Source organism: Marmota monax, unplaced genomic scaffold, assembly GCF_021218885.2.
Source record: "Marmota monax isolate L192 unplaced genomic scaffold, Marmota_monax_Labrador192_F-V1.1 WCK01_AAM20220418_F8-fsc01456, whole genome shotgun sequence".
Classification (NCBI taxonomy): domain Eukaryota; kingdom Metazoa; phylum Chordata; class Mammalia; order Rodentia; family Sciuridae; genus Marmota; species Marmota monax.
Window position 1 is genome coordinate 1 of NW_026693622.1, and position 65,324 is coordinate 65,324.

Here is a 65,324-nt window from a genome sequence, read left to right on the forward strand (position 1 = left end):
AAGGCAATATCACAACAGACACTACAGAAATACAGAAGACAATTAGAAATTATTTTGAAAACCTATATTCCAATAAAATAGAAGACAGTGAAGACATCGATAAATTTCTTAAGTCATATGATTTGCCCAGACTGAGTCAGGAGGATACTCACAACTTAAACAGACCAGTAACAATAGATGAAATAGAAGAAGCAATCAAAAGACTTCCAACCAAGAAAAGCCCAGGACCGGATGGGTATACAGCAGAGTTTTACAAAACCTTTAAAGAAGAATTAATACCAATACTTTTCAAGTTATTTCAGGAAATAGAAAAAGAAGGAGCTCTGCCAAATTCATTCTATGAGGCCAACATCACCCTGATTCCGAAACCAGACAAAGACACCTCAAAGAAAGAAAACTACAGACCAATATCTCTGATGAACCTAGATGCAAAAATCCTCAATAAAATTCTGGCGAATCGGATACAAAGGCACATCAAAAAAATTGTGCACCATGATCAAGTAGGATTCATCCCTGGGATGCAAGGATGGTTCAATATACGGAAATCAATAAATGTTATTCACCACATCAATAGACTTAAAAATAAGAACCATATGATCATCTCGATAGACGCAGAAAAAGCATTCGACAAAGTACAGCATCCCTTTATGTTCAAAACATTAGAAAAACTAGGGATAACAGGAACTTACCTCGACATTGTAAAAGCTATCTATGCTAAGCCTCAGGCTAGCATCATTCTCAATGGAGAAAAATTGAAGGCATTCCCCCTAAAATCTGGAACAAGACAGGGATGCCCTCTCTCATCACTTCTATTCAATATAGTTCTCGAAACACTGGCCAGAGCAATTAGACAGACGAAAGAAATTAAAGGCATAAAAATAGGAAAGGAAGAACTTAAATTATCACTATTTGCAGATGACATGATTCTATACCTAGAAGACCAAAAGGGTCTACAAAAAAAACTACTAGAACTAATAAATGAATTCAGCAAAGTGGCAGGATATAAAATCAACACGCATAAATCAAAGGCATTTCTGTATATCAGCGACAAAACTTCTGAAACGGAAATGAGGAAAAACACTCCATTCACAATATCCTCAAAAAAAATAAAATACTTGGGAATCAACCTAACAAAAGAGGTGAAAGATTTATATAATGAAAACTACAAAACCCTAAAAAGAGAAGTAGAAGAAGATCTTAGAAGATGGAAAAATATACCCTGTTCATGGATAGGCAGAACTAACATCATCAAAATGGCGATATTACCAAAAGTTCTCTATAGGTTTAATGCAATGCCAATCAAAATCCCAACGGCATTTCTTGTAGAAATGGATAAAGCAATCATGAAATTCATATGGAAAAATAAAAGACCCAGAATAGCAAAAGCAATTCTAAGCAGGAAGTGCGAATCAGGCGGTATAGCGATACCAGACTTAAAACTATATTACAGAGCAATAGTAACAAAAACAGCATGGTACTGGTACCAAAACAGGAGGGTGGACCAATGGTACAGAATAGAGGACACAGAGACTAATCCACAAAGCTACAACTATCTTATATTTGATAAAGGAGCTAAAAGCATGCAATGGAGGGAGGATAGCATCTTCAACAAATGGTGCTGGGAAAACTGGAAATCCATATGCAACAAAATGAAACTGAATCCCCTCCTCTCGCCATGCACAAAAGTTAACTCAAAGTGGATCAAGGAGCTAGATATCAAATCAGAGACTCTGCGTCAGATAGAAGAAAAAGTTGGCTCCGATCTACATATTGTAGGGTCGGGCTCCAAATTCCTTAATAGGACACCCATAGCACAAAAGTTGATAACAAAAATCAACAAATGGGACTTACTTAAACTGAAAAGTTTTCTCTCAGCAAGAGAAACAATAAAAGAGGTAAATAGGGAGCCTACATCATGGGAACAAATTTTTACTCCTCACACTTCAGATAGAGCCCTAATATCCAGAGTATACAAAGAACTCAAAAAATTAAACAATAAGAAAACAAATAACCCAATCAACAAATGGGCCAAAGACCTGAACAGACACTTCTCAGAGGAGGACATACAATCAATCAACAAGTACATGAAAAAATGCTCACCATCTCTAGCAGTCAGAGAAATGCAAATCAAAACCACCCTAAGATACCATCTCACTCCAGTAAGATTGGCAGCCATTATGAAGTCAAACAACAACAAGTGCTGGAGAGGATGTGGGGAAAAGGGTACTCTTGTACATTGCTGGTGGGACTGCAAACTGGTGTGGCCAATCTGGAAAACAGTATGGAGACTCCTGGGAAAGCTGGGAATGGAACCACCATTTGACCCAGCTATTGCCCTTCTTGGACTTTTCCCTGAAGACCTTAAAAGAGCGTACTACAGGGATACTGCTACATCGATGTTCATAGCAGCACAATTCACAATTGCTAGACTGTGGAACCAACCCAGATGCCCTTCAATAGATGAATGGATAAAAAAAATGTGGCATTTATACACCATGGAGTATTACGCAGCACTAAAAAATGACAAAATCATAGAATTTGCAGGGAAATGGATGGCACTAGAGCAGATTATGCTTAGTGAAGCTAGCCAATCCCTAAAAAACAAATACCAAATGTCTTCTTTGATATAATGAGAGCAACTAAGAACAGAGCAGGGAGGAAGAGCAGGAAGAAAAGATTAACATTAAACAGATACATGAGGTGGGATGGAAAGGGAGAGAAAAGGGAAATTGCATGGTAATGGAGGGAGACCCTCATTGTTATACAAAATTACATATAAGAGGTTGTGAGGGGAATGGGAAAATAAACAAGGAGAGATATGAATTACAGTGGATGGGGTAGAGAGAGAAGATGGGAGGGGAGGGAGGGGGGATGGTAGAGGATAGGAAAGGTAGCAGAATACAACAGTTACTAATAGGGCATTATGTAAAAATGTGGATGTGTAACCGATGTGATTCTGCAATCTGTATTTGGGTTAAAATTGGGAGTTCATAACCCACTTGAATCTAATGTATGAAATATGATATGTCAAGAGCTTTATAATGTTTTGAACAATCAATAAAAAAAATTAAAAAAAACAACTGCAATGATCCACTTGAATCAAAGTGTGAAATATGATATGTCAAGAACTATGTAATGTTTTGAACAACCAACAACAAAAAATAAATAAAAATAAATTAATTAAAAAAAAACTGCAATGATCTATAGGTTAATTTGGAAAGAAATGCAATCTTTGTAATGTCAAGCCTCTTGGTACATGAACAAAGATGGGATTTCTCCTTTTGAAATCATCTCTACTTCTCTCAAATTGCTTTCAATTTTCTGTGTAAAGATTTGCACATCTTTCATTGGAATTATTTCCAGATATATGATGTTTTATTATACTACTTAAGTGGATTCATTTAAAATTTTTATTTTGCAATTACCTTTTCCTAACATATAAAAATATGACACTAATTATATTGAGAAATGTTTTTGCTTCACTCTCTATTTTTAAAGTACTTTTGTAGTTGTAGATGGACATAATACTTTTATTTTATTTATTTGTATGTGGTGCTGAGAATCAAAACCAGTGCCTCACACATCAGGCAGGAGCTCCACCACTGAGCTACAACCCCATCTCTATCACTTTTAAATTCTAAAAGTGTCCACTTTTAAAATATATATATTCTTATTTTTAGTGCCTCATCCATGCTAGATGAGTGCTATACCACCGAGCCACAAGCCCAAACCTAAATACTTGTATTCAATAGTATACTTAGACAATTCAAGATTTCATTGGTTTTCCATTCTGCTGATATTTCTTCCAGTTTAATGAAGTTTCCTTAATATACTGACATACTAGTATTACAATGAATGGGTGTTAAATTTCTAAAAACATTTTTATGGTACCATTTTTTTATTCCTCTCTGAATATGACAATAAGAATTGGTTTTGTGAACACATAATTGATCTTTGAATCCCAACCTCATTGTAATATTTTATATATTGATGGAAATGACTTGCTCTTATTTTCTGGAGTGTTTCTGCATGTATGTCCATGATGGATATTAAAACTTTTTCTTTTCTTGTGAAGTCTTTGCATGTTTTAGAATCTGGGTTCTAAGTGGACCTCATAAAACCAGCTGAAACTCTGTCCTAAGAGTTTAAGATTGGTATTAGTGTTTCCTCAACTGTTCAGTAGAACTGTCCAGGAGGGTAACCTGGGCCTGGACCTCTTTATGACAGTAATAATATTAATTATCATTTAATTTTATTAATAAATAGAGAGTTCATATTTTGCACTTCTTATGTGAGATATGGTGAACTATTTTTCCAGGAAGCTTCATTATCAGTGGAATGACTTTGATACTTTATGTCTCTTTGAAGTTCATTAAATTATTTTCTTTATTATTTCTTCTTTCTACACTTTTGGGTGTTTAATATTTACTCTCTGTTATCTCCTTGAAATACTTGTCAATTATTCAGTCATTCTTCTGTATTTAGGGCCCAAAACACTATAAACAATATTTAATGCATCTATAATTTTAGTTATGTCTCATTTTTCCATTAGTATTCAGTTTAGAATAGTCTATTAATTTTCATTGTAATTAACTCATTCTTTTCATAGATTTATGGGTTTTTATTTATCTTTTTGTTATTGACTTCTGGCTTAATTGCATAATGGTCAGAATACACTACTAAATTATTTCAAACCTTTGAAATTTATACTTGGACCATGACCAATTTTGGCAAATGATCCACCTGCACTTGAAACAGTTGTGTACTTTGTCAATAGCTGGTTCAGTATTCTGTACGTTTATCAATCATACTGTTCAGATTCTACATCCTCATTGACTGATATGATGGCTTATTTTTATTGTTGAGCCATGTATGGTTACATTGTAAATTGGATTATTTTTTCCTTATACATATTTTACATTTTGTGCTTTACAAATATAAAAGCCATGTCATTAAATTCATATAAATTCATAATTATTTTATTTCTCTTATAAACTCCCCAATTCCATCATAGTGAAATGTTTTGTTTTTATTTCTAGCAATAATTCTCACCATAATTTCTTTTTCAGGTAGTAATAGAAATGTACTCAGTGTCTTTTCCATGTAACTTAGTCATATGTACAACTTTGCCAACCTATTACTGTTGCCCTTTCTGGAATACAATCTCAAGGTATGCTTCTGGAAAACAGCACACAATTGTTAATGGTGTTTACTCAAGTGAAAAATTCTTGAGTTTGTCTCCTCCTTCTGTGCTGGGAATGGCTCAAACCCAAGCTTCCCATAAGTTAGCACAGCACTCTATGCACTCACATATAGAGATATATATTTTTTTACACAGAATAGTATAAATGTTTCTGTGTGATTGACTTTGCTGTCCTGTTTTTACAATATAGAAAAGCATATCTGAATAGTTCTACTATATGTAATCTTTCAACGTTGGGATGTAAACAGAGCTAGAAAATTATATGCCCAAACCTCCCCAAATAGTCTTTTAAAATTGTTGAATTAATGTGGCTATTAATCTTGTTCAGCAATTTGATGCAAATACCTAAATACAAAAAGCTTTTTAGTGAGTACTACATGGGAAGAAAAAGGCTTAGGACTTTAGATAGTTTCTTGAAAATCAAAAACTAGTTGCATTTGATTAAAAACAAGGCATTCTTAAGCAATGCCAGAATACATACTCTACAATTATAATCAAAATTTTACATTTTTGCACATTGTATATAAATACACATCACAATGATGCAGTTAGAATTAATCCAAAATAAATACAAAATGAACAATGTTTAGATTTAGACCAAAAACTTAATTGCAATCTTTTAAAAATAACTTGATTAGATATTTAATCTCTTGTGCTAATTTACATTTATACAAATTTTAATTAAACATACTATATTCAGGTGCTAAGAATGTCTGCCATATCTATATTTAAAGTTACTACACTATAATTTTATAAATCAAAATATAAAACAAATGGTACTTTAATGAATAATGGAATCCTCTTCTGGATTACTTAATTTCTATTATGCCTTGCATTTTCATATGAGCGTATATATACATTTAATACATGCAATTATGGAGTCCTTTAAGAAAAGAAATGATCATAGACTAATAATGAATGAGGATTAACGTACGTAACAGAATGCCTGAATAACAACATGATTTTTTCCTGTCATAAAATCTGGAATCCTATTTTTAAAAAGGCTCTTAAATTCACAGTTATTAAATTACTGAAAATGATTTAGGTTATTTTAGCAATTATTTAAAAATGCAGATACCTTCAGCTTGCCAAATCACTAGTTAAAGATAATGGCATATTAAACATCCCTTATAAATACAAATCCCACTACTATTTTGAATGCTTTGTTAGACAGTCCATATGGGTAAAAAAGTAAGAATCATGTATTGGTTTGAAAGCATTTAGTTCAAATGTCTACAAAGAGAACTGTATTGATGAATATTCTTTCCCTAAACTCATCTGTTGCAGCTTCTATATTCCTTATTTCTCATCCCAGATAAATATTATATTTGATAGTTATGTGAAGATCTATGTTACCACTACATAATGTTTAATTCTATTCACACATACCTCATTTTAACATTACCCAGTGATCACTTCAACAATTTATTCTTTCAAATACATGCCACCTCTGAAAGACAATCGAGAGATCCCTAAGCATGTTAGCCATTCCTCATTAAAGAAAAACTTCCCTCCTCTGAAAATCACTTACTGTACCTTAATATTTTGTGTGTTTTTAAAATATAACTACTTAATTTTAAAAATGTGCCTGGGGATATCTTCCCCTTCTGATTTTCAAAAGTAAAAATAGCATATTCCAGAATTCACCCTAAAAAATCTAATTTTTCTTAGAAAGATATTGCTTTTCTAAACACAAGATGTCACTCAAATATGTTCCATAATTTGATAATGTAGACATTCTATCTGTGTTTAGTCTAAATCTAAAACTAAAGAATGACTGGGCAATACCAATGTTGCTTTGGATGTTTCTTAAGGAAATTAAGAATCTATATAATACAGTAAAGAAAAATGTTTTTTTAAACAATCTAATTTAGAAGGGGCATAGAATTAACTAAGTTTTAAAATGTTCTCATTTCCTCATTTGAAATTTCTTCTCTTTTAATATTATAATTTCATATTTCTTTCAAAAAAGGACTGAATTAAAATACAGTAATTGTTAAACTGTCTTCCAGAAAGTGAAATATCCTTAACATTTCTGTACAGGCCCATTTATCAGTATTGTGCAAGAGTTAGCAATTCATGGTACCAGGGTCACTTTTGCTTTTCCTGCAGAGTTGATGATGATGCATATCAAAATCATCCAAATGCCTCAAGAATCACCCACTCTGCTGCTGCCTTTGATTCTCTCTTGTTGTCTGCCTGCTCTGGCTGGGTGTGAAGCCAATTACTACTTCCTTCGTTATAAAAATAAATGGCAATTTTCCTCCTCCAATATTCAAAGCCACTGTTGGCCTAGTAAGCAAGTCTGAAATAATCTGAGAAGATAATTTAGTCTTTCTGCTGTTTGTTGCTGCACTCTTACTTCAGCTTCACCTGCCAAATGCATCCATGCCTTTCTTTCTGGATTTTCTTCAAAATTCTTGCAACCAACACATTTACATATCGAGGAACACATTATTTTTCCCCATAGCACTCAGTAGTTTTTAAGACATCCTGATATTGGCAATTACATCCCTTGCTATGACATTGATATGATTCTCCCCTTTTCCTTTCCCTATCTTAGGCTTAAAACCTTCTTTATTTCTGTCTAGACATGCTTTTATTGCTTTTTGCCTTTCATTTTCATGTTCAAATTGTTATAACAGTTAGTACAACTGCCATTGTTATAAAATTTGCCATTAACAAAGCAATCACATTATAATTCCAAACAGTGATTTTGTACAATTACATGGCTTTCTGGGCCCACTGGCAGATACTGATTGGATTATGCCATGGAGTGAAAGATTTGCCTGGGTCTGGATACCAGATGTTCCAGTAAAATTAGAGCTGACTGCTATACACACATATGAAGACTGCTGTGGCTGAGAAATGTACTGAGCTGGAAGCACTGCATAACCCACAATCCCTGTTCCTGGAGCTGGTGCCCAGACAGTACCTAGTGGCAGGTTAGGGAGGTTGGGCTGGATCTGTGACAGTGAGGTTGGAGGCACGATAAGCCATTGATGTGGTTGGCTATTATTTACTATTTATGAAGCTGGATTGATGTATTTGGGGACAACTAATTGGATAGTATAAGCTTGTAAAAATGGAACTGACATTTGCACTGGGGTTGTATTAACAACCACTGTCTTTGCTTCCTAAAGAGGCTTAATGCTTTTACTGAGATTCTGACTAACTGGTTGGGTTAAGATATTGGCTTTTGTGTCAGTAACAAATCAGACATTACAAAACTTTCTTTCAGGCACTTGAATCTGCTGGGCATTTGCCAGAAGTTCCAGAGGAATTGGGAGCAGTTTCCAGAGGAATACTTACCTATGAGAGTACCTTCAGTGTACAACAAATTCCACATGTGCACATATGTAGTTTGTGACTGCCTTTGTACGGTGTCTTGACTTTATGTCACCTGGTGAGATGTTTTTTCTATCCTCAATACTATATTTTATGTTTGCCTACATTGACATTCATAACTATTATTCATTCATTATATTAAGATTGTTTGGAAAATCGTTCATTTTCCTACTGAAGAATATTCTATCCACCCCAATACTGCCTTTATTTATTTTTTTCTATTGCAAATTATATCACTAAGGCAATACTTACAAGTCTTTTGGCACCCCCTTTCTCAAGGGCACTCTCCAAGTGTGGAGACACTGGCTGAGAAGGTGTGAGAATACACAACTTTGTGTGATGATGCCAAAGTTCTTTAAAATGGTTCTGAAACTCTCCAACATTTCAGGTTATGCTGACCTGCATCCATGTTGATGACAGTTACTATCTATTCCCTAACTGTGGCAAATGGAGTAAAAACTAAATGGTATTTCATGGTGAATTAGGAAATAGCACAGACTGCAGATGAGAGGAGTTCTTATTTAATTCCACAGGGAGAGGACTGGGCTGCTCTAGAAGACATACTGCAAACACTGTCTTAAATTTAGAAATCAGAACTCAGATAATTGTTACATGGACATAAATTAATGCATTTGATTAAACAGAAAAGAAAGTCAGACTTTTTATGACAAATGATAATTATTTAACTATTTATTTTGAAAGTGAAAGCCAGCTTTTACCAACTAGGTTACATGGGTAAAAATACACTAATGGAACAAGGTAAATTGTACCCCAAGATTTTACTGAAATACAAACAAACACATAACACACATTATACACACAGTGAACTGTATAAAAAATAACTATGTTATGCTTGCAAAATAACATGAAATTAATAATTCCATTTTCTTGCCCAGGTGAAAGAAAAGCAGGAATACTTATTTGTTTTGTTGGGATTTTTATTTTTTTAAACTTTTTAGCACAAATAATGCCTTTTTCATATACATTCAAAAAACCTGAAAAAAACATAAATGGCTCTAACGAGAGGATAATGAATTCTTTTGCAAGTTAGGTGGTTTCCTAAAAAATTGTTCTTAAAAAATTCCACAAAGACTTGATTGAGTTGTCAACAGAAAAATAATTAAACAGGATTTTTTTGTGATAAACAGCAATGATTTTTGGTTCACTGAATAGAATAAGCTTTTTAATAACAAAAATTGTGTACATGAACACTGCAACTGATCTTGCAATTTGACTCAAAGCCAAAGTCTGCTGGACAAAAGGACATCACCCAAATGCATGATCTAGAGTGGGGAAAATGGAATAGAAATACAGTTCAGAAAAAAAAGACGGACAATGTAAAATTCCCAGTTATCAATGTTTTCATACAGTTTTAAGTAGATTCTGATGGCAGACAGTTTATCTTTTACTATTAGATACACTAGAAACTGAGCAGAAAGGATCACTTCAAAACATAAATATATGAAATATACCATAAAATTATATCTTTGAGACTGTTCACACATTTAGAAAACAATTCTAGAAGATACTAATGTTCAAGGTCCTGACACAGCTTCCATCATCTCTCTCTGGAAGCACTGAGCTTGGTGTGTGCAGCCTGCTAGCATAGGCCCTGGCAGGTAAGGCTGCATTTTCAGCAGGAATAACATTTTCACTTGGGTTTCATGTTTATCTGGGGGAGCCTGAGGCCTGGGGATGCAATAGAGATAGTCAAGAGATTCTTTGTTTTCATCTCCATGATATTATTTACCACATTCCCACACTTACTACTAATAATGAGTGATTTTCAGCAATGGTACAGAAAAAAGACATAGAGACAAACCTACATACCTTCAGACATCTATCTGATCCTTCACAAAGGCACAAAACATAAACTGGAGAATAGATAGAATTTTTAAACAAATGGTTATCCATATGTAGAAAAATAAAACAAAACCCCTTATCTCTCACCCTGCACAAAAATCAACTCAGAATCAATCAAAGCCCTAAGAATTAGATAATAAATTATGCAACTCCTAAAAGAAAACACAGGGTAGATACTCCATTTTTAGGCACAATAACTTTCTCATTAGAACCTCTAAAGCTTAGGAAATAATAGAGTTAATAAATGGAATCACATTAATTTAAAAATTTTCTGAACACCAGATGAAACAATGAAGAAAGTGAGGAGAGAACCTACAAAATGGGAGAAAATCTGTTAGCTACCCTAGCAGATTTATGACAGAGGATTAATATCTAGAATATATAAAGAACTCAAACACTTAACACCAAAAAATTAAACAACCCAATTAATAAATGGGCAAATGAACCAAAGAAGCATTTTTCAAAAGAAGAAACAAAATGACCAACAAACATGTGAAAAAATGTTCAACATCATTAGCAGTTAGGGAAATGCAAATCAACTACACTGAGGATGGAGAATGGGAGGGGTGGGATGATGGGAGCTTAAAGAGGGGTCATGATCTGAAATTGAATTTCATGTATGTATAAGTTCATCAGGATGAATCCATCTACTATGTACAACCATAAGTTCTAATAAAAACAAAGGAAAAAGGAAAAACAAAATTTCACCAAGATTTCATTGCACATTACAGTGATAGTCATCAAGACAACAAATAATAATAAATGGTAGAGAGGATATAGAGAAAAATAAACACATTTACACTGTTGGTGTAATTGCAAATTAGTACAAGTATAGAAATCTGTATGGAGGCGCTCCTCAAAAGACTAGGCATGGAACTACCATATGACCCTGCTATACAACTCTTCAGTAGGAATTGCAGAATTAAAATCATCTTACTACAGTGATACATGCATACCCATATTTATAGCAGCATGGTACACAATAACCAAACTATGGAACCAGCCTAGGTGTCCACCAATGGATGAATGGATAAAAAATTCTGGTTTTTATACAAGATTATTATCTCTTTTTTTGGTACCAGGAACTGAACTCCGGGGCACTTAATGCTGAGCAAAATCCCCAGCCCTTTATTTTAATATTTTACTAGAGGCAGGGTCTTGCAGAGTTGCTTAGAGCCTTGCCAAGTTGATGAGACTGGGTTTGAATGTGTGATTCTCTTGCCTCAGTTTCCCAAGCTGATGGGACTAGAGGCATGCACTACCAAGCCTGGCTATATACAAAATTTTAATATAATTTTAATATAACTTTTTGTTTATTCAGCCATTAGAAAAGAAATAATGTCATTTGCATTGAAATGGATGGAACTAGAGACCATCATTTTAAGTAAACTAAGTCAAACTCAGAAGGGTCAAAGGTCATGTGTTTTCTCTGATATGCAGAAGCTAGAGAGGAAAAAAATAAAAGAAAGGTGGGAGTGGACCTCATGAAAATCAAAGTGATATCTATAAAGGAAAGAGACCAAGGGGTGGAAAGTGTGGAGGTATGGGAGAAGTGCTGAGGAGTGCTATTGGCCAAATTGTATTGTTATATTGTGTGCATGTGCAAATGTGTAACAACAAATCCCATTGTTATATACAATTATAATGTACCAATAAAAATGTGGGAAAAATAATGTGTGGCCTGCAAATAGTGGCTTAAATATTTAAGTAAGAATAAATGAGAAAATAATAACATCACAAAGTAGCTACCATTCATCATATACCTGATCATTTAGTACCTAACACTTCCCTATGAAGCAGGTAACTTCAAGGACTGTTAGCAGTGTGGATGCAGAGTTTACAAGGCTAAGCATTGCTACAGGTATAGGTCAAGCACTGCAGGCAGAGCCACTCAGCATGTGTCTGCTTGGCTTTCTCATCTTCAAACAGGGATAACAAAACTTGCTTTATAATTATTCCTCAAACATGTTTTCTGAATAAAAGCAAATAAAATTATAAACAATTGATAAGAAATGGAAAGTCACAAAAAGTCATAAATTCAGATATAAGTGCTCTCACACACAAACAATAGAAATAAGACTCTTTTTATAAAACACTCTCAAATAAACACTGAGCTTAGTTTCTCCTCACAGCAACCTGAGAGTCTACTGTCCACCACAGACATGAGGAAGCATACATAATTCAGCTTATATGAATTTTTGAAACTGCAGTGGATGGCCAAGTACAAGCAAGGCACCCAGGTCTCCCTCAATCTGCATAGGCAGCACTAACAGCACCCTGAAGTGTGTATAGAGCCTGTCACTCAACTTCTTTGGAGGCTTCTTTTTTTTCACCTTTTCTTCAGTGTATTCATCCAATATACTAACATGACATCCTGGTGCCAACAAAGTCCTGCAAAACAAAAGCAAAAATGAGCTACAGGTGTCTTCCCTGGGTCCAGAAAACCCAACCTAATGGCTGTGAAGAAGATAGTACTCCAAACTCAAAACACAGCATAAGTCAGTTGTTTTAAAGCTAAACAAAACTTTTTATTTTCAATTTTTTACTTTTAAATAAAGTGCAAGACCCTAAATATTGAAATGACACAAAAAGGAATAACTGGAAACATAATTCTACCCCCATGTCCTTCTGTTTAATGCCTTTTTCTTCTACAGAGGCACTGACTGCTGCTGGTTCTTGTAAATTGTTGGATCCTGATGCAAAGAAAAGACTAACAATTCCATTTTTAAATAAAATTAAAGAAAGCTTCTATTTGTGTACACAAAGAGAGCTGATCAGTGGCTGTCTCTCCCAACATGGGCTAGAGATCAGCACCCCAAATTTAAGGAAAGAGGTTTTATAGCACAAAAAGTTGCAAAGTGGGGTGTCTTGATAACTAACAGCTAACAGGATTTTGACAAGCATAACACAAAAGCAGATAGTAAGTTAATGATCTAAATGGCTCAACATTTCAAGACAGAAAATAAATTCAGATCCCAACATCAGAATTTAAGAGCCACCACTAAATATTCAGAGAGGGTTGTTAACTTCTCAGGAAAATCCAGGCATGGGTGAGTTCAATGCAAGGGAAGGCATTCCAATCAAGTTTAAAACCTCAAAATATGGCCAGGCCAAATACAAAATCTAGTATTTACAGAAAATAGAAATGTACTTTTTATAACTTTTGATGAGATGGCTCCCAAACTTAAGAGGGAATTAGGATGAGTTTATCACCATCTGCCTGGAGTCTACACATACTAAAAAAAAAAAAAAATGTGTGTGTGTGTGTGTGTATGCATGTGCACATGTATGCCATTGATGGTGTGCCTTTCCCACAAAAAAAAAAAGAGTATATAGATTATTTCTCTATAACTTGAAAATACAACCTTAAGATTACTATCCTTTCACATAAAGCTGGTTTGTTTTTTAAGCTCCCTGAAGTATTCCATAAGGTGGAAATGTCAAAAAGCTTTTCTTTCCTATGTAAGAGGTTTTTATTAAACAGCAAAGCAGAACTGTACCACAATGTTAAATATTTGTAAATTAGGTCACAAAAAAGATGCAAAATGTTTGTGGTTTAATTATATATTCATACAGCTAAAGTCACATATAAAATCTTACACTAATACAAAAGATTATTCCATGATTAAAAGTAGCCCAAATCTAATAACCTTAAGCTATGTTAGTAATCTCTTTTCCTCTAATCTTAATATTATTTCTAATATGGATTCCCTTACCAAATGGAATCTAATAAATAAATCTAAAAAAAAAATTGTTAAAGAATGACTTAACCTCTGCAAACTAAATGGTTAAATTACAAAAATTTCTGGGAAAATAAAGTCCTAAAGTACTAAGATTAAAATTAGTACATGTATATGTACATGTATATTCTACCATGCATTCATGATTCTGTTACTAATAAACTCTCTTAAGGAATTTTGCAAGTGTTGATCTAATTGATCTCCCTAATATGTGGCTTACATAACATTATTCAAACTTAATGTACGTTCATATTTATATTTAATTCACCAAAAATCTATTCTGCCAGAGGGAACAAAAATCTGGAGTGAAAGCATTTGGAGTTACTTACTAGTACTTACCAAGTCCTGCCCCATTTCTATTTTTTTCTCAAGATTCTCTATCTTGAACACACACATGATCAGAAATCCTAACCTTCCAGGTAACAAGTGGGTTATTTCATACAAAATAAAGTTTTAAACAAATCTTCCCAGTATGAGTCCATTTTTATAGTTTTAGTCCATCTTCCAATTGCCTAAAGACAAGCCAGCAATTCTCTCTCATTATTAAATATCACACAGGACAAGCCCTAGCTAAGAGAGTATCTTATTTTGGTTGAGTTTCAACAACTAGAGTCAGGTTACTCTCAAAAGTGATTAACTATTTAAATTACTTTTCCAAATGTGAAATCTTTTTTTCTTTTTTTTTTTACCAGGAAGGGGAAATTTTAGGCACAAGTGAGAGACAGGGTACATAAAGCTGTGCACTTAGTACATGACTTTGTTCACTTTTTCACAACATGGTGGGTTTTTTTTAACATATTTTAATAAGCCTATATAATAAAAGATAGTGCTAAACCTATATATGAAAACAAATTTGATAAAACATTTATTTTCAAGTCTCATAAATATATTCAGTTCTCATTATAAAGTCTCTACAATACATTTGCACATTTTCATACACTAACATAATACACAAACTCATGGATGTCTCTTGCTATGCAGTTAATTTTGCCTAGATCTGCAATTATCTTCATAAATATTCAATAAAGCCACAAACAAAAGTACTATAATTTTAGGAATTTATCCAAACTTTAAAGGAAAAAAATGAGCAGCAGAAATTCCATAAAACAGAAGGGAAACCAATCCCTTATTTTGTTTTTCTTTTTGGGTCACTTGTTTGAGAATCACTAGAAGCATACATGAGGTTTTCTATATATTGTTCAAGAACTTGGTTTTCTGATCTTAGCTTCAGATTTTCTTCTTTCACTGTAACTTCTCTTGCAGATAAATCTTCAACATCTTCAAGGTAAATATTAAATAAATTTGACAAGAAAGATTATGTATTGAAATTAAAGCTAAAAAAATTCTGTAAGATGCTCTAAGAGGGGACAAGTAGTGGTGGAAAAATCCCTACCAAAGAAGTGACATAAATAAAGACAGTGTGAGCAGGGAAGAGGCTGTTTGAACATTGGGCAGAGAACTTTCTAGTGAAGGGAAAGAGAACAGACAAGGCAGCAAAAGGCAAACTTACTGGAAGGACGTCAAGGGGGCTGGAAGACAAAGAACAAGGGATGGTAAGGCCCTGCAGCTCCTGTGAAAATATGGGGTTCAAGAGCAATGAGAATCCAATGAAGGGCTTTAAGCAGCCTGTGTGTGGGGGCACATATGTGCATGTGTAAATGTGAAATTCCATGTGCAGAATGTAGAGAGAGGGTGGGAGGACCAGTTAGGAGATTCTGGGGAGTCTGGGTGACAGTCAGTGACAGTTTACATGGGAGTAGTGGGGAGAGGGGGACAGATTGCAGCTATGCTTGGAGCGATTATTGATGGGCTGGACTCAGGGTTAAGACAAAAGGAGGTGTCCAGAATGACTCAGGGTTCCTGACTGTGCAGCCAGATAACTGACTCAGGAGCTCAGTTGATGAAGAGACTTTAGTGACACTGCTTCATCATACACTGAAGAACATGTCACCTGCAGGCTGGGATGGACACCTCCTCACAGCAGGTGTCTGTTAAGGATAAACACTGGGGCACTTTGAGAAAGTCTCCTCATGGCATGACTAGAACACCTGCAGAGAGTTTAGCTCAAGAACAACAAAGGCCCCAGTTTAAACATAAAGATTCACAATATTCAGGACTGGGAAGATTGCTGCCAGCAAGAGACCAAAAAAAAAAAAAAAAAAAGATACAGAAGAGGGAGCAGAGGGAGGACCTCTTGCTCCTTTAGACAGCAATGATGACTTTCCCTTACCTACTGTCTCTCCCCCTCTGCATCGCTCTTCTCCACTGTCCTATTTCCCTCATTCCTCCCTCTCCTATGCCCACATATGTACCAATCCTACAAATGGCATTCAAGGAAAAATACATAGCCAGGAGAAAATCACCAACATCTATCTATGTGTTAACTTCCCAAGAAAGTATTCTACAAAAGTATGTTGTGTGTTGGTTAAACACCATTATAATAACAATTTCTGAACCATGACTTATTTATTCAGAAATTAAGACCTGGAATTTGAACAATATTGTATTAATTGAACATGACACCAGATGCAAGAATGTGAGCCAGGTTGTCCACTCGGGGACACCTGGCTGCACACTCTAGTGACCTGTGCTATTCCCAAGTAGATGTTAGAACTTCGTGTTCTTCTACAATATGCAAATGACTGTTTGGGTGTAAAGTAAGTCGTCTGCTAATGATTTACATGAGAGAAAGCCACAGAAAGCGTGCCACATTATATTTACATTAAATTGCCCCTTCATCTAAAATGAGGTTTGTCAATTCTCAGGATTCAATGAAAAAAGTTGTTAGGGAACCTGCTTCTGACTGGCGGAGCAGGCCCAGCGGCCCACCGAGGTGGTAGACACATCACCCCAATTGGAGGAGTGGCGGAGCTGAGCCACCGCACGCGCCTGCAAGGTAGGCAGACCTGTGAGCAACCAGCGGAGCAGGCCCAGAGGAGCACCAGTGTGGTAGACACATCGCCCCAATTGGAGGATGTGTGGAGCAGAGCTGCCGCCGGCGCCTGCAAGGTAGGCAGACCTGCGACTGACCAGCGGAGCAGGCCCAGTGGCCTACCGGCGTGGTAGACACATCGCCTCAATTGGAGGAGGTGGGAGCAGAGCCTCTGCATGCGCCTGCAAGGTGGGCAGACCTGCGACCAACCAGCGGAGCAGGCCCAGAGGAGTGCCAGCGTGGTAGACACATCGCCCCAATTGGAGGATGGGCAGAGCAGAGCTGCCGCACGTGCCTGCAAGGTAGGCAGACCTGCGACTGACCAGCGGAGCAGGCCCAGCGGCCCACCAGCGTGGTAGACACATCGCCCCAATTGGAGGATGGGCAGAGCAGAGCTGCCGCCGGCGCCTGCAAGGTAGGCAGACCTGCAACCGACCAGCAGAGCAGGCCCAGCGGCCTACCGGCGTGGTAGACACATGGTCCCAATTGGAGGAGGTGGGAGCAGAGCCGCCACATGTGCCTGCAAGGTGGGCAGACCTGCAACTGACCAGCAGAGCCAGCCCAGTGGCCCGCTGGCATGGTAAACACATTGCCCCAATTGGAGGAAGGTCACAGCTGCCGCCAAAAGGTAGGCAGACCACAAGTCCTGGAGAAGGGGCCCGGCAGCACACTGGCCTAGTTGAAAGATCACCCCAATTGGAGGAGGGGCACAGCCGCCGCCTGCACCTGCAAGGTACGCAGACCTGCAACCTGGAGAACAGGCCCAGTGGCCTGCCAGCATCATAGACAGTTCATCCCTATTGGAGGAGGGGCCCAGCAGTTGCCCACAAGGTAGGCAGACCACGCAACCTGGAGAAGGGTCCCAGCGGCCCGCCGGTGAGATAGACAGATCACCTCAACTGGAGGAGAAGCACAGCAAGGGAGACTCTGCACTATACAAGAGCAATATAAATATACAGGGGGAAATTCAATAACACAAGCAGAAAGAAACACGAGCAGTATGAAAAGACAAGGAAAGAAAGTACCACAAGCAATGCAGGTCAACTCAACGTTAGAAGAGGTATTTGCTGCAGCAGATGGAATGTCAGATAAATAATTCAGGATTTACATGCTTCAGATGATCTGGAGTCTCAAGGAAGACAATAGACAACAAAATCAGACAATGAAAGATCACTTCAACAATGAATTACATAAACAAATCCAAGAAGCAAAAGATCAACTATATAGGGAGATAGAGGTTATAAAAAACAAACAAACAGAAAACCTAGAAATGCAGGAAACAATAAACCAACTTTAAAACTCAAATGAGAATACTACCAGCAGAGTAGAACACTTAGAAGATAGAACATCAGACAATGAAGACAAAGTATTTCAACTTGAAAGGAACATAGACAGCTCAGCGAGAATGTTAAGAAACCATGAGCAGAACATCCAAGAAATTTGGGATAACATAAAGAGACCAAACTTAAGAGTCATTAAGATACAGGAAGGTATAGAGGTCCAAACCAAAGGAATGAGCAATCTGTTCAATGAAATAATACGAGAAAACTTCCCAGACTTGAAGAATGAGACAGAATCCGAAATCCTAGAAGCCTACAGGATGCCGAATGTGCAAAATCATAAGAGACCCACATCTAGACACATTATAATGAAGATGCCCAACATACAGAATAAGGAGAGAATTCTAAAAGCTTCAAGAGAAAGGAAGCAGATTACATTTAGGGGTAAACCAATCAGGATAACAGCTGATCTTTCAACACAGACTCTGAAAGCTAGAAGATCCTGGAACACCATATTTCAAATGCTGAAAGAAAATGGGTTCCAACCAAGAATTGTGTATCCAGCGAAATTAAGCTTCAGGATGGAAGAGGAAATTAAAACTTTTCATGATAAAAAAAGGTTAAAAGAATTTGCAGCTAGAAAACCATCTCTTCAAAACATCCTCGGCAAAACATTATAGGAAGAGGAAATGGAAAATAACAATGAAAACCAACAGTGGAAGGTAGTACAGTAAAGGGAAAAATAATCAAAGAGGAAAAACAAACCATGTTAAGTAACATAAATAAACAAATATGGCTGGAAGAACAACCCATATCTCAATAATAACCCTAAATGTTAATGGCTTAAACTCACCAATTAAGAGACACAGGCTAGTAGAATGGATCAAAAAAAAAAAAAGATCCAACAATATGATGCCTACAGGAGACGCATTTGATAGGAAAAGTCATACATAGACTGAAGGTGAAAGGTTGGGAAAAATCATATCACTCATATGGACTTCGGAAACAAGCAGGAGTGTCCATACTCATATCAAATAAAATAGATTTCAAGCCAAAGTTAATCAAAAGGGATAAAGAGGGACACTACATACTGCTCAAGGGAACCATACACCAACAGGACATAACAATCATAAATATATATGCTCCAAACAATGGTGCAGCTATGTTCATCAAACAAACTCTTCTCAAGTTCAAGAGTCTAATAGACCACCATACAAAAATTATGGGAGACTTCAACACACCTCTCTCACCACTGGACAGATCTTCCAAACAAAAGTTGAATAAAGAAACTATAGAACTCAATAATACAATTAATAACCTAGACTTAATTGACATATATAGAATATACCACCCAACATCAAGCAGTTACACTTTTTTCTCAGTAGCACATGGATCCTTCTCAAAAATAGATCATATATTATGTCACAGGGCAACTCTTAGGCATTTTAAAGGAGTAGAGATAATACCATGCATCTTATATGATCATAATGGAATGAAACTGAAAATCAATGATAAAAGAAGGAAGGAAAAATCATGCATCACTTGGAGAATGAACAATAGGTTACTGAATGATCAATGGGTTATAGAAGACATCAAGGAGGAAATTAAAAAAATTCTTAGAGATAAATTAAAACACAGACACAACATATCGGAATCTATGGGACACATTGAAAGCAGTTCTAAGAGGAAAATTCATTGCTGGAGTTCATTCCTTAGAAAAAGAAAAAAAAAAACAACTAATAAATGATCTCACACTTCATCTCAAAATCCTAGAAAAAGAAGAGCAAATCAACAGCAAAAAAAGTAGAAGACAAGAAATAATTAAAATGAGAGCTGAAATTACTGAAATCGAAACAAAAGAAACAATTGAAACAATTGACAAAACTAAAAGGTGGTTCTTTGAAAAAATAAATTAGATCGACAGACCCTTAGCCATGCTAATGAAGAGAAGAAGAGAGAGAACTCACATTACTAGCATACGGGATGAAAAAGGCAATATCACAACAGACACTTCAGAAATACAGAAGATAATCAGAAATTATTGTAAATCCTTTTACTACAATAAAATAGAAGATAGTGAAGGCATCAATAAATTTCTTAAGTCCTATGATCTGCGCTGATTGAGTCAGGAGGATATAGACAACCTAAACAGACCCATATCAATCGAGGAAATAGAAGAAGCCATCAAAAGACTACCAACTAAGAAAAGCCCAGGACCAGATGGGTATACAGCAGAGTTTTACAAAACCTTTAAAGAGGAACTAATACCAATACTTTTCAAGCTATTCCAGGAAATAGAGAAAGAGGGAGAACTTCCAAATTCATTCTACGAGGCCAACATCACCCTGATTCTTAAACCAGACAAAGACACTTCAAAGAAATAAAACTACAGATCAATATCTCTAATGAACCTAAATGCAAAAATCCTCAATAAAATTCTGGCGAATCGGATACAAAAACATATCAAAAAAATTGTGCACCATGACCAAGTAGGATTCATCCCTGGGATGCAAGGCTGGTTCAATATACGGAAATCAATAAATGTTATTCACCACATCAATAGACTTAAAGATAAGAACCATATGATCATACCGATAGATGCAGAAAATGCATTTGACAAAGTACACTATCCCTTCATGTTCAAAACTTTAGAAAAACTAGGGATAACAGGAACATACCTCAATATTGTAAAAGCTATCTATGCTAAGACTCAGGCTAGCATCATTCTGAATGGAGAAAAATTGAAGGCATTCCCTCTGAAATCTGGAACAAGACAGGGATGCCCTCTCTCACCACTTCTGTTCAACATAGTTCTCAAAACACTGGCCAGAGCAATTAGACAGACGAAAGAAATTAAAGGCATAAAAATAGGAAAAGAAGAACGTAAATTATCACTATTTGCAGGTGACATGATTTTATACCTAGAAGACCCAAAAGGGTCTACAAAGAAACTATTAGAGCTAATAAATGAATTCAGCAAAGTGGCAGGATATAAAATCAACACGCATAAATCAAAGGCATTCCTGTATATCAGCGACAAATCCTCTGAAATGGAAATGAGGACAACCACTCCATTCACAATATCCTCAAAAAAAATAAAATAAAATACTTGGGAGTCAACCTAACAAAAGAGGTGAAAGACTTATACAATGAAAACTACAGAACCCTAAAGAGAGAAATAGAAGAAGATCTTAGAAGATCGAAAAATATACCCTGTTCATGGATAGGCAGAACCAACATCATCAAAATGGCGATGTTACCAAAAGTTATCTATAGGTTTAATGCAATGCCAATCAAAATCCCAACAGCATTTCTTGTAGAAATAGAGAAAGCAATCATGAAATTCATATGGAAAAATGAAAGACCCAGAATAGCAAAAACAACTCTAAGCATGAAGTGTGAATCAGGCGGTATAGTGATACCAGACTTCAAACTATACTACAGAGCAATAGTAACAAAAACAGCATGGTACTGGTACCAAAACAGGCGGGTGGACCAATGGTACAGAATAGAGGACACAGAAACCAATCCACAAAACTACAACTATCTTAAATTTGATAAAGAGGCTAAAAGCATGCGATGGAGGAATAATAGCATCTTTAACAAATGGTGCTGGGAAAACTGGAAATCCATATGCAACAAAATGAAACTGAATCCCTTTCTCTCACCATACACAAAAGTTAACTCAAAATGGATCAAGGAGCTTGATATCAAATCAGAGTCACGGTGTCTGATACAAGAAAAAGTTGGCTACGATCTACATACTGTGTGGTCTGGCTCCAAATTCTTCAATAGGACACATATAGCATAAGAGTTAATAACTAGAATCAACAAATGGGACTTACTCAAACTAAAAAGTTTTTTCTCAGCAAAAGAAACAATAAGAGAGGTACATAGGGAGCCTACATCCTGGGAACAAATCTTTACTCCTCACACTTCAGGTAGAGCCCTAATATCCAGAGTATACAAAGAACTCAAAAAATTAAACAATAAGATAACAAATAACCCAATCAACAAATGGGCCAAGGACCTGAACAGACACTTCTCAGAGGAGGACATACAATCAATCAACAAGTACATGAAAAAATGCTCACCATCTCTAGCAGTCAGAGAAATGCAAATCAAAACCACCCTAAGATACCATCTCACTCCAGTAAGATTGGCAGCCATTATGAAGTCAAACAACAACAAGTGCTGGAGAGGATGTGGGGAAAAGGGTACTCTTGTACATTGCTGGTGGGACTGCAAACTGGTGTGGCCAATCTGGAAAACAGTATGGAGACTCCTGGGAAAGCTGGGAATGGAACCACCATTTGACCCAGCTATTCCCCTTCTCAGTCTATTCCCTAAAGATCTAAAAAGAGCATACTACAGGGACACTGCTACATCGATGTACATAGCAGCACAATTCACAATAGCAAGACTGGGAACCAACCTAGATGTCCTTCAATAGATGAATGGATTAAAAAAAAAGTGGCATTTATACACAATGGAGTATTACTCTGCATTAAAAAATGACAAAATCATAGAATTTGCGGGGAAATGGATGTCATTAGAGCAGATCATGCTAAGTGAAGCTAGCCAATCCCTAAAAAACAAATGCCAAATATCTTTTTTGATATAAGGAGAGTAACTAAGAACAGAGTAGGGACAAAGTCTATCAGAAGAAGATTAACATTAAACAGGGATGAGAGGTGGGTGGGAAAGGGAGAGAGAAGGGAAATTGCATGGAAAAGGAAGGAGACCCTCAGGGTTATACAAAATTACATACAAGAGGAAGTGAGGGGAACGGAAAAAAAGCAAGGGGGAGAAATGATTTACAGTAGATGGGGTACAGAGAGAAGAGGGGAGGGGAGGAGAGGGGAGGGGGATAGTAGAGAATAGGAAAGGCAGCAGAATACAACAGACACTAGTATGGCAATATGTAAATCAGTGGATGTGTAACCGATGTGATTCTGCAATCTGTATACGGGGTAAAAATGGGAGTTCATAACCCACTTGAATCAAAGTGTGAAATATGGTATGTCAAGAACTATGTAATGTTTTGAACAACCAACAATAAAACTTAAAAAAAAAGTAAAAAAAAAAATTTTTAATCCCTCTTAGATATACTATAAAGCCAGCAAGCAGAAACCTGGATAGTGCTTGCTCTGCTGTACATAGGTGGTGCCAAAGGCTTCAATATAATGCTGTCACTGAGCTCCCACATCAATGACAGGAAATAGATATACTATTATCACACTGAACAAGATGTTTTCTGGTTTTCTATTATTCATGTACTGAGATGGAAAGGGCCCCAGCAGAGTAAATGAGATAAAAGTCTCTGGCACTGAGTGGCTTAGGGTCAAAGACTTGCTCCACCAAGGTGATCTTCCTGAAGTAACTCAGCTTCACTGATCCTACCAAATTAAAGACAATTTGTCTCAAATAATTAAAAGGGTTGAGGGAGTAGCTCAATGCAATAGTGCTGGATAAAACCACCAGAACCCAAAACAAAACAAAACAAATACAAACAAACTACTAGAACAGAGACACAGTCTGTGCCTAATTTATTTCCCAAATTCTAGAATCTGAAACACTGTTTAAGTTTTATGTTCTGGGTCCTGGGTAAAATGGCTCCAATGAAAATAACTCCTTACCCTTAGCAAAACAGAAGCCAATAGAACAAACAACAATTTACTAGGTAAGTGCAAAACCAGTTCTGCAAGTCATCAAGAATGGAAGGGGCCAAGAGAAAAGTTACAGAGTTTTCAAAATCATTTTCTGAACTTTTTACATAAATTTGAAAATATATTCATTTATTCTACCCAGCACCAGTTTTAGCTTGGCAAAGGGAGATGGCAAATTCAACAGATCAATGTGTAGAGAGCCAGTGAAGAGCAAAGTCACCTTTGCGAGATGATTAAAAAAAAAAAAAAAAAAAAAAAACACAGCCCATCAAAGTTTTCCCTAAAGAAAGGACTCCTGTTCAGACAGGCAGTCTCAGAGGACTCTATGAAATAGGGTGCTGTGACTCAGTATGCCTAGAAACAGGAAAGGCTGAATCCACACTTTCTAGCTACTGTCAGCACACAGATGTGAAAAATGTGAAGTACAATGTCACTTGTTTAACCCTTTTAAATCAGCACCCTTTAAACAGGTCAGATCAGTACTTCTCAAACCATCCATGACAAGGGACTAGTTTTAAATTTCCAGTTCCATCATGGTCTGCATCTCTAATAAAACTCAATAAAACTTCTAGCGTAATTAACATTTCAAAATGAATACATAAAGGATACATACCCACAATTTCAAGTTATTAGCTTAACAGGCATTAAATTTCTCCCTTAAACAGATATAAAATGTTTAATCCGTTAGTTTCAATATCTTAACTCATTTTGTCCCAGACCAGTCATTGCTTTTGACTGGTCTGGTTCCTGGTCTGCGTAGCACTGCATTGGATCACAAAATTCCTACGTTCTGTAACATCCATCAATACCTGTAGGATACCTTTTGGAAAATGCTGACCTAGAGCAAAAAGACACAACATAACAGGGTTAGAGTCAAATTCCCAACAAATATCTTTCCAATACACCGGCATATTAATGGAAAGTTCTAGCTGGAATTCAGCTGACTTCATAACTGAGTTAAAGTAAAACATTTCTTTCTGGCTTTTTTTTAGGTGAGACAGATTGGAAAATGAAAAATTTGAGGCACTCAACTTTTTGAAGTTGTAATTTTGTGCCTGTTGAGGCATCTTGGGGAACTAACTCCACCAGACATGGGTGTTGTCTCTTAGTGTCATCTTTAACCTGGGACATGATAGGAAATAAAATACTATCAGGCATCAGACAAGCAATGGTTCTTCAATGGGTGGCAAGTGGAGACCTAGAGCAAGAAGCAGCACTCAGGGCTATGCCAAGGGAAGCTGCCTCAGGATCCCTGGCCCACATCAGATCAAGTGTTAGTAGTAGGTTACCATCCTCCATGCTCCCTGCTCTCTACCCCTATCCATGCCTCAAGCTCCCATGGGTCTCTGCCATGCATACTCTTCGCCTGATGCCCACACTGCTGCTCACTCCACTCCTTCCAGCATTTGCTCAGACCTCACTTTCTCCATGAAGTTCACAAGTCTTGCACACAGGGCAGTATGCCCACACACCTTACTCCTTGATATTTGTCCAAAATACTCAACATCTTTAACAGACTAGATCCTTATCTATTTTTTCATTTCTGTCTCCCTGCACATGGAAGAGAAGAACAAAAAAACAAAAAAACAAGGATTTGCATCTTTTGTTCTTTTAAAAAAATATTTGTAAATGAACATAAAATCTTTAGTTTATTTTTAAGTGGTGTTGAGAATTAAACCTAGTCCCTCACAAGTGCTAAGCAAGCACTGCACTCTACTACTGAGCCACAACCCCAGCCCCAGTCTTTTGTTCTTTGATGTTCTCCAAACACCTAGAATGTGCCTTATGCATGGTAGACACTTAACAAGTTTTATAAACTAAAACAAATCCTGTGTAAGAGGGTGTGGTAATTATTGATGTCTCTAATCAGATTAGTGCTAAAAAGAAAAAAAAAATTACTGCAAATTAAAACTAAGTAATTACCATTACAACATGATTGACTTATACTAAACTTGTGTTCATTTCATCCCTTGAAAGTTATCTCTACTCACAAATCACTCTACTGCTTTAACAAAACTGGTTAGCTTAAAAAGGCCAGTTTTCATAGTAATTCTTGAAATGTGTTCACAGCTTTCCCTCAGAATACACAGAGAGTTGATTCCAGAACTCTTTATGTATACCTAAGCCCATGGATGCTCCAGGTCCTTCTTTAAAATGGCAGTGTTTGCATATAACCTGATAACACCCAGCTGGATACAATAAATTACCTCTAAATTATTGTATTAATCTAATTGAAAGTAGTTAATAGGTAAACAGTCATTACACTGTAATGTGTAGAAATCATGACAAAAAAGGAGTCCACATATGTTCAGTAAAGATGAAATCACTTTTCCTTAATATTTTGTATCTGGAGTTGGTTGAGTCCATACATGTGGAAACAAAAGGTAACATAAGACCAACTTATCAACCATGGCATTAAACTAAATTTAAGATTTTAGGAGTGAGGAAGACATTCCCTATTCTTGCATTGGTAACTATATTTTCTGTATTCTTAGAGACCCAAATTATACCATTAGTGCCATAATGGCACTGGATGACAGCCATACACTGTTAGAAAACACATTTCTCCATGGGAATAATTACCAGTTCTCTAAATGCTATAGGAAAATTTTGCAAACACAAATGAGAAATCATTACAAATGAATGGACTTATACAGGAAACTAAGTTTTAAAACTTAGGTCTAGAAATCTCTAATTCTAAATATAAATATTAAATAAAAAGTGAATATGTGTCAGTCCCAAAGTAATCCCTGCAGGGAACTCCACCTTTACCTCTGCTTCAGAGAAGAACAAATGCCACCGTCCTCTTCAGTGCCTGGAATGAAACAGGAATCTGTCCTTTCATGTGGCATTCTTGAATTCTCAACCAACTCCTGCAATCATGCCCTCTGTTCCTAGGCCAGGCAGAGGAGGGGAAACTCACTGCCCATCTTCTGGGCAGGACAGTAGAGCTTCCCCAGTGCAGGGACCTGAGAATATCACCTCCCTATTCAGCATTCTACAAGCTCTTACCCCTTACAGAATAAAAGCTCACTTCACAAAGACCTCTGTGACATGGCTTCTGTCTGAGTGGCTAGACTTCCCACTGTTTTGTACACAGAGCACTGTCCTATCAGTTATGCTACTTGAAAGCCAGTGCAAATGTCCAATTCCTTCCCTTCTCATTTTACAAATGTTGCTTCCTCTGCCCAGAATCTGGTCCTGTGCTGAATGCTGCCAAATTGTACTGAACTCAGGGCTAACATTTATCTCATGGAACCCTCCTAGTTTCTCAGAATCTAAGTCCTATGTCTTCTTTTTCTCTCTGAAATTATTCCTGTGTCTTCACTGAGGTAAACAGGAAGGTCCTAAAAGGTAAACAGAGCACCTTTGGGCCAAGAGAATTTGTGTCCCTAGTACCAAGCATAGCCAGGTTAGTAGAAGGCAAGAAATAAATGTTAAAGGGACAGATAAATAACCGAGTGGATCCACATGATGTTATTCCATAACACAGAGCCCTTACATGATGCTCCTTACAAGAGCCCTTACATGTTGATCCCAGATCAACTACAAAATCTATGCATAAAACTAACAATTTAACACACCAGACAGCTAAGCATAAATTCCTAAACACACACTTGAATACTTTGAAACATTATTTACAATGATAACAAACTTGTGAATCAGCCTAATCACTGGCCAATACCTTACTCTAGAATAAGAGAGATCTTAAGGTATGGGTCTCTAAATACTGAACTGAAAGGAGTTTCAGGAAAGGTCTTGAAAACAAGCTGGTTACCAGTCACATGTTCAATGAAAAAAGAGTGAAAAATCTCCTCACCTGTCACTTCACAGCTCACCCAAGCTGGTGACATAGAGCCTGGAGCAATAATTGCCCAGAAGGGGTCCTGATAAAACACAAGGAAGTGTTTATGGAGCACAGTCCATGAAATGGGCAGATGGCAGCAGGACTTCAGGGACCCAGGGCTCAATCTCTTTCTGGAGCCACATGAGGCTCAAGTTCCTTCAAAGCATCTTGGACCAAGTAATAGTAACTTGAGGCAATGGGCTATGTGTTATGTGTGTGTGTGCCTGGGCAACTCTTCCATTTTAGAATCTGGAAACTCAGATTGCTTTGAATAAAGCAGGAAGAGCCCTTATGACAATGAATGGAACTGAACCAGAGTCAACCAGAGTAACAGTCATGGGAACTTTCCCTCAGTTTTTCAAGAAGATATATAACAAACACTTCACTGCAAAGCATAACTATTGAGGTAATTTATGAGCTTGCAAAGGACAGTGTCTTCACTGAGCACAGCCTGGGAAGATGGCTGCTCTTACCACAGGGGCATGGGAGTTGCTCTTTTATTTTTCTGTATGAGCTATTTTTCAATCTTCTTACCCTATAATCATCTTTCCTTAATCTTGAAACTTTTGGTGAATATTGTCTAATTCCTCTGGCAATCATCAGTGTACACATTTACAATCTCTCTCTCCTACTGCTGGCTCTTTTTATTAAGCATTTATCTACATCTCAATTTTTAAGAGTCAATGCATGCAACACCAAACTAGATACAAAATAATTGTTTGCTGATGTAACAAACATCTAACTGTTGTTTAGTTCATGCAAGGATCTCACTTTCTGAACATGTTTTGACAAGTTTTATAGCAAAAATCAGTTTTCAACTGTAAGTTAGAAAACCTGGGTTCCAGCACTAGAGATGCTACTCACTAGCCATAAGACTTCTTAAAAGGCATTTAACAACTCTGCAAAGAGTCTCAGCTATATCTTTAGATAAACAAATAACAACACCTAACCAGTGCTCTGTAATGACAACTCAACCTGATATTCTGTGAGAATACAAAGCCATCTGCATAGAACACTACAGAGTGGTGTGGAGTAGGTGATGGTACAAGTCACACTTAATAAATCTTCTTCATTCAGACATCATAGACTATTACTTGGAAGAATATTTTCTATACTTAATCAAGCATAACAAAGAAACACAACCTTTGGGATATTTAGACTAACAATATTATAAAAATGAGACTGTTATCAAGGTTCTACTAAAAACAGTTCTTTCAATTTATGGAAAAATTCTAAACTGAGATGTTTAGAAAATCAGCATTTGAAAGCACTTAATCACAGATCTTGGACTACTATGTATAGATAGAACTAAGAGGAGAGGAAGATTAAACACAGGAAATAAAATTGACTTACTTCTTTTTTTTAATTTTTTTTAATTTTTTTAATTTTTTTTATTGGTTGTTCAAAACATTATAAAGCTCTTGACATATCATATTTCATACATTAGATTCAAGTGGGTTATGAACTCCCAATTTTACCCCAAATACAGATTGTAGAATCACATCGGTTACACATCCACATTTTTACATAATGCCCTATTAGTAACTGTTGTATTCTGCTACCTTTCCTATCCTCTACCATCCCCCCTCCCTCCCCTCCCATCTTCTCTCTCTACCCCATCCACTGTAATTCATATCTCTCCTTGTTTATTTTCCCATTCCCCTCACAACCTCTTATATGTAATTTTGTATAACAATGAGGGTCTCCCTCCATTACCATGCAATTTCCCTTTTCTCTCCCTTTCCATCCCACCTCATGTATCTGTTTAATGTTAATCTTTTCTTCCTGCTCTTCCTCCCTGCTCTGTTCTTAGTTGCTCTCATTATATCAAAGAAGACATTTGGTATTTGTTTTTTAGGGATTGGCTAGCTTCACTAAGCATAATCTGCTCTAGTGCCATCCATTTCCCTGCAAATTCTATGATTTTGTCATTTTTTAGTGCTGCGTAATACTCCATGGTGTATAAATGCCACATTTTTTTATCCATTCATCTATTGAAGGGCATCTGGGTTGGTTCCACAGTCTAGCAATTGTGAATTGTGCTGCTATGAACATCGATGTAGCAGTATCCCTGTAGTACGCTCTTTTAAGGTCTTCAGGGAAAAGTCCAAGAAGGGCAATAGCTGGGTCAAATGGTGGTTCCATTCCCAGCTTTCCCAGGAGTCTCCATACTGTTTTCCAGATTGGCCACACCAGTTTGCAGTCCCACCAGCAATGTACAAGAGTAACCTTTTCCCCACATCCTCTCCAGCACTTGTTGTTGTTTGACTTCATAATAGCTGCCAATCTTACTGGAGTGAGATGGTATCTTAGGGTGGTTTTGATTTGCATTTCTCTGACTGCTAGAGATGGTGAGCATTTTTTCATGTACTTGTTGATTGATTGTATGTCCTCCTCTGAGAAGTGTCTGTTCAGGTCCTTGGCCCATTTGTTGATTGGGTTATTTGTTTTCTTATTGTTTAATTTTTTGAGTTCTTTGTATACTCTGGATATTAGGGCTCTATCTGAAGTGTGAGGAGTAAAAATTTGTTCCCATGATGTAGGCTCCCTATTTACCTCTTTTATTGTTTCTCTTGCTGAGAGAAAACTTTTCAGTTTAAGTAAGTCCCATTTGTTGATTTTTGTTATCAACTTTTGTGCTATGGGTGTCCTATTAAGGAATTTGGAGCCCGACCCTACAATATGTACATCGGAGCCAACTTTTTCTTCTATCAGACGCAGAGTCTCTGATTTGATATCTAGCTCCTTGATCCACTTTGAGTTAACTTTTGTGCATGGCAAGAGGAGGGGATTCAGTTTCATTTTGTTGCATATGGATTTCCAGTTTTCCCAGCACCATTTGTTGAAGATGCTATCCTCCCTCCATTGCATGCTTTTAGCTCCTTTATCAAATATAAGATAGTTGTAGCTTTGCGGATTAGTCTCTGTGTCCTCTATTCTGTACCATTGGTCCACCCTCCTGTTTTGGTACCAGTACCATGCTGTTTTTGTTACTATTGCTCTGTAATATAGTTTTAAGTCTGGTATCGCTATACCGCCTGATTCGCACTTCCTGCTTAGAATTGCTTTTGCTATTCTGGGTCTTTTATTTTTCCATATGAATTTCATGATTGCTTTATCCATTTCTACAAGAAATGCCGTTGGGATTTTGATTGGCATTGCATTAAACCTATAGAGAACTTTTGGTAATATCGCCATTTTGATGATGTTAGTTCTGCCTATCCATGAACAGGGTATATTTTTCCATCTTCTAAGATCTTCTTCTACTTCTCTTTTTAGGGTTTTGTAGTTTTCATTATATAAATCTTTCACCTCTTTTGTTAGGTTGATTCCCAAGTATTTTTTTTTTTGAGGATATTGTGAATGGAGTGTTTTTCCTCATTTCCGTTTCAGAAGTTTTGTCGCTGATATACAGAAATGCCTTTGATTTATGCGTGTTGATTTTATATCCTGCCACTTTGCTGAATTCATTTATTAGTTCTAGTAGTTTTTTTGTAGACCCTTTTGGTCTTCTAGGTATAGAATCATGTCATCTGCAAATAGTGATAATTTAAGTTCTTCCTTTCCTATTTTTATGCCTTTAATTTCTTTCGTCTGTCTAATTGCTCTGGCCAGTGTTTCGAGAACTATATTGAATAGAAGTGGTGAGAGAGGGCATCCCTGTCTTGTTCCAGATTTTAGGGGGAATGCCTTCAATTTTTCTCCATTGAGAATGATGCTAGCCTGAGGCTTAGCATAGATAGCTTTTACAATGTCGAGGTAAGTTCCTGTTATCCCTAGTTTTTCTAATGTTTTGAACATAAAGGGATGCTGTACTTTGTCGAATGCTTTTTCTGCGTCTATCGAGATGATCATATGGTTCTTATTTTTAAGTCTATTGATGTGGTGAATAACATTTATTGATTTCCGTATATTGAACCATCCTTGCATCCCAGGGATGAATCCTACTTGATCATGGTGCACAATTTTTTTGATGTGCCTTTGTATCCGATTCGCCAGAATTTTATTGAGGATTTTTGCATCTAGGTTCATCAGAGATATTGGTCTGTAGTTTTCTTTCTTTGAGGTGTCTTTGTCTGGTTTCGGAATCAGGGTGATGTTGGCCTCATAGAATGAATTTGGCAGAGCTCCTTCTTTTTCTATTTCCTGAAATAACTTGAAAAGTATTGGTATTAATTCTTCTTTAAAGGTTTTGTAAAACTCTGCTGTATACCCATCCGGTCCTGGGCTTTTCTTGGTTGGAAGTCTTTTGATTGCTTCTTCTATTTCATCTATTGTTATTGGTCTGTTTAAGTTGTGAGTATCCTCCTGACTCAGTCTGGGCAAATCATATGACTTAAGAAATTTATCGATGTCTTCACTGTCTTCTATTTTATTGGAATATAGGTTTTCAAAATAATTTCTAATTGTCTTCTGTATTTCTGTAGTGTCTGTTGTGATATTGCCTTTTTCATCCCGTATGTTAGTGATTTGAGTTCTCTCTCTTCTTCTCTTCGTTAGCATGGCTAAGGGTCTGTCGATCTTATTTATTTTTTCGAAGAACCAACTATTAGTTTTGTTAATTTTTTCAATAGTTTCTTTTGTTTCAATTTCGTTGATTTCCGCTCTGATTTTAATTATTTCTTGCCTTCTGCTACATTTGCTGTTGTTTTGCTCTTCCTTTTCTAGGGCTTTGAGATGAAGTGTGAGCTCATTTATTTGTTGTTTTTTTCCTTTTTTTGAGGAATGACCTCCAAGCGATGAATTTCCCTCTTAAAACTGCTTTCATTGTGTCCCATAGATTCCGATATGTTGTGTCTGTATTTTCATTTATCTCTAAGAATTTTTTGATTTCTTCCTTTATGTCTTCTGTAACCCATTGATCATTCAGTAACATATTGTTCATTTTCCATGTGATGTAGGATTTTTCCTTCCGTCTTTTATCATTGATTTCCAGTTTCATTCCATTATGATCAGATAAAATGCATGGTATTATCTCCACCCCTGTATATTTACTGAGGGTTGCCCTATGGCATAATATATGGTCTATTTTTGAGGAGGATCCATGTGCTGCTGAGAAAAAAGTATATCCACTTGATGATGGTTGATATATTCTATATATGTCAGTTAAGTCTAGGTTGTTGATTGTGATATTGAGTTCTATAGTTTCTTTATTCAGCTTTTGTTTGGAGGATCTGTCCAATTGTGAGAGAGGTGTGTTGAAGTCACCCATAATTATTGTGTTGTGGTCTATTTGATTCTTGAACTTGAGGAGAATTTGTTTTATGAACGTCGCAGCACCATTATTTGGTGCATAAATATTGATAATTGTTATGTCTTGTTGGTGAATGGTTCCTTTTAACAGTATATAATGTCCTTCCTTATCCCTTTTGATTAATTTAGTCTTGAAGTCAATTTTATTCGATATGAGGATGGCCACCCCTGCTTGCTTACGAGGACCGTGTGCATGGTATATTTTTTCCCAACCTTTCACCTTCAGCCTGTGTATGTCTTTTCCAATCAGATGTGTCTCCTGGAGGCAGCATATTGTTGGATTTGTTTTTTTTAATCCATGTTACCAGCCTATGTCGCTTTATTGGAGAGTTTAAGCCATTAATGTTTAGAGTTACTATTGATATATGGTTTGTACTGCCAGCCATGTTTGATTATTTATCTTCTTTTTTTTTTAATTTAGTTTGTTTCTCCATGGTTAGCTTTCCCCCCGCCCTCTGTCTTTATAGAGGCACTTCCCACTGATGGTTTTGGTTATTGTTTTTCATTTCTTCCTCGTGTAGTGTTTTGCTCAAGATGCTTTGCAATGCTGGTTTTCTGGCTGCAAATTCTTTTAGCTTTTGTTTATCATGAAAGATTTTTATTTCGTTATCATACCTGAAGCTTAATTTTGCTGGATACAGAATTCTTGGTTAGCATCCATTGTCTTTCAGTGTTTGAAATACGTTGTTCCAGGATCTTCTCGCTTTCAGCGTCTGTGATGAAAAATCTGTTTTTAACCTTATTGGTTTACCCCTGAATGTAATCTGCCTCCTTTCTCTTGTAGCTTTTAGTATTTTCTCTTTGTTCTGTATATTGGATATCTTCATAACAATGTGTCTTGGCGTTGGTCTACTGTGATTTTGTGTGCTCGGTGTCCTGTATGCATCTACAATTTGTATATCCGTTTCCTTTTTTATTTCTGGAAAGTTTTCTGTAATTATTTCTTTCAGCAGGTTACTCATTCCCTTGGTTTGAATCTCTGTACCTTCTTCTATCCCGATGACTCGTAGGTTTGGTTTCTTTATGTTATCCCATATCTCTTGGATGTTTTTCTCGTGGTTTTTAACCAGCCTTTCTGAGTTGGCTAGGCTCTTTTCAAGATGATATATTTTGTCTTCATTATCTGATGTTCTGGCTTCTACTTGCTCCACTCTGTTAGTGATACTCTCAATTGAGTTTTTAATTTGGTTTATCGTTTCCTTCATTTCTAGAATTATTGTTTGGTTTTTTTTTATAATCTCAATCTCCTGATAAAGATGCTTAACTTCTTCTTTTATCTGTCTATGTAATTCATTTTCAAAGTGTTCTTTCACTGTTTGGATTTGCTGTCTCGTATCTTCTTTAAGGTTCCATTCCATCTGTCTAAGGTATTCCTTGAGTTCTTTATATGACCATCTTTCTGCTGACTCTAGGTCCTCCTGACTATTTGGGCTGTCCTTCATTGTTTGTACTCCTTTTCTTCCTTGCTTTTTTATGCTGCTCATGTTACTTCTTGTTCTGTTTGACTGCTGAGTTACTGTTTACTCTTATACATTTATTTGATGCTTGAGAGGAAAGATATTAGAAGGGAAGGGAAGAAGTCACTAAAGAGAATGAGAGTAGGCAGGTAGAATTCAAGGAAGGGGGAATAAGAAGATTGAAAAGAAATGAAAAGACAAAAGAAACAAGAATAACAAAGATTAGATAATAAAGAAAGAAAGAAAAGACGAAAAACAAAATTTTAACAAAAATAATAGTGATAATAAAAAATGAAAATTAAAATTAAAAAAAAATAATAATAGTAAAATAAAAAAATTAAAAAATAGAAACATTGAAAAAAGAAATTAAAGAACAACAACAAATAAAAATTTAAAATGAAAGAAAAAGAAGAAAAAAAGGGAAAAAAAGAAAAAGAAAAGAAAAAAAATGATAATAATAATAATAATAAATGCAGTCCTAGAGTTCTATTAACTTCTCTTCCAGTAGGTGGAGCTGTGCCCACTGGGCCAAGCTTCTCCTCTCAATAGGTGGGAACCATTCACTGTGCAGCAGCTCTTTCTCCTAGACTGGGCGGGTCTCCAATCCTGAGTGTCTAGGGCCTTGTCTTGTGTTTCCTCAAGCCAGGCCGTGCTCACCTGTGGCGCTCACCACAATACTGGCTACACGCCAGGTCTGCTGCTCCTGGGAGCCCTGTTTTCATGAACACCTGGGCTCACTCTCCCTGTTTGCCTCCCTCAGACCCTAAGTTTGTAGAGCTTGGGGCTGAGATCCCCCAGCGAATTTGCTTGCCCTCCTGTAGCCACGCTCCCGGTAGCTGGTGCAAGAGACCTCAGTTGTCAGCACTGGTGGGAGCAGTAGCCGGGAGTTCCGCGCCACGAGTCCCGCGCCACTCCTGATTCCCTCGGTCTGGTTATTGCGTTCACAGGAGAGCTGGGAGTGGCCCTTAAGGTTTCCCCGCTGTGTGGAGAGAGATGGCTAGGGGATTACACACCTGTCGCGCTGGTTTCAATGCAGTTATCTCCTCCGCCCGTGACGCCATTTCTCTGCCATGGTGATATCCCATGCAAATGGTGACCGTTTGTTCCCTTTGCCGGATGACCAATGCAACGGGTGGGTCCTGACTGTCTCTCCCAATCCCCGTTTCAGTCCTGTGGCCACTGCCTATGAAGGCTCGGTTGGCTTTTACCTCTGTAAGTTCCTAAGGGCCGGCCAATTATTTCAGCGGGATCGTTAGTGCTGAGTCACACGAAGCAGGCGAACCGGAGCTTAATTGCCTCCGATTCGGGCTCTGTGTGTGTGTTCTGAGGGGCCCAGCCTGTACACCCCAGATCCACGTCAGCTCAGCATTGCCTAGTGATCCTGAGCAAACAGCATTTAGACAGTTTACGGCTCCCTATGCCCGCGCAGTTGAAGATGTCAGAGACTTGATCTCTCTGCGCCTGCCACCATGTTACATCTCCTCAGTAATATTCATGTTGCCCTTACAGCTTCCTGGTATAAGCAAGTTCTTGGGATTATACAAACTGCTGCTTCTGTTTCCAGTCCAGATTTCTAGAAATGAAACTCTGGGCCGCGCTGACGAGCGTCCGCGCTTGTCTGCGACCGTAGCAGAGCCGCCCTGGCCTCCGCAGCTCTTCAGCCCGGTGCCAGGCCCCAGGGGCCCAAGCGGCTGCCGCCGCAGCTCTCCGTCCCCCTCCTCCGGAGCACGGGTCCCCTGGCAGGGGGGTGCATAACGACCCCAGAGCAGGCTCTGCCCGAAGGTGCAGCGGCGAACAGGCCACAGAGACGCTCGAGGCTGCAGTCCAGCCTTCGGAGGACAGGGCTCGGCACGCAGCCCAGCTCCAACCTCTAGGTGCGGCTGCCGGACAGTGTATACAGAGCCATCAAGACAGCAAGCAGAAAGCAAATGGCGGCTCCCGCGGAGTGGATTTTCGGCACAGAAACCACAGCCCCGCCAGCAATCCCAATCCACAAACTCTCCCTGTATAAAAAATATTCAAAAAAAAAAAGAAAAAAAAAAGGCGGGGCGCACTGAGCTTTCTTTGCCTCGGGTACTTACAATCCACTGCTGATTACACATTCAGCTTCTCCACCCGGAGCGAAGCGAAAGAGGAAGCAGATGGGAGCAAAGCGCCCGCGGCTCTGAGCAGCCAAGCGTCTATTTTTCGATTTCTTTGTTCTTCCTGCTCCTTGGCAAAGTGGTCCACTACAGATTAACGGTGAAAGGAGCTTTAACAGACTGTGCGAAATCTCTATTAAAGCCGCTGCTTTGAGCACCACGCTCAGCACTTCAGCAACCCCCGTACGCAGCGGCCATCTTCAAATCTCCTCATTGCAGTTTTAATATGAATTTCAGTGGGCTTTCTCTCTTGTACATGAAATTTGACACAGCTGATTGTGGGAATTACAAGAAATGAGGAAGTGCACTATTACAAATATAATATTGAAAAAGAAATTTGGTGTCTTTGTCTACCAGAAGTTGAGACTTATTTTAATGTTGAATAAGACAGTTTAACTTATTTAATTGTCTTGTGACTTGTGCTATCACCTACATAGAAAAATAGGCCCCAGTAGAACATAATGTTGAAGTAGATCCTTGAATTAGTTTTTGACACATTAGTAGCTGACCTTGCAGGGCAGTGGATCCTCAGTTTGGAATTATTGCAGGGTCAGCTGGACAGCTACCCAGGGTAGAGGGACAACCCTTGACTCCTCCCTACCTTTTCACACAGAGATCAATACCAGGTGAGTTCTGGCTCTCAGGTGAAATGTAAAACAATGGCCTTTCTAAAAACAAAAATGCAGGAGAAAATTTCTGATGAAGCACCACCACAATAATCAAGGAAACGATTGGTAAATTGTACCCCACTTAAAATGGTCTGTTCATCCAAGTTGGTGGTAGGAGACTAAGAAGTTGAGACACAGGCTAGAGTAGACATTAGCAGTGCACATATAGGGCAGGGCACCCACAACTGAAAACATGAGTCATCAGACAAATTGGGGCAAATGGAGTGGTGACCAGGGTGGATCAGAGTGCCTGTGGCAAACAGGACCTGTAACAGTGTGGAGCTTGACATGAAAATTGGGGGTCCTTAGGTGTTGTGAGTCAAGTTACTCCAACCTGTTACCCTTCTGTGGCCCTTCTGAGACTAGCAAACTTAGGTTTTTACAGTGCTCACACCAAGACTTCAGTTCTTGCTCTTGCTCTTGCTCCTGCTTCTGCTTGTACTGAGAACAGGTAATTGCTTTTTTTCCTTGAAAAGACCAGAGCACAGTAAGGGAAAACAGAAATTACTGCACTCAGATATCTATAGGCTCAAAGAGCCCATGGAATATACCTTAGGCACTGGCTTCCCATTCCCCTAGCCTGTGAATACCAGCCAGGTTGGTGTAAGAGCATTGGAGTGATTTCTCTTTTTAAATAATGCACCCTTTGGTGGTTGTCCCATGTTCATTAAAATCCCTCAGTGGTTTTCATCAACACTCCATTTACTTTACTTTGTTCATTAATTTTCCCAGAAACCTAAGTACTCACCAAGAAAAAAAAAATCACAGATTTGCCTCAAGAGGGCTGTGGAAATATGTGTTTTAGGATAAGATCTATTGTTGTATTCTAATTGCATATGAGGCAGTGTTATGACCGTGCACCTTGCTACTTGTTTCATGTTTCATATATATATATATATATATATATATATATATATATATATATATATATATATATATATATAATTTTGGGTCTTGTTGCCTCCTCACCTAGAAAGGATAAGAGAAAAACTAGCAGAGAATATCAATGAACTGTGGGTTATGAATAAAATTGAAATTGGCTGGCAGTATGTTAAGGTACATGATTTTAAAATATATTTTCAGATTCTATTAATTCATCTTAATGTAAAACCCTTTTTCTCTCATCCTGCTGTGAGGTGACATGAGTCAATTGGATTGATTTTTTCCAGCATATTAATTTTTGCATAGGTTTTATTCTAATTTTCTATATGGACTGAGATTATTTGTAGGCCATTAGTTGCCTAAGTCATTGAAAGTTATCTGTCTTTGGGATAAAAGTTATATTTTAAAATTGAGATTAACAGACAATGGACAGATATTTCTAAGCCACATAAATAACACCTCAAGCCAGAAGTAAAAAAAGTAAGTCAATTTTCTTTCCTGTGTCTAATCTTCATCTCCTCTTAGTTCTAGCTGTATACAGTAGTCCAAGATCTGTGATTAAATGCTTCCAAATGCTGATTTTCTAAACACCTCAGTTTAGAATTTTTCCATAAATTGAAAGACATGTTTTTTAGTAGAACCTTGTTAATAGTATCATTTTATAATATTGTTATTCTAAATATCCCAAAGGTTGTGTTTCTTTGTTATGTTTGATTAAGTATAGAAATTATTCTTCCAAGTAATAGTCTATTGCTTTGATGTCTGAATGAAGAAGATTTATTAAGTGTGACTTGTACCATCACCTACTCCACACCACTCTGTAGTGTTCCTATGCATTCTCACAGAATATCAGGTTGAGTTGTCATTACAGAGCACTGGTTATTTGTTGTTATTTGTTTATCTGAAGACATAGCTGAGGCTCTTTGCAGAGTTGTTAAATGCCTTTTAAGAAGTCCTATAGCTAGTGAGTAGCATCTCTAGTGCTGGAACCCAGGTTTTCTAACTTACAGTTGAGAACTGGTTTTCAGTACAAAACTTGTCAAAGCATGTTCAGAAAATGAGATCCTTGCATGAACTAAAAAACAGTTAGATGTTTGTTACATCAGCAAACAATTATTTGGTGTCTAGTTTGGTGTTGCATGCATTGACTCTTAAAAATTGAGAAAGTAGGTAAATGCTTAATAAAAGGAGCCAGCAGTTAAAATCAGTAGGAGAGAGAGATTGTAAATGTGTACACTGTTGATTGCCAGAGGAATTAGACAATATTCACCAAAAGTTTCAAGATTAAGGAAAGATGATTATAGGGTAAGAAGATTGAAAAAGAGCTCATGCAGAAAAATAAAAGAGCAACTCCCATGCCCCTGTGGTAAGAGCAGCCATCTTCCCAGGCTGTGCTCAGTGAAGACACTGTCTTTTGCAAGCTCATAAATTACCTTGATAGTTATGCTTTGCAGTGAAGTGTTTGTTATATATCTTCTTGAAAAACTGAGGGAAAGTTCCCATGACTGTTACTCTGGTTGACTCTGGTTCAGTTCCATTCAATGTCATAAGGGCTCTTCCTGCTTTATTCAAAGCAATCTGAGTTTCCAGATTCTAAAATGGAAGAGTCGCCCAGGCACACACACACATAACACATGGCCCATTGCCTCAAGATACTATTTCTTGGTCCAAGATGCTTTGAAGGAACTTGAGCCTCATGTGGCTCCAGAAAGAGATTGAGCCATGGGTCCCTGAAGTCCTGCTGCCATCTGCCCATTTCATGAACTGTGCTCCATAAACACTTCCTTGTGTTTTCTCAGGACCCCTTCTGGGCAATTATTGCTCGGGGCTCTATGTCATCAGCTTGAGTGAGCTGTGAAGTGACAGGAGAGGAGATTTTGCACTCTTCTTTCATTGAACATGTGACTGGTACCCAGTTTGTTTTCAAGACCTTTCCTGAAACTCCTTTCAGTTCAGTAGTTTGAGACCCATACCTTAAGATCTCTGTTATTCTAGAGTAAGGTATTGGCCAGTGATTAGGCTAATTCACAAGTTTGTTATCATTGTAAATAATGTTTCAAAGTATTCAAGTGTGTGTTTAGGAATTTATGCTTAGCTGTCTGGTGTGTTAAATTGTTAGTTTTATGCATAGATTTTGTAGTTGATCTGGGATCAACATGTAAGGGCTCTTGTAAGGAGCATCATGTAAGGGCTCTGTGTTATGGAATAACATCATGTGGATCCACTCGGTTATTTATCTGTCCCTTTAACATTTATTTCTTGCCTTCTACTAACCTGGCTATGCTTGGTACTAGGGACACAAATTCTCTTGGCCCAAAGGTGCTCTGTTTACCTTTTAGGACCTTCCTGTTTACCTCAGCGAAGACACAGGAATAATTTCAGAGAGAAAAAGAAGACATAGGACTTAGATTCTGAGAAACTAGGAGGGTTCCATGAGATAAATGTTAGCCCTGAGTTCAGTACAATTTGGCAGCATTCAGCACAGGACCAGATTCTGGGCAGAGGAAGCAACATTTGTAAAATGAGAAGGGAAGGAATTGGACATTTGCACTGGCTTTCAAGTAGCATAACAGATAGGACAGTGCTCTGTGTACAAAACAGTGGGAAGTCTAGCCACTCAGACAGAAGCCATGTCACAGAGGTCTTTGTGAAGTGAGCTTTTATTCTGTAAGGGGTAAGAGCTTGTAGAATGCTGAATAGGGAGGTGATATTCTCAGGTCCCTGCACTGGGGAATCTCTACTGTCCTGCCCAGGGGATGGGCAGTGAGTTTCCCCTCCTCTGACTGGCCTAGGAACATAGGGCATGATTGCAGGAGTTGGTTCAGAATTCAAGAATGCCACATGAAAGGATAGATTTCTGTTTCATTCCAGGCACCAGAGAGGATGGTGGCATTTGTTCTTCTCTGAAGCAGAGGTAAAGGTGGAGTTCCCTGCAGGGATTACCTTGGGACTGACACACATTCACTTTTTATTTAATATTTATATTTAGGATTAGAGATTTCTAGAGCTAAGTTTTAAAATTTAGTTTCATGTATAAGTTCATTCATTTGTAATGATTCCTCATTTGTGTTTGCAAAACTTTCCTATAGTATTTAGAGAACTGGTAATTATTCCCATGGAGAAATGTGTTTCCTAACAGCACATGTCTGTCATCCAGTGCCACTATGGCACTAATGCTATAATTTAGGTCTCTAAGAATATAGAAAATATAGTTACCAATGCAAGAATAGGGAATGTCTTCCTCACTCCTAAAATCTTAAATTTAGTTTAATGCCATGGTTGATAAGTTGGTCTTATGTTACCTTTGGTTTCCACATCTAGGGACTCAACCAACTGCAGATCCAAAATATTAAAGAAAAGTGATTTCATCTTTCTGAACATATGTGGACTACTTTTTTGGTCATGATTTCTATACAATATATTGTAATGACTGTTTACCTATTAACTGTTTTCCATCAGATTAATACAATGATTTAGAGGTAATTTAATGTATTCAGCTGGGTGTTATCAGGTTATATGCAAATACTGCCATTTTAAAGAAGGAGCTAGAGCATCCATAGGCTTAGGTATCCATAAAGAGTTCTGGAATCAACTCCCTGTGTATTCTGAGGGACAGCTGTGAACACATTTCAAGAATTACTATGAAAACTGGTCTTTTTAAGCTAACCAGTTTTGTTAAGGCAGTAGAGTGATTTGTGAGTAGAGATGACTTTCAAGGGATGAAATGAACATAAGTTCAGTATATGTCAGTCATGTTTTTTATTGATGTCTCTAATCAGATTAGTGCTAAAAAGAAAAAAAAAATACTGCAAATCAAAAGTAAGTAATTACCACACCCTCTTACACAGGATTTGTTTCAGTTTATAAAACTTGTTAAGTGTCTGCCATGCATCAGCACATTCTAGGTGTTTGGAGAACATCAGAGAACAAAAGACTGGGGCTGGGGTTGTGGCTCAGTGGTAGAGTGCAGTGCTTGCTTAGCACTTGTGAGGGACTAGGTTTAATTCTCAGCAACACTTAAAAATAAAATGAATATTTTATGTTCATCTACAAATATTTTTTTTTGAAAAGCAAAGTATCCCTTTTATTATAATTTCTTTTTACACAACCTTTTCAACCTAGATTCAGGTATCTTAACTACCCATCTCTTTCATCAAAGGAGAAGGGTCCTGCACATTGCAATAGGCAAAAAAGGCTTTCAGGAAATAAAATATTTTCAATTGATCCATTACAATTTTTTCAATTTTCTTGAGTACACTGGAAAGTGGGAAAGACAGGAGGAAAAATGGTACTGCAAACAATGAGACTGTAATAATCCTATTTAGGTTGGTAGTAAATTTTATGACTTTTTTTCCCTCCAAACAGGTACAAAGGAGGTTCAAGTGCTCTATGTGGATGCTTTCTATACCTAAATAATTTTCTTATTCCCAGTACTCCTAGCCAGTATCTAAACTGTCTGAAACATATTAAGATTGTTCAAATTAACCCTGGGCAATCACAAGCAAGGGAGAAGTACATCTTCTAGAAATACCGAATAGTGACATCTCAATGACATTATCAGAATTTAGAAATGCCAATTCAAGCTGGAGAATATGACGTGGCAAGTTATTAAAAAGGTAACAAAATCAGACTAATAAAGAGTATGAAATACAGATTTTCAAGATTAAAAGAGCTCCTTGGAAACACAATGAAATAAACAATGGCAGGGGGAGCAGAACATAAATGGGGCTTAGATAGTTTACTTATATAGACTCTTTACTATGCTAGCATTCCTTTCTCAAAAGGAAAAATATAAACTCCATGAAAAATATTTTAAAGTTTATTGCAAACTGCTACAATAATTTATTGTCAGCAAATGGTAGCTGTGAAAGAGGACTCCCACCCCAACAAAGGGGAAGTATAGGAGTTTCCAATTGGAACTAACTAGTTGCTTTTTATGGGGAGGGGAGTGTGATACAAAGGAGAACATATTCCCCCATCCCAGAGAAGTGCCGTTCCCCCCCTTAATGCAATTTGCTTTTGTATAGGTGGATAAAATATCTGATGACTAACCAGTGCAAGTGAAGTTCATGAAGACAAAGTCTAGGTGTGACAAAGACAAAAAGGTAAGTGTGGGATATAGATGCTAGTTAGTGAAACAGTATAAAACGGAACTTTGTTGTAGACCCACTCAATCCATCTTAGTATTTTCAAATCTAATCAATATACCAAATTAAAACTGCAAACCCCTCGCTGTGGGCAGGAAAGCATATTCTGCATCCCTTCTATCTTTTCTGTATTCCTTCTATCCGTATTCCATGTTCTACCCTCACATTGGAGAGATGGCAGATCTGCAACACTCTGAAACAATAGTGCATTTAAGACTATTTACTATAGGTGTCTCACTCCCTATTCCTTGGCATCCCAACCACCGACACTAGTGGGTGTACAGTAAGCCTCTTTCAGAGATGACATTGTTACCCCCCTTTTGGAAAAAATAAATCAAAGAGAAAACTGACAAATTTGGTAGTTTTAGTGTTTGTGAAAAACAAGTTGTTCCTTATTTTGTTCTCAGCAAAACTTCATTCTTTCCAACAGCCATCACACATTTCTGACAATAAACAAATAGGGTAAGTTTTCAGTTCTGGCTTCTGAGGTACATAGGATAGGAATTGCCCTTCTAAGACTCTAAAAATCAGTCAAAATAAGTTTTTAGTCTTTTGAGAGTTACAAGCTTGTACAAAAACGCCCATGTATAGTAATAAGCAATCCACACCCCATGAAAATCTATCTGAAGGGAAGTGGTAATTCCCAGAACTTCAGGTGAAAGCCAAAGCCATTATCATATAGCCTAACTTTGTCTACTGAAGTCTTTTCTGAGGTGTTACTAAAAGAGAAACAAATCAGCAGTTTTCTTTGACTTACTTAGGACTCTTACACTTTGTTCTTTCTCTAACAGTGTCTAATAGGGAGCTGCCGCAAACCAATGATAAAGCAAAGCAAAAAACAAAAACAACAACAAAAAAACAAACCAAAACAACCAACAGGCAAGAAGGGTGATACATAAAAGGAAATGATAGAGACAAAAGGAAATTCACAAGAAAAAAAAAATCTCATATCTGTAATTCAGACCTGAACAACCATCCTCATCCCCTCAAATTTCCTTAAATCTCAATGCTCTTAAAATCTCAAAGAGCACATTGGTTACCACAAACCCATTATCCTTCCCTAAGAAGGCTTCCAAAAAAAAGAACTAGGCTATTGTAGTGATTTTGTTAGTGCTGAGAACCAGCTTTCTTTAAAGGCCACTGGAGAGCTATGATTTTAGAGGCTGGCTGTGCTTTTCAACCCTATACCTTGCCTTCAAAGTACCTCTTGTGGAAAGGATCCCATGTCAGAATAATCTAATCTCTCCCAGCCCCACAAAATATAGCAACGAAGACCCTCCCCCCAAAAAAAATCAGACTTTCCATTAATAAATAAGGAATCTCAGGTTCCACAACACAAAAACACACATGTTCAAAGTGCAAATTTCTGCCATTAGCCTGGGACTTTTCTCACTGTCTCACTAATACACAGCCCTATCTTACAGTCAAAAAGACTGTGTAGAGGGCAGCCCCCTCCCTCTTGGGAGCCTGCTTCCAAGCAAATAAGCACCATTAAGAGCCATATGAAGGTTTGGGAGGGGGAATGAGGTGCTGGGATCAAAGAGGAGGGAGGTGGTCCACATGTATCCTTCCTTTCCAAAACCCAGTGGGGAATGGAGAAAGAGGGGTGAGAAACATGTGCTGTTTTAACAGCACATCCTGTTAAGGGGCCCTAAAGTGCCAATTCAAGCTGCCAGCCTCCAGAGATTAGAATTATATAGTATTTGAGGATAAGTGTGTTGCAGTGGGTAGAAGCCAGAACCATAGGGCAGCAGTGGAGGAGAAGATAGGATTGAAAGGACAGTAGTATACTATTGAGTCAAAAGCTGATCCAGAGCACATCGGAGTTATGGGTTGGAAAGGGGATCTGCCAATTGAGCAGAAGTCTGCTGCTGGCTGGAACCGAGTATGAGGATTAACCCTCACTTTTAGAGCTGCTGCTGCTTTTTGTCTACCTTTCTGTTAAAGGCAACATCAATTTTATAAGAGGGAGAACAGAGGGAGCTCTTGGGATGGGGTTTGTGTGTGCTGTGATCCACAATGGAAAGAGCAGGCCCTTCAGTTATTTTACTAGATTTTAAATGCTTTAAATTTTTTTTTTCCTTTTTATCTTTTAAATACAAAGTCTGAACTGTCCCAGTGTCCAAAGTCTTCCTTTCCACTAAGGTCCAGTAGAGTCTGAATCTTCAATCAGAACCTCTGTGGTAGCACCGGGAATATCCGAGTTCATGACCAGCCCTTCAGTGCCCCCACTGCTGCCACTTCCCACAAAGATCTTTCCATCAGCCATCAGGCTCACCCGTTCTGTCCCACTGCAGTACGACTTTGACATCCCTTCAGCTTCTAGCAGCAGGCACTCTCCAGAAGTTGAATTTCCCAAGGGCTCAGGAAGAAGAGGAAGACCCTGACCATCTGCAGGTTGTGTCAGGGACTCTGGGTTAGTGCCCAGGATATCTGTGCTGGTGATGAGGGCGCCTGCATTGGCAGCCAGAGCTTCTGCAATCAGCACCTCAGGGTGGCTTTTTGCTTTGTGTGCCACTACGCTGTCCTTCTTCTCAAATTTTTTGCCACAGATATTGCAAGAAAACTGGTAGAAGGAGTCTGCATCATGCTTCTTCATGTGCCAATTAAGGGATGCCTTTTGTCGACAAGTAAATCCACAGATCTCACATTGTAATGGCTTCTCGCCAGTGTGAATCATCCTGTGCACTGCCAGATTGTGGGAACTCTTGAAGGCCAGAGCACAATACTCACAGATATAATCCCTTTGATCAGTATGATGTTTGGCATGTCGCAGAAGTTGTTTCTGGAGCCTAAAGAGTCGTCCACAGGAGGGATGGGGACATACATATTTCTTCTTCAGCAAATGCTGGTATTTAATGTGATGCTGCAAATAGCGAGGGTGAGCAAGAACAGTTCCACATCCTTCCATCTCACAACGGACATATTGAATTGGAGGTTTTTTCCTCCTTTTGGGTAAACGTGGACTTTTGTCATCTTTTCGCCTTCTTCCTCTCTTCCTAGGAGGTTCCTCATCTTCCCTAATTTCATTCTCTTCTTCTTTCATCTCCACTTCTACTTCCACTTTAATTTCCTTCTTTTCTTTCTCTTCTTTCACCTTCCCTGATTTTCTCCGTGGCTTTGGGGTTTCCCTTTCTAAGTGAGGTTTGTAGGTCTAGTCTCTTGGATCATCTTTAAATGGTATTTCTTCTTCACTGATTAGCATCTCTTCTTCCTCCTCCTCTTCCTCATCACTACTAATGCCACCAGGAGACTGATGTTCTTCTGCAACTTCATAATCAAGCTGATCTGTAATTGGTTCTGACTTGCAGATGAGCTGCAATGACCCAGTCTTGGAGCGAGAACTTCGAGTGTTTTCTGTATCTCGAAGGCGAGAGATAGATGTCCTGCTACTACTGCGCCAGCCCCTGCTAGGTCTAGATGCAGCAACGGAAACTTCCTGAGGGAGAGCAGACTCGTCTTCTTCCTCTTTCTCTTCCTTAGGATCTTTATCAGTTGTTATTTTTCTACGCATAGGAGCCGCGGACTCTTCTTGCCGTGAACTGGAGACGGGGCCTTGGCGGCCTGGGACTGCTGCCCTGGGGCGTCGAGAGGCCTGGCGCTGGGGCTGCTCCTCCGCCGGCGGGGATACTCGGCCTTCCTCCGGCGGGACACAGCGGCGGCGGCGGCGGCGGCCGCAGCGGCTCGGCCTCGGTCCCGACCTCCCCTCAGCACGCGGCTGCTCGTGGTCCCCGCAGGCGCCGCCGCCGCCACCTCAAGGGGCCGTTGTTGGGGCTCCTCTGGAGCCGCCTTGGCCGCCGCCGCCTCTCCCCCTTCCTGGTCCTGCTGCTCGGGGGTCTCGGCTCTTCCGTCTCCCCCGGCATCGGGGCTCGTCCGTCCCCCACCCCCTCGTTCCAGGCGGTGGAGGCGGAGGCGGCGGCGGCCGCGACGCTGCTCCCCCTGCCCCCCTCGCCTCCTGGAGCGTCCGGCTCACTCTCACCCTGAGCTCCTTTCCCCCCTCCCCTCCGCCCGCTCCGAGGATACCCCCCCCACCCCCTGCCACTCAAGACCCGCTACCGCTGACGGCACGCGCGCGCGCCCGCCACAAATGCTCAGCGGACCTACAAATATTTTTTTAAAAAAGAACAAATGATGCAAATCCTTGTTTTTTTGTTCTTCTCTTCCAAGTGCAGGGAGACAGAAACCAACAAATAGATAAGGATCTTGTCTGTTAAAGGTGTTGAGTATTTTGGACAAATCTAAAGGAGTAAGGTGGGTGGGCATACTGCCCTGTGTGCAAGACTGGTGAACCTCGTGGAGAAAGTAAGGTCGGATCAAATGCTGGAAGGAGTGGAGTGAGCAGCAGTGTGGGCATCAGGCGAAGAGTATGCATGGCAGAGACCCATGGGAGCTTGAGGCATGGATAGGGGTAGAGAGCAGGGAGCATGGAGGATGGTAACCTACTACTAACACTTGATCTGATGTGGACCAGGGATCCTGAGGCAGCTTCCCTTGGCATAGCCCTGAGTGCTGCTTCTTGCTCTAGGTCTCCACTTGCCACCCATTGAAGCATTATTGCTTATCTGATGCCTGAGAGTATTTTATTTCCTGTCATGTCCCAGGTTAATGATGACACTAAGAGACAACACCCATGTCTGGTGGAGTTAGTTCCCCAAGATGCCTCAACAGGCACACAATTACAACTTCAAAAAGTTGAGTGCCTCAAATTTTTCATTTTCCAAATCTGTCTCACCTAAAAAAAGCCAGAAAGAAATGTTTTACTTTAACTCAGTTATGAAGTTAGCTGAATTCCAGCTAGAACTTTCCATTAATGTGTTGGTGTATTGGATGGATATTTGCTGGGAATTTGACTCTAACCCTGTTATGTTGTGTCTTTTTGCTCTAGGTCAGCATTTTCCAAAAGGTATCCTACAGGTATTGATGGATGTTACAGAACATGGGAATTTCGTGATCCAATGCAGTGCTACGCAGACCAGGAACCAGACCAGTCAAAAGCGATGACTGGTCTGGGACAAAATGAGTTAAGATATTAAGACTAACGGATTAAACATTTTATATCTGTTTAAGGGAGAAATTTAATGCCTGTTAAGCTAATAACTTGAAATTGTGGGTATGTATCCTTTATGTATTCATTTTGAAATGTTAATTACTCTAGAAGTTTTATTGTATTTTATTAGAGATGCAGACCATGATGTAACTGGAAATTTAAAACTAGTCCCTTGTCATGGGTGGTTTGAGAAGTACTGATCTGACCTGTTTAAAAGGTGCTGAGTTAAAAGGGTTAAACAAGTGTCATTGTACTTCACACTTTTCACATCTGTGTGCTGACAGTAGCTAGAAAGTGTGGATTCAGCCTTTCCTGTTTCTAGGCATACTGAGTCACAGCACCCTATTTCATAGAGTCCTCTGAGACTGCCTGTCTGCACAGTAGTCTTTTCTTTTGGGAAAACTCTGATGGGCTGTTTTTTTGTTTTGTTTTGTTTTTTATTAATCATCTTGCAAATGTGACTTTGCTCTTCACTGGCTGTCTACCCGTTGATCTCTTGAATTTACTATCTCCTTTTTGCCAAGCTAAAACTGGTGCTGGTAGAATAAATGAATATATTTTCAAATTTATGTAAAAAGTTCAGAAAATGATTTTGAAAACTATGTAACTTTTCTTTTGGCCCCTTTCATCCTTGATGACTTGTAGAATTGGTTTTATTCAAATAGGTCACTTAACTAGTACATTGTTTTTTGTTTTTTTTGGTTTCTATTTTGCTAAGGATAAGGAGTTATTTTCATTGGAGCCATTTTACCCAGGACCCAGAACATAAAACTTAAACAGTGTTTCAGATTCTAGAATTTGGGAAATAAATTAGGCACAGACTGTGTCTGTTCTAGTAGTTTGTTTGTGTTTGTTTTGTTTTGTTTTGGGTTCTGAGGGTTTTATCCAGTACTCTTGCATTGAGCTACTCCCTCAACCCTTTTAATTTTTTGAGACAAATTGTCTTTAAAGTTCGTAGGATCAGTGAAGCTGAGTTACTTCAGGAAGATCACCTTGGTGGAGCAAGTCTTTGACCCTAAGCCGCCCAGTGCCAGAGACTGTTCTCTCATTTACTCTGCTGGGGCCCTTGCCAACTCAGTACATGAATAATAGAAAAACAGAAAACACCTTGTTCAGTGTGATAATAGTGTCTCTATTTCCTGTCATTGATGTGGGGGCTCAGTGACAGCATTATGTTGAAGCCTTCAGTTCCACCTATGTACAGCAGAGCAAGCACCATCCATGTTTCTGTTTGCTGGATTTTTAGTATATCTCAGAGGGATTAACAACTTTTTTCATTGAATCCTGAGAATTGACAAACCCTCATTTTAGATAAAGGGGCAATTTAATGTAAATATAATGTGGTACTCTTTCTGTGGCTTTCTGTAATGTAAATCATTAGCAGACGACTTACTTTACACCCAAACTGTCATTTGCCTATTGTAGAAGAACATGAAGTTCTAACATCTACTTGGGAATAGCACAGGTCACTGGAGTGTGCAGCCAGGTGTCTTTGAGTGGACAACCTGGCTCAAATTCTAGTATCTGGTGTCATGTTCAATTAATAAAATACTTTTCAAATTCCAGGTCTTAATTTCTGAATAAATAAGTCATGGTTCAGAAATTGTTATTATAATGGTGTTTAACCAACACACAACATACTTTTGTAGAATACTTTCGTGGGAAGTTAACATATAGATAGATGTCGGTGATTTTCTCCTGGCTATGTATTTTTCCTTGAATGCCATTTGTAGGATTGGTACATATGTGGGCATAGGAGAGGGAGGAATGAGGGAAATAGGACAGTGGAGAAGAGTGATGAAGAGGGGGAGAGACAGTAGGTAATGGAAAGTCATCATTCCTGTCTAAAGGAGCAGGTGGTCCTCCCTCTGCTCCCTCTTCTGTATCTTTTTTTTTTTTTTTTTTTGGTCTCTTGCTGGCAGCAATCTTCCCAGTCCTGAATATTGTGAATCTTTATGCTTAAACTGGGGCCTTTGTTCTTCTTGAGCTAAACTCTCCACAGGTGTTCAGGTCATGCCATGAGGAGAGTTTCTCAAAGTGCCCCAGTGTTGATCCTTAACAGACACCTGCTATGAGAAGAGGAGGTGTCCATCCCAGCCTGCAGGTGACATGTTCCTCAGTGTATGATGAAGCAGTGTCACTGAAGTCTCTTCATCAAATGAGCTCCTGAGTCAGTTATCTGGCTGCACAGCCAGGAACCCTGAGTCATTCTGGACACCTCCTTTTGTCTTAACCCTGAGTCCATCCCATCATTAATCACTCCAAGAATAGCTACAATCTGTCCCCCTCTCCCCACTACCCCCATGTAGTGACTGACTGTCACCCAGACTACCCAGAGTCTCCTAACTGGTCCTCCCACCCTCTCTCTATATTCTGCACATGGAATTTCACATTTACTCATGCACATATGTGACCCCACACACAGGTTGCTTAAAGCCCTTCATTGGATTCTCATTGCTTTTGAACCCCATATTTTCACAGGAGCTGCAGGGCCTTACCATCCCTTGTTCTTTGTCTTCCAGCCCCCTTGACCTCCTCCAGTAAGTTTGCATTTTGCTGCCTTGTCTGTTCTCTTTCCCTTCACTAGAAAGTTCTCTGCCTAATGTTCAAACAGCCTCTTCCCTGCTTACACTGTCTTTACTTATGTCACTTCTTTGGTAGGGATTTTCCCACCACAACTTGTCCCCTCTTAGAGCATCTTACAGAATTTTTGTAGCTCTAATTTCAATACATAATCTTTCTTGTCAAAGTTATTTAATATTTGCCTTGAAGATCTTGAAGATTTCTCTGCAAGAGAAGTTACAGTGAAAGAAGAAAATCTGAAGCTAAGATCAGAAAACCAAGTTCTTGAACAATATATAGAAAACCTCATGTATGCTTCTAGTGATTCTCAAACAAGTGACACAAAAAGAAAAACAAAATAAGGGATTGGTTTCCCTTCTGTTTTATGGAATTTCTGCTGCTCATTTTTTTCCTTTAAAGTTTGGATAAATTCCTAAAATTATAGTACTTTTTTGTGGCTTTATTGAATATTTATGAAGATAATTGCAGATCTAGGCAAAATTAACTGCATAGCAAGAGACATCCATGAGTTTGTGTATTATGTTAGTCTATGAAAATGTGCAAATGTATTGTAGAGACTTTATAATGAGAACTGCATATATTTATGAGACTTGAAAATGAATGTTTTATCAAATTTGCTTTCATATATAGGTTTAGCACTATCTTTTCTTATATAGGCTTAGTAAAATATATAAGAAAATAACCACCATGTTGTGAAAAAGTGAACAAAGTCACGTACTAAATGCACAGCTTTATGTACCCTGTCTCTCACTTGTGCCTAAAATTTCCCCTCCCCTAAGAGAAAAAAAAAGATTTCACATTTGGAAAAGTAATTTTAATAGCTAATCACTTTTGAGTGTAACCTGACTCTAGTTGTTGAAACTCAACAAAAATAAGATACTCTGTTAGCTAGGGCTTGTCCTGTGTGATATTTAATAATGAGAGAGGATTGCTGGTTTGTCTTTAGGCAATTGGAAGATGGACTAAAAGTATAAAATGGACTCATACTGGGAAGATTTGTTTAAATCTTTATTTTGCATGAAATTTATTTTGCATGAAATAACCCACTTGTTACCTGGAAGGATAAGGGTTCTGATCATGTGTGTGTTCAAGATAGAAAATCTTGAGAAAAAATAGAAATGGGGCAGGACTTGGTAAGTACTAGTAAGTAACTCCAAATGCTTTCACTCCAGATTTTTGTTCCCTCTGGCAGAATAGATTTTTGGTGAATTAAATATAAATATGAACGTACATTAAGTTTGAATAACTTTATGTAAGCCACATATTAGGGAGGTCAATTAGATCAACTCTTGCAAAATTCCTTAAAAAAGTTTATTAGTAAGAGAATCATGAACACATGATAAAATATACATGTACAATAATGGTAATTTTAATCTTAGTACTTTAGGACTTTATTTTCCCAGAAATTTTTGTAATTCAACCATTTAGTTTGCAGAGGTTAAGTCATTCTTTAACAATTTTTTTAGATTTATTTTTTAGATTCCATTTGGTCAGGGAATTCATATTGGAAATAATATTAAGATAAGAGGAAAAGAGATTACTAACATAGCTTAAGGTTATTAGATTTGGGCTACTTTTAATCATGGAATAATCTTGTGTATTAGTGTAAGATTTTATATGTGACTTTAGCTGTATGAATATATAATTAAACCACAAAAATTTTGCATCCCTTTTGTGACCTAATTTACAAATATTTAAGGTTGTGTTACAGTTCTGATTTGCTTTTTAATAAAAAGCTCTTACATAAGAAAGAAAAGCATTTTGACATTTCCACCTTATGGAATACTTCAGGGAGTTAAAAAAATAAACCAGCTTTAAGTGAAAGGATAGTAATCTGAAGGTTGTATTTTCAAGTCAAAAGAGGAAGTTATAGAGAAATAACTTGTATTTTCTTGTTTGTGGGAAAGGCACACCATCAATGGCATACATGTGCACATGCATGCACACACAGACACACACACACACACAGACACATATTTTTATTTAATATGTGTAGACTCCAGGCTGATGGTGATAAACCCATCCTAATTCCCTCTTAAGTTTGGGAGCCATCTCATCAAAAGTTATAAAAAGTATATTTCTATTTTCTGTAAATACTAGATTTTGTATTTGGCCTGGCCATATTTTGAGGTTTTAAACTTGCTTGGAATGCCTTCCCTTGCATTGAACTCACCCATGCCTGGATTTTCCTGAGCAGTTAACAAACCTCTCTGAAAATTTAGTGGTGCCTCTTAAATTCTGATGTTGGGATCTGAATTTATTTTCTGTCTTGAAATGTTGAGCCATTTATATCATTAATTACTATCTGCTTTTGTGTTATGCTTGTCAAAATCCTGTTAGCTGTTAGTTCTCAAGACACCCCCCTTTGCAACTTGTTGTGCTACAAAACCTCTTTCCTTAAATCTGGGGTGCTGACCTCTAGCCCATGTTGGGAGAGACAGCCACTGATCAGCTCTCTTTGTGTACACAAATAGAAGCTTTCTTTAATTTGACTTAAAAATGGAGTTGTTAGTCTTTTCTTTGCATCAGGGTTCAACAATGTACAAGAACCAGCAGCAGTCAATGCCTCTGTAGAAGGAAAAGGCACTAAACAGAAGGAACTAGGGGGAGACTTATGTTTCCAGTTATTCCTTTTTGTGCCATTTCAATATTTAGGATCTTGCACTTTATTCAAAAGTAAAAAATTGAAAATAAAAAAAACGTTTTGTTTAGCTTTAAAGCAACTGACATATGCTGTGTTTTTAGGTTGGAGTACTATCTCCTTCACAGCCATTAGGTTGGGTTGTCTGGACCCAGGGAAGACACCTGTAGCTAATGTTTGCTTTTGTTTTGCAGGACTTTGTTGGCACTAGGATGTCATGTGAGTATTTTGGATGAATACACTGAAGAAAAGGTGAAAAAAAATGAAGCCTCCAAAGAAGTAAGTTGAGTGACAGGCTGTATCCACCCTTCAGGGTGCTGTTAGTGAAGCCTATGCAGATTGAGGGAGACCTGGGTGCCTTGCTTGTACTTGGCCATCCACTGCAGATTAAAAAATTCATATGAGCTGAATTACATATGCTTCTTCATGTTTGTGGTGGACAGTAGACTCTCAGGTTGCTGAGAGGAAAAACTAAGCTCAGTGTGTGTTTGAGAGTATTTTATAAAAAGAGTCTTATTTCTATTGTTTGAGCACTTATATCTGAATTCATGACTTCATGTGACTTTCCATTTCTTATCAATTGTTTATAATTTTATTTGCTTTTATTCAGAAAACATGTTTGAGGAATAATTATAAAGCAAGTTTTGTTATCCCTATTTGAAGATGAGAAAGCCAAGCAGACACATGCTGAGTGGCTCTGCCTGTAGCAATGCTTAGCCTTGTAAACTCTGCATCCTCATTGCTAACAGTCCTTGAAGTTACCTGCTTCATAGGGAAGTGTTAGGTACTAAATGATCAGGTATATGATAAATGGTAGCTACTTTGTGATGTTATTATTTTCTCATTTATATTTACTTAAATGTGTGAATAGTCTCAAAGGTATAATTTTATGGTATGTTTCATACATTTATGTTTTGAAGTGATCCTTTCTGCTCAGTTTCTTGTGTATCTAATGGTAAAAGATAAACTATCTGCCATCAGAATCTATGTAAAAACCATATGAAAACATTGATAACTGATAATTTTACATTGTCCATTTTTCTCTGAACTGTATTTCTACTCCATTTTCCCCACTCTAGATCACACCTTTGGGTGATGTCCTTTTGACAAGAAGACTTTGCCTTTGAGTAAAATTGCAAGATCAGTTGCAGTGTTCATGTTCACAATTTTTGTTATTAAAAAGCTCATTGTATTCAGCGAACCAAAAATCATTGCTGTTTATAACAAAAAATCCTGTTTAATGATTTTTTCTGTTGACAACTCAATAAATTCTTTGTGGAATTTTTTAAGAACAAAATAATTGGAAACCACCTAACTTGCAAAAGAATTCATTATCCTCCTGTTACAGCCATTTATATTTTTTTCAGGTTTTTGGAATGTATATGAAAAAGGCATTATTAGTGCTACAAAGATTAAAAAAATAAAAATTCCAACACAACAAATAAGTATTCCTGCTTTTCTTTCACATGGGAAAGAAAATGGAATTATTAATTTCATGTTATTTTGCAAGCATAACATAGTTATTTTTTATATTGCTCTCTGTGTGTATAATGTGTGTTATGTGTATGTTTGTGTTTCACTAAAATCTTGGGGTACAATTTACCTTGTTCCATTAGTGTATTTTTACCCATGTAACCTAGTTGGTAAAAGCTGGCTTTCACTTTCAAAATAAATAGTTAAAATAATTATCTTTTGTCATAAAAAGTCTGACTTTCTTTTCTGTTTAATCAAATGCATTAATTTATGTCCATGTAACAATTCTCTGAGTTCTGATTTCTAAATTTAAGACAGTGTTTGCAGTATGTCTTCTAGAGCAGCCCAGTCCTCTTCCTGTGGAATTAAATAAGAACTCCTCTCATCTGCAGTCTGTGCTATTTCCTAATTCACCATGAAACACCATTTAATTTTTACTCCATTTGCCACAGTTAGGGAATTGATAGTAACTGGCATCAACACGGATGTAGGTCAGCATAACCTGAAATGTTGGAGAGTTTCAGAACCATTTTAAAGAACTTTGGCATCATCACACAAAGTTGTGTATTCACACATCTTCTCAGCCAGTGTCTCCACCCTTGGAGAGGTGCCCTTGAGAAAGGGGGTGCCAAAAGACTTTCAAGTATTGCCTTAGTGATATCATTTACAATAGAAAAATAAATAAATAAAAAGGCAGTATTGGGGGTGAGTGGAATATTCTTCAGAAGGAAAATGAATGATTTTCCATATAGTCTTAATATAATGAATGAATTATAGTTATGAATGTCAATGCAGGCAAACATAAAACATAGTGTTGAGGATAGAAAAAACATCTCACCAGGTGACATAAAGTCAAGACACTGTACAAAGGCAGTCACAAACTACATATGTGCACATGTGGATTTTGTTATACACTGAAGGTTCTCTTGCAGATAAGTAGAAAAATGATGGACTAGTCAGTCCGTGGAGATCAGATCATTGATTTCAAAATGGTAAAAGTACTAGATTTCTCCCTTGCATCATATACAGACATTTGCAGGAAGAGATCCAATTGCATAAGACAGAAGATTTTGAAGTCAACAGCGTAGGCTATCTTCATGACCTTGGAGAGGGGAAGACTTTTTTGAAAGCAATGAAGCACTCATTCACACTTCATTTAAAACATTAATTCAATAAAATATTCTTGGAGAGGACTTTTCATCATATCCTGTGTAATGTGTGTCATTCCCTTTGCCTTGCTTTATCTTTCCAATCATACTTGTGATATGGTATCACTTATTTGCCTATTTTCCACCCTGGCTTCCTTCTTTTTAAAACCCCATGCTTGTGATTAATTGCTCCTTAGATACTATTGAGTAAACAGAAAAATCTAATAAATTTTACTATATTGAAAAACTTATGTACATCAAAAGGGATGATAAACTAAGTGAAAAACCTTGCAGAACAACACCAAGACTCCTATACCCAATTAGATGTTCTGATAGAATAGTTAGAAGAGGGTACAGATAATTTACATCTAATAAACATGAAAGACACTCAACATAACTAATATCAAGACAATATATGTTAAAATCCCAATGAAAACCTATTATGGCCCCACCAGTTTAGCAAAAACTAAGTAAATTCATGGGACTATTAATTAGTACAACTACTGTGAGGACCAATGTAGCCTGATCTCATAAGGCTGGAGTGGGCCTTGTTATTTCTTATCCAGACATGAGACTTATAGAGGCTTTTGCATACAAACAAACCTGAAAAGACAATTCACTGGAGAATAAATTGTAGTGGCAGGAAATTGGAAAGAACTTAAAGGTCTTCTGACTTGAGAATCTAAAACTAATTTTCAGTAGAGTAGTTAAAACAAATTCATGATAGCTAACTGAAGCTGCAGAACTAATCTTGAATACATTGGGGGGTGTCTTGAGAACTTATAGATAACAGGATTTTGACAACCATAATACAAAGGCAGGTAGTAAGTTAAAGATCTACATGGCTTAATATGTAATGGTAGGGAAAATATTTAGATCCAAACATTAGAATTCATGAAGCATTGCTGATGTTTCAGAGAGGGTTGTTATTTGGTCAGGGGGAGCCACGATATATGAGGTGTCACTAAGGTTTTAGAGAGGGTTGTTATATGGTCAGGGAAAACAAGGCATGGGTGAGTTCAAGGCACAGGCAGGAATTCCACACAAGTTTAGAAATCACAGTAATTTTTAGTAAAACAGAAATTAACTTTTCATGACTTCATAATGAGATGGCTCCCAATTTTAAGATGGAATTAGACTGTATTCATTACTAGGATTACTCAATTTCAAATTCAGGGCATTTTTGACATGTATGGAAATGTCATGAGGTACTCCGTAAACCATTTTTTATGTGTCAGCTAAAAAATAAATTTAAATGTGAACATTTGCTACAAGCACATTATTCTGCTTCGTAGCCTTGCTAATGAAAACCATCCTCAAATCAGTTGGTTTTGGGCTGAGATTGACACTCAGTGGTAGAGCACTTGCCTTGTACATGTGAGGCACTGGGTTCAATCCTCAGTACCACATAGAAATAAACAAATAAAGGTATTTTGTTCATCTACAACTTAAACAAAAAACGATTGGTTTCCCTGTTCTCAGAGGTGAAGTTTCCTACTACTACATTTTTGTACCAGTTCCACATCAAATATCCCTCAGTTAGAATTTTCTCACAAACCCTGAGGTTTTTAGCCAGTCATTCTCAAAAATACTGTGTTATTTTCCCCTACAAGTTAAATTGGTATAAGATCTTATTTGTATAATGAATATCTATGTTTTCAGTGCCAGTTAATCTGCTACTTATTATATGGCAGCTACAGTGATGCCAACACAAAGCCACTAGATGAGGGACTGGGAGTGTAGCACAGTGGTAGAGCACTGTCTACCACGTATGGTGACTGCAAATGCTTCTATCTGAGGAGACTGGATGGAAAATTCTGGGTGTTTTCCTACTCCTCACAGTTTAATATGGCCATTCTGCTTATTTTTAGTTCTGTTTTATTCTCTGATTAAAAATATTGAGAAATCTTTCCTCAAGCAGGATTTCTGTACATGTGTCATAGTAATATTTTATTGAAATTGTTCAAGTAATTTGTACAGTTTTGTCTTTTTTATTTACTGAGATACATTAAAATATCCCATTGCTATTGTGGATCAGACCAACTTTATAATTTTGCCAAGTTATTCATTAAATTTTATGCATGTGCTACCTTGTTAAAAATTAGTGGCCTCAAGAATGCTGAATATGTTCTTATTTATTATCATAGTTTTTATTTTCAACATTTTTTATTAGTTGCTCAAGACAATACAATGATCTTGATGTATCATACATTTGATTTCAATAGGGTATGAATTCTCAATTTTAAGAGATCTGACAAAATAATTACTGTAAGTGATTGTGTACCTCAATATCAATGGAATATGTCCATAGATCCAAAATTGAAAACTGTTTACAATGCATTTGTTAGATTTCACTTTTATATATAAAAGTTTGATGTCTGTATTTAATTTTTGTCATCTTATTTTTGCAGATATCTTTAGAATTTGTTAGGTTTGGGAAAAAAAGAATATTTTTAAGTTCAACTCAATTTTTTTTTCTTTCTGGATTTTTATTTTGTTAACTATCATTGCCATTGCCTCCAAAGAATGAAATTTTATTTTGAAATGGATGAAATCTAGAATGTCATTTTCCATGCATGATAATTTCCCAGCTTCTTGATGTCCAGGTCATAATTCTTTGTATTTGTGGAATTATAGAAAAATTACCCATTTTTAAGAAAGTAGTCTTTACAAAGAAAAAAAAACCCACCAACAAGTAAATGGATAACTCCACATATTTTCATATATATATATATGGAGTTAAATTTTTAAAATACTAGAGTCCCCAAAAGCATAAACTAGCAACTGGATTTTTGTTAATATTCAACAACATACCATGTGAGCATCGGAGACTCTGGATTCCTGGATATCTCCACCTGGGTCAGGACCTTGCTGAGGGCTATTTCCTAGCTGGCTTTCAAGAACTTAAATGTTGGTGATGGTGAGTGCGATCATTTGGCTCATTCTTAAGTTCATGATACAGTGAAACTATGGTTCTGATGCCTGATGTTGGAGGGTAAGTGAGCCAATGAGCTGGAACTTTTAAGTCCCATGGGTACCATGTGGCCAATTGGATAAGGCACCCTTGAAATAGCTGTAGCAGAAAGGCTGTGCTGCTAGCTTGGATTTTGATAAGGTGTAAATGTCTTTGATGAGTGTAACAAAACAAAGGTCGGGCCAAAGGATGGAGTTCCAGAGTCCTGGAGGACTCAACTTGAATTCCTCTAGTTAATGAGGTGCTTGTAACAATTTCACTTCAGTTCACAAAACTGCAATGAGAATCCATCATGAATATAGGCCTTCTGCTGGAAGCTGAGGTAACTAAGAAGAAAAAGAACCTGGTCTTCTCTTTATGTAGGTTGCAGTGTGCCAGCGGAGGGTGTTGCTTGCATAACCTCTATGGAGCAGAAATGCTCCATAGGAGCTTCATGCAGAGGCATTCTTCTCCTGCAGGGCTTGAGAAAGGATCAGGAGCCCAGCTGTGCAGTAAAGTTGAGGACCTTGGCAAAGCAAGGGGGATGGCGCTTGTCTTCAGAGATGTACTTCTATGGGGTGGCCTATGGCAACATGAGCCTGTGTAAGTTTAAATTAAAGCACATTAATAGTTGCACTTCTCCATCACACTAGCTACATGTCAAGTGCTCAGTGCCCATGAGTGGCTGATGGTGCCTTTAAGTTCTAAGTTAAGTCACTGAACAAGTGTTTAAGCCACTATGACCATGCTTATCAAATACAAAATTGCAAAATAGGAATTTTGTACCTTTATTACTTAATTCTATTTTGAACACATGTATCTCTGAGTAATGAAATTGGAAATCTAATACTCTACCATTCTGGGTGGCTAAATACCAGGGGAAGATGAAAGTTTGATTTTTTCCATGTTTCTTGTCTATACTGGCCAGTACTATGGATAAGACCTGAGATATTGTTTTCATAATTAGTTTTATTTTAAAATATTTGATAATCATGCTTTCCTTTTTTTATCTTCTAAGTATGTTAAAAACCTTTAGACAGAGGTATCAATTTTGTTTGTATATGTGTCACAGCATATTTGCAGATTCCTGGACTGCCCATCCACACTGTTCAATCACATAACTGATGTTAGTGACACAGCACTGTTGCATAGAAGAAGAACCACTGTGGTCCTGAGACAGGTGATGGAATGAGCTGGGGCACCACATTTGTGTAAATAACTTTTTTTTTTGGTTTTAGGCTTAACTTCACAGAGTTTTTAAAATATAAAGAATGACTTGAACTTTATATTGACACCTGTGTCAAATAGTCAATGTAGAATTTTGATGAATTATCCAAAATACTTGTGGTCAGTATTGTTGGACTTTTGTTGGAGGTGCTGGAGAAGCATCCTTGTGGTCTCCAAGTGGTTGGAGTTTGCCCATGCCTGAGACTTTTCACTATTTTTTGGCAGTAAATCTCTCATCATCCCACCCTTAAATTAACTTGACACAAATTCCTTTTTGAAGCTTCTTAATTTGCCTGCCACTACTTTTAAGAGTTCGCAAGCCACTAAAGTGCAAAGGATCAAGTTTGTACACCTGCTAATTTATGGCAACAGAATATTTTTAGGCCAGTGATATGTGGTGATTACTACTGTCCTAGAAGATTTCATAAATGTTCTGTTTTCAATATTTTCTTATTCCTAGCTTGTGTACTAGACTTGACTTGGCACTTTCTGCCATCTTAGTGGTTCCTTCTCATCATCCCTTGCAGAATCAGGGCTGCTTATGCTTCTGTTGGAGCTGTGGGTAGTCATGTGCATCTAAGAATATAGCACGGGAATAGTGAGACATCCACAGACCCAGTGAGGTCTCCCAGTAGCATCAAATGATTCAAAGTGATTTGGGGTCCAGGGCCCTGAGTACATGAGGGGCTGAAATGTAGACACTGTGTGACCCAACAGCGTTGGCACCTGGTGAACTCATCTACAAGAGACCTAAGGACCAAAGGTGCCCTCACCATTATAGCATCAGGAAGACCTGCAAAGAAGGCTATGATGGGAGTCCTAGAGTGATGGTGGGGATTTCCTCAGAATAGCTTAGGTATTACTTATCTGTTGCTCAGTTTTCTGACTGTTTCAAGCAAGGACTCTGGTCTTCCATTGGTGATTTTATTTCTTCCCGTTAGTGCACTGGGGTGGGGTAGTTCCTCTAGAGGCCTGATTGAGGAATGGAAAGTTCAGCCATCCTGAGTTTCCAAGGTGTGCTGAACAGTTGGTCAGATAACCTGGGGGGCAGAGGGAGGATTTATGGAAGGAGACAGAAACCTCTCTGAATGGAGGGCTGGCTGGAAGGAGATGTTTTCCAAGGCAAGTTGCAGGTTTCCAGCTGCCAGTGTTCCCAACTTAGGCAGTGAATGTGTGGCTTGAGAAACCCACTGGGCAGCTTCTGGCATGGTTCCTAGGAGCCTAAGACATGTCTATGAAGCTGAAGGATTTTCAGACCTTGGCCCACTGGGTCAGCAGCTGACCACCTCTTCTGTCTACCACTAGTCAAAACTCAGATACACAGAAAGGGCTTTGGGTTTTGTCCTCAAGAGCAGAGCATCTGCTGGAGGAATCAGTGGATTAGGAGGTGTTCAAGTTGTTCCATGCATGGCTAGAGAGATAAGACTCTGTCTGGGTTGGAGAATAGAAGCACTGTAGAGAAAGAAGGGATAATGAAAGAGGGAGGGGTGGGGGAGTGGTCTCGGGAGCAGGGAAGGGACTGATAGAGCAGTGTTGGTGGGGAGAGATGGAGAGTACAGGGTGGACCAATGTGTGAAGGGAAAGAGAAGAGGGAGGAGATGTTGAGAGGATGAAGGCAGAGGAAGAAACGTGGGGGAAGAGGGGTGGCACAGGCCGGAAAGGCTTGTGAACAGGGCAAGGGAGTAGTGAAGGCTACACAAATAGGGTGGCATCAACCAGAGGCAGTGGCTAGGAAGCAGCCCCTTAGGACTGTCTGAAGGATGGCTGAATCTGGACAGACCTTTCTGGAAGGGATTTAAGTGACTTTCAATTGGGAGTCATTGTAATAAACCTGCAGTGAACACTTAAGTACATCATCATTTGTCAGTACCTCTGATTAATTTTTTCGTGATCCACCAGAGGTGGAATTACTGCATACATTCTCTGTGTGTTTGATGCTTCCCTAATAATCCAGAGTAGTGGTGCCATATATAAATATTTATCAAAGAATGGTAAAGAAGATGGCAGGTCTCATTGCATTCCTACTACCTGAACTTGAATACTTCTCTGAATCTTTGCTAGGTGGATAGGCAAGAAGCACTATATCATGCCCAATCAAATGCAAGGTCAAAATCAGATGCCATGCTCACAGGTCCATGACGACTGTGGAACAGCTATGGAGACTGCATTCTGTAGGATTTGATGTAGTTGCACTAAACAGTGGATCATTTCCTAACACAGTATTATCTTGGGTGTGAAATTAGCTATGGAGACCACTGAACCTGTTCTTGTGTGGACACTTGCACTCTACTCTTTGGTGACTATTTATGGTACCACTTCTCTGAAGTGTCACTTCACAATACATAGAAAGAAACTGTAGAATGTACATTCCCTCCCCCTGACTCCTCCTGCAGATTCTGATCTTTGTTCTTGTTCCTCCAGGTCCTTGGTTTAGTTGACTCCTTGTGCCTGAGAGCCTCAGTGCTGAAGATGAATTGCCACCAGCCATTTGCCAGTTCATCTCATACATGACTGGCCTGTGGTCTTCAGACGGTCCCAAAATGATGAACTACTCAGTGGAATTTATCTGATGGACTCACTCTCATAGAACTTGAACTCTGGTAGGGAGAGGCTGGGGATGGAAGGGAGGATTGATGGAGTGAGATATGGGTATTTTTCTGTATTCCACTTGCATTCTTATTTTCTGCCTTAATCAGCTTTCTATTGCTGTGACAGTGAAACTGGAATGTTTACACTTCTTCTGGCAGATGAGGTCTGCACAAATTGCAGCACTCTAAGCTAAAAAGTGTTGCACTTCTTAAGGGTGGGCCATGCCCTCCCATGCTGCAGCAGACCCCAGCCCCACACTGTCCATTTCTACCACTTTCTTTATTCTTATCTTCTGAATTGAAAAATAAAATCCACAGACAAGATGAGTGAGGGTAAGAATAGAATTTATTGAAGAGTAGAAACAAGAATGATACTCTTCACCTGTGAGAGGGGAACCAGTGCGAGGTTTTCTATCCCCCTGTGCGAGTGTAGGGGAGTGCACAGCACTTAGGTCAATGCTATTGTCCCAATCTTATGCAATTAGGTTTGAACAAAATACTAATTCTGTTCTTCTAAACTTATGGTAACTAGGGTTAGGAAAATTACAAATGCTATTGCTTAGCCCTAAATCCCATTCACATTATTCTTACTTCCATTTTTTCTTGGCCTCCTCTCCTGGCAAGAGGTTGAGATAGTGAATACCATAGGCTCATGGGTTGTGCAGGGGGTGTTGATATTCTCTAGCTGCAGCCATGCCTAAAGCAGGGGTCTGCACTGGGCCAGTTGGAGTTGGTTGTTGCTGAGATGATAGAGAGCCTTGGCTCTCCTACAGGGATGGCCCACTGTGTCTCATGCCCGCATTCACCAATGGTGTCCAACCCACCTGGGGCTGCCATTCTACCACTGTTTCTCCATTCCACTGATAGGCTGCAACTTCTCTGGAGGGACCATGGGTCTTAGTGCACAGCTTGGTGGCCGGGGACCCATGTCAATGGCCACCTAATATAAATGACATAGATGGAGTGTAGACTAAGAGATGGAAGATGGTGGAATGGAAGAAAGCTGCATTCCAGGCTGTGATGTGCCTCAGGACCAAAGTAATGGTGTACAGATTCTCAGCAGGGTCTGAGAAGGAGGGATGTCACTAACATTTCATATTAGACACTCAGAGTGGCTTTAACACTCAGAAATTTTGGTACAATAAGCAAAAATGAGGGACTACATCAGTGATGACCTGGCTGCCTTATGTGTGCCTCTGGTGCTAATTCACCACAAACAGAGAGTGGAGGAATAGAGTTTGGATTCAGAGAAGCCTGAAATGATAAAAATGCTGCCTGATCTTAGCTGATGCAGAGAGTTCAGTGTGTGCTGTATCTCAGCTGGCCTCTGGAAACTGAAGCAGAAGTCATCTCTGGGTGAGATCACTGCACTGGTGACTGGGGATCTTAGGATATTTGGGGAAAAAATAAGACCACAGCTGTGATATTTTGGCTGACACCCATGGAGTGACCAAGGAGTGGCCAATTGAGTGAAATAGGCAGAGTGGACTTCACCCTGTTTGATTGAAGTAAGAAGGACAAAGGGGAGCACAACTCATTTGTAGTTTGTGTCTCGTGGCTCATGTGACCAGCTGAAGTGGGCTGGGATTCTGAGCTGGCAGGGTGAACACCTCAGGGGCTAAACCCATGAATGCTGTACTTATGGGCAGCATTCAGTGGAGGATTGGCCCCTCTTCTCCACAAATGGTTTTTTAGGGAGTCTCCTGAGGACCAGACACACATCAGAAATGAACTGCTGTCTACCCTAGGTCTTAGTCAATCTAATCCCTCCCAAGGTGGCACCACTAACAAATCCCATTAGGTCTGATTAGACTTAAGCTTCACTTGCTGGAACTCCTCTCACAGAGTGCTGTAGAAGTGGTACCCTGAGCATACGCAAACTGAGTACCCCAACTGTGTACCAGTGTACCAAACTGGGGTGAATGAAGAAAATAGTACTGACATTACTGAATAATTCCTTCCACCTCATACTGTTGCGAAGGGAAGCTGAGTCTTCATTCTCAAGCCATTCCAACTGGCAACTCAGAGAGCAACACAAAGACAGAATGGTCTTAACACCTCCCACCCCTTGCTCTGTAATTTCAGTATTTAACTCAAGAAGAAATGGAAAGAAAGACCCTAGGGCATAGACAGTGACCACTGAGTCCAATCAACTATTTTGACGACCTCAGTGAAGATAGTTTCTTCATTCTACACTAAGATGTTGGGATTTCTAAATTTTCATTTCTTTTATT

The 65,324-nt window shown here is 38.3% G+C and overlaps 2 protein-coding genes and 2 pseudogenes across 2 annotated transcripts; 1 reads left to right on the plus strand and 3 right to left on the minus strand.

Moving 5' to 3' along the window:
- Positions 1–7,280: 7,280 nt before the first annotated feature.
- LOC124103189 (protein lin-54 homolog) lies at positions 7,281–14,508 on the minus strand (annotated as a pseudogene).
- Positions 14,509–15,280: 772 nt separating this feature from the next.
- Positions 15,281–15,439, minus strand: LOC124103190 (short coiled-coil protein B-like; the record flags this gene model as incomplete). The annotated part of the gene is made up of 1 exon (XM_046459700.1): positions 15,281–15,439. A coding segment is annotated over one exon (159 nt), but the record flags the coding sequence as incomplete, so codon positions are not given.
- A 28,338-nt stretch (positions 15,440–43,777) lies between these two features.
- Positions 43,778–47,308, minus strand: LOC124103192 (E3 ubiquitin-protein ligase ZFP91-like; annotated as a pseudogene).
- Positions 47,309–51,218: 3,910 nt separating this feature from the next.
- On the plus strand, positions 51,219–55,116 carry LOC124103191 (short coiled-coil protein B-like; the record flags this gene model as incomplete). Its single annotated transcript, XM_046459701.2, has 3 exons — positions 51,219–52,193; positions 53,896–53,980; positions 54,781–55,116. A coding segment is annotated over one exon (183 nt), but the record flags the coding sequence as incomplete, so codon positions are not given.
- Positions 55,117–65,324: the final 10,208 nt, after the last annotated feature.